Below are 72,089 nucleotides of genomic sequence, written 5' to 3' on the forward strand. Positions count from 1 at the left end.
AAACATCCTAAATATTGGACTATATTTACCGCAATAAGTTTTCTTATACGAATAACTATATGTTGCACTTTCAAGAGGGATATCAATATCAACAACAAGAGTTTTGGTTATGGCAAAGCAATCAAAGCATTAAAAGGAAACATACACACAAAAAAATATCGTCTACAAAGAATTGTTCGGTAAGATACCATCACATTAAATACTTTTAAACTGTAATACATAATTATCTTACTAACATGACTAAATTAATTATTTGTGTAAGTTCTGATGATGTTCTCTCATTTTGAATTCACGTATTATACTAATAGTTTTCGGTATTTAAATAATTGTTATATTATTATACATCAAATTTCTCTCATTAATTAAATTTTGTTATTCGTTTATATAAATAAACAATGGCGGACCCAAGTGGTGGCTAGCGGGTTCAACTGAATCCGCTTCACAAAAAAATAATACTGTGTATATGTAAAAATTAGGATTAAAGCTGTGTAAATTTTGCATAAATATTTTATTTGAACCCCCTTGACAACTTCTATTTTTCGACTAAATTTATATACTTCTAAGATTGAACTCGCTTGCACAAAATCCTGGGTCCGCCACTATAAATAAATATTTAAACCATCACGTGTCATTATTAACATACAATGCACGTTCATAAATACTAGTAAATAATTATGTGTGTGGGCTATATGTAAAATTTTTTAAGGTGTATCCAAAAGTGGCAAGAATTTAAATAAATCTATTAATTTTAGTAATATTTGGTCAATTTCCTCTCTCGCGAAAACAGCCATTATGCTAAATTATATTTTAAATTTGAATAAAAATAAATCACATTACTATATACCTTTATATCATAAAAAACTCGCTCGATCAGCTGTTTGCACCAATCACAATGTATAAGGAATAGTAGTTGACTAGTTGTCACCATTTTAATTCTATAAAAACTTAGCTAGTGTGTGATATATAATTATTATTATTAAGCAATGTTTCTTATATGATCAATACATCTTGTGATTATTTTATGCTGAATTCTACAAACAAAAGTTAAATAAAAGCCACCAAAGTGCGTGGCCAGCTTTTATTAATTAAAAAACAAGAGACAAATTAGAGTGGAGCAGTATATTCAATAACCTAACCAAAATCTTATATTTTATTTGCATGAATGATTCTTTCTTTTGCGCTTGTTTGTTCCTAATAATAAACCCTCCAATAACAATATAGTTGTTCTACGACGAAATATTTAATTAATTTAGCTCATTTATCTGGAGCAACAAAAACGCCCACCATTTTATTCTACATATATATGGATCGGAAAAAAAAGGTTCGAATAGCATTTATAGTTCATGAAGAGACAGCTTTTTGCTGAATTATTATTATTATTATTATTATTATTATTATTATTATTATTATTATTATTGTTATTGTTATTATTGACTACACTTTACTGTTTGATTTTTTAAGCAGTTAAATATTTTCCCAAGCGTTCCTGGAGTTTGGTGTGAAAGACCTGCTATTGACAGGACCGGGGGGGATAGAAAAGGAGACATGCATGGTCTTTTTAGAGACATTATCTTTATCCAGAGACAGCTTTATAGTGTGGATATTTGAAATTAATCTGATCCCACTGCTAATAAAAAGACATGAAAACACTCAAAAGAAACATTTGGAACATGTTAAAAAGATGTGTGATAGTGATGAAAAAATGAATAAGCACCCATTCTCTCTCATCACTCCTGCAACTGTTTTTCTTCCTGCTGTTCACTTGTGTTCTTATTACATCATCAACAACAACAAATCCAATTTGATCTCATAAATGGGCATGAGAAGGATAGTGTGTACGCAAATCTTATCACTACCTCATAGAGATAGAGATGCTCTTTTCAATAGACCATCGGCTCAAGAAACAATGAAAACAAAGCACCAAATAGCAAAGAATGTTAGCAACAATATAACATAGTAACGTGTGCGAATGCCGCAACATGCATAATAAAGAACCGTAAATAAAAAATTACCAAAATAGTCCTAGTACTACTGAATGGCCTAGGAGGAACACACTACTATCTGTCAACCTACAACCCTAATCCTCGACCTCCACACCTTCCTATCGTGGGTCATGTCCTCGGTAAGTTGAAGCAAAGAAATGTTCTTATTCTAATCTTTAATTTTATGTGGAATTGGATATAGTATTTGTATACGGGTAAAATCGAGTTCGATGTTTGATCGAGCATCTGGAACAATAGACCAGGCTCGAATCATCTATTAGAGATCGAAGTTACAGATGAAATCGAGCTCAATATCGAGGTTCGAAGTTCGACAAGACCATCATATTTGCCCTCGAGTTTACCGAAGGCACCACCGATCCTGCTTCTAACGGCCTTGGAGAGAAGCTTCGCCAACTCATCCGACAAAGATCCGTGATTCTCGCCATTAACCAATCATTATGGCAGAAATCACGGGATTAAGTCAAAAAGGGAAAACGGTCTACAAAATCAAGGACTTATTGTAACGATCCGGCCGGTCGTTTTGAGTATTATAACCTCATTCCCCCATTTACTGCTCAATTTATGCCTTACAGTTGATTTATGACTTATCGAGTTAGTCGGTTTGGGTCCGGAAGGATTTCGGAGTGAAATGAGACACTTAGTCTCATAATTGAAAACTTAAGTTAAAATAGTGATCAGAAGTCAACTTATATGTAAACGACCCCGGAATGGAATTTTGATGATTCCAATAGCTCTATATGGTGATTTTGGACTTAGGAGAGTGTCCGAAAAATTATTTGGAGGTCCGTAGTGGAATTATGCTTGAAATGCCGAAAGTTGAATTTTTGGGAAGTTTGACCGGGGGGTTGACTTTTTGATATCGAGGTCGGAATCCGATTATGAAAATTGGAATAGCTTCATTATGTCATTTATGACTTGTGTGCAAAATTTGAGATCAATCGGACTTGATTCGATAGATTTCGACATCGAATGTAGAAGTTGAAAATTTCATAAGACTAAAGTTTCAATTGAGTTCGCATAAGACCTAACTTCAAATGCATATAACTCTCATGACACGAAGTGTTATATGGTCTATTACCTATCAAATGAAAGATCTGTGAGTCTAGTTTCTAACGCTTCAAACCGTTCGTCATTTGGACATTTCTACAAGAAGTTATGACCAAATTACCAAAGGCTGAAAAAATATAATTCTGCGACCAATTATGCGATCGCAAAACAGTTATGCTATCGCTAAACTGCTTCTTCTACCGCAAATGGATCAGAAGTCATGATTTAGCTGAGCATTTATTCTTGAGTTACTTTTGGTATTACTTGTTCAATATTGTTATGAACTATTGTTGGTTATGGAAGTTAGGCTCTAACCTTGGTAGAAGCTCGTCACTACTTTCAACCTAAGGCTAGGTTTGTTACTTACTCAGTACATGGGGTCGGTTGTACTGATACTGCACTTCTGCACATTGCGTGCAGATATTGACTGCCGTTGTGGCTGTGTTCGATGGTTGCCGGATTTGAAGATGTACCCGCGTTCCTGTTGTAGCTGCCTCTTGTTCAGGGTAGCCTTAGATTTATAAAAGCTCTGTTTATGTATTATTCAAATAGACTATGTATTTATTTCATTTCCGCTTTGTATACTCTATTCTTAGAAGCTCATGATTTGTACTACCAGTTCTTGGGGAAATGTATTGGTTTTAGATATTCTCTTTTAAATAATTATTATTGTAATTGGATAATTGAAAGTTGAATTACCTAGCGGGTTGGGTTATGTGCCATCACGACTAGTTGGATTTTGGGTCGTGACAAGGTGGTATCATAGCTCTAGGTTTAAAGGTTCTACAAGTCATGAGCAAGTGTCTAGTAGAGTCTTGAGGATCGGTATGATGACGTCCATACTTATCTTCGAGAGGTTACAGGGCATTTAGGATATATATTTCCCATCTTTCTTTCCTTATCGTGCGAGATTGATTCAGCTTGAGACATAACTCTTTAAATTCCTTTCACGTATTCGTATGCGCATATGAGCGCTCAGTATCAGCTGTGCATCGCCGGCTTGTTATTCCATGAACGAGGTTCAAAATGTGTATTCTGTATTTTGCTGATGGGCCAGTCAGGAGGGCTTGAGGCCAGGATTAGACCGTAGCTTAGGCTTGGTAGTTTCAGTTGTGTGAACTTGTACAATTGGACTCATATGTCCGGTAGTGTCCCTATGAGTGAAATTTATGGCTCGATGAATGGTTTGATGACCATATGATGATTATATTGTGACTGCAGGATGTGTTCAGATGGTTTGAAAGTGAAAAAAAAAATGCTTGCTTGAGATATAAAAAGGACTATTGGGTATTTGACTTCTGTCTCGATTTGACATAGAGTCTCGAGTTATGAATATGTTGAAGGATCTTTTACGTGGTGTAATTGTGGAACAAATTAAATTTCCGTGTCTTGTTGATGAGTTCAAACTCGTGAAGGTTAAGTGATTACGTAGGAGTTGTGGCAGTAAATATGGTATAGAAAGATGCCAGTTTGAGGTTAAACATGCGGGTTATCACCTACGGAATAAACTACAAAGGTGTGATTTTTATAATGTTGTGTGGAGAATCTTCATTTCTACCAGTAGGGCAGATGTATTGGGATTTGAATTTGAATTGGTCAAGAAAGTTGACCTGACCCTCATAAGGATGAAGGCGAGCTTAGTAGACGATTTGAGGTACCATATAGGTTGTGATGCAGGAGCTTGGGAAGAATTTAGTTAAATCTCACTACAGTGTTATGGCAGTAATTGAATATGGGTATTGTGAATTATTGAATGTCTTGATCTATGGCTATAAGCCAAGTGGGGGAGCTTACTATTGACAATTCGATTTCATAGTTATAGGTTAAATTAAGTTTTGGTCCGAGACATACTTATGGAGCAGTTATGACTACAAAGGCTGAAATCAAGGATGACTCGAGTAAGAAAATTTCCTGAATACGGGATATAATGCACTTACAAAAATATGAAAAATCATGGAATGATTAAGTTATAAATTGCGAAGAATGTAGTGCGCATGGAATATGAGTTTGGCCAGTGGTGTTAAGGCATGGTTATTTCTTTGAGTGTTGTTGTGCTAATGGGTCGTGTGTCTTTTGGCCAGTTTGGGCGGTGCAATTCAATTTTGAGTCGAGTGGGTGACTCCTGAGAAGGTTCTAATGGGTCTGAGATTTATATATAGCAATTGAAAATTTTTCCGGACTTGTGTATGGAAAGAATTTGAGATTTGCATTTGATGGTGTCGGGACATGCGGTAATTCTCTATGACTATGGATTCTACATTCCAGTATAATAAAGGTAAAAGAACAATTTTAAGTTAACATGAGGTCTTTTAAGAGTGCGAGTTTCTGTTTTAGTATTTATAGGGGTAATTATGATATGGTGAGACTCTACAGATGTTTTGGTGGCAATATTCTTGGGTTTGGTGACCTACGTGGTTTGGTCGAGTTGAAGGAATTTAGTTTTAATACCTTGGTTATGTGTAGATGGATTTCAAAGTGTTCTTGATGGTTTCTACCATGGTTTGAACCAGATATTTTCTACTGGTATGGAAAACATGTTGTGTATTGTGATTTCCTCCTGGAAGGAAGCAAGAAAGGTTTCTAACTAACCAGGTATGTAATTTGCTAGTGACTCAGAGTTGATAATGGGATTCTTGTGCTTGTCACATGATGGCATAATAGATGTGGTGTGTTGTGCGGGATTAGAATTTACATGTACAAGGTGACAGTTCAGTCTTGAAGAGAAGGTAACGAATGTTGGACAACATGGTCAGTTTCAAATATTTTGATGAATGTTATAACTGCTCAGTAATTCCTGATAAGGGTGCGCATTTCAGTAGGCGCATTGTGTTTTGACTTACGGATGTTCATCGGTATTGCAGTACTCACCTGGTTGATAGACTGTTGATATTCAAATTATTGCTATGTGGAACGGAAGAATTATGAAAGTATTCCTCATAGGATTATCGTGAATGGAAGATGTGTTATTCATTTTAGTGTTAGAGTTGAGATCAGTTACGGTGATTCATGTGTTCGATGAATCTGGAGACTAGGAGTTCTCAGAAGTATATTGTTTCGGGGTTGCGACCTATTTTAGGTGACTATTTTATTTAAAGCACAGTGGAGGCACTAGTTACATTAATTATTTTTGATAGCTACACGCTATGAGTGCACATATATATGAGGTTGAGCCCGTGTGTGGGTATCAGGGCAAGTATTCCTACTCGAAAGAATGCTTAGGCTATGATATGCCTAGAGTTGACTATTAAGCGTAAAGTTATAAAGTTTCTTATGTCCGTGCCATGTGTGGAAATTCTATTTCTATAATAATTTATATGATCTATTAATTTCCTTCCTCTACAATTATGCACATGCACCTACGGTTATCCTCTTCACGAAATTAGAGGAGTTGGTTGTAACATTGCGGTTGTAGTGGCTTGTTGAACTTGTAATACGGTTCTCTTTCTTGAGACATCTCCCATATTTGGGTGCACATATTGCGCAGTTGTGGCTTGAGTTATATTGATGTACGTGTCTGTGGGATAGTTGTGTTTAATAATATAAGGTCATTGGACCTAGAATGAGTACTATCAGGTTTGAAACGGTATATTCGGGAAGATAATATTGAAATTCGTCTTAGAAAGTGATTATGGTTCTGGTTGGGGCGAGAGAGCTCCATTACTTGTTGATCTGATAAGGGGTCTTGAGATTTCTGCGTGTTTCTTTCATTATCAGCAGTGTGCAAAAGTTTTAAAATGAGGTTTTGTTTGATATGTGGTTTAATACTATTACCGGGTTACTTTGGAGTAGTTAATGTGAAAGAAAATGGTGTCGCGAGCATGCGAGTTGTGTAGTATGTTAAGTGATTATATCTGGGGTTATAGTTATGGCTCAATACAACTTATTTAGACTCATACAGCGTGTTGATGTGAGATTCAGGTCTTGAAAAGAAATTCTAAATGCTGAAAATTGAATTCCAAGGTTTGTGGGCTAAGGTTGAGGTAATGATTTTTTAATTATATTGTGTTTTCAGGCCTATACAATTTACATGGAATAGGGTGGCGTGGGATCACTTCATGTACGTGTGTGGTAAGATGGAACAGTGATGCAGTGGCTTGGAAACAAATCATGGCATGTTCGAGGACGAACGTATGTTTAAGTAGGGGAGAATGTAATGACTCGGCCGGTCGTTTTGAGTATTATAACCCCGTTTCCCCATTTACTACTCAATTTATGCCTTACAGTTGATTTATGACTTATCGGGTTAGTTGGTTCGGGTCCAAAAGGATTTCGGAGTGAAATGAGACACTTAGTCTCATAATTGAAAACTTAAGTTAAAATAGTAACCGGATATCGACTTATATGTAAACAACCTCGGAATGGAGTTTTGATGGTTCCAATAGCTCTGTATGGTAATTTTGGACTTAGGAGCGTGTCCAAAAAATTATTTGGAGGCCTATAGTGAAATTATGCTTGAAATGCCGAAAGTTGAGATTTGGGAAGTTTGACCGGGGGTTGACTTTTTGGTATCGAGGTCGGAATCTGATTATGGAAATTGGAATAGCTTCATTATGTCATTTATGACTTGTGTGCAAAATTTGAGGTCAATCGGACTTGATTCGATAGGTTTCGGCATCGAATGTAGAAGTTGGAAATTTCATAAGATTAAAATTTCAAGTGAGTCCGCACAAGACCTAACATCAAATAAGAATAACTCTCATGACACGAAGTGTTATATGGTGTATTACCTATCAAATGAAAGATTTATAGTCTAGTTTCTAACGCTTTAAACCGTTCGTCATTTGGACATTACTACAAGAAGTTATAACCAAATTACCAAAGGCTAGAAAAAAGCAATTATGCGACCAATTATGCGATCGCAAAATAGTTATGCAATCGCAAAACTGCTTCTCCGACCGCAAACTGGTCACAGAATGGAATAGAAGAGCCCAGTTCTGGGCACCAATTTTGCGATCAATTTTCCCATTCTGCGGTCTATTATGCGACCGCAGACTTGCTTTCGGAGGGTTAATTTTTCTATTTTCATAACCCGATCCCATTTTGATAAAGAAGCTTTGGGACTCATTTTGGAGCAAAAATCTGATATTTTTAGAGAGAAGGGATAGTGTTCTAGAGAGATGAAGAAGATCAAGTGCTTTGTTCATCAGGATCTTGTTCAAGCTTTGAAATCCAACAAGAAATCCCTCAAGTTCTTCATGTGAGCACCTAATTTTTGCCCTAATATAAAATTACTCCTAAAAAATTCAAAAAATAGCTTTAAATTATTTTTCTATATTTTTTTACTTAGTTTGCTTCGTACGTATTCATATTTGATGCATTTTTAAGTTGCATTTTAAATCCTAAAAAAAATACAAATATATTTTTAATTTTTATATTTTTTAGATTTTAAATGCATAATCAATTGCATTTGTAAAACACTAAAATACCAAAAAATACATTAGTAACTCTACATGCATTTTTAGTCTAGTTAATTAATTAGGTCATTAGTCAATTAATGAGTGAAATATATAAATAGTTTAGCCACACAAATTAATTTTAATTAAAATTTGAGTCCATAGTGGCTAATTTTGCAAAACGTCTAATAAAGAAAGATGAGAAGGAAAGAAAGGGTTGTTGGTGCACATCTTTTAGAATTGGGCCAAGCAAATTCGGTGGCCCAGTTTCTCCACAAGCTTGCCCTAAATTCCCCCTTAATTACACAATTCTTTTCTCATTTTTTTGGAGGAGAACGAGAAGAACAACACAATCGGACCCCCCTTTCCTAAAAACCCTACCCGCCCTATCTCTCATCTTCTCTCTCACGACCCCCCACCCTCGATTCCTATCGGAAAACAAACTCACCATCACACTCCCACGAAGATGAAGGCTCACCTACTCATGATTTGAACACAAACGGTTGAAACAAAGCTGGATAATTCAAATGAAAATCTTAAAATCACAAAGCTTGAAAAACAAAGGAAGAACAATAGAGTTTTGGTAGATTGCTTCGTATTTTGGATTCGAACAATTTAGAATCGAAGCTGTGTTTGTTTGCTGCTGATTTCGAATTGATTCGCCTGGGTTTCGAATTTTTCTCCCTTCGATTTAGGACTGCTATTTGCTGAACTTCATCTTCTGTTCAGACCTTACCTTGTTTTGATCGATGTTTAGCACACTTGGTTGATATTTTCTGGGATTTCAAAGGGATTTGAGCTATAGAACGGCTATCAGTTTGATTGGGATCTGTTGTTCTGCTAAAATTACTGCCACTTCTTCACTTCTCCACTGTTTTATTTTCTTCCTTACTCATTTGTTTCAAGGTATTCCTTAAACTTTGATCTTATAATTGTGCGTAAATCCATGGACCGTACTTATTGTAGATTGAGTGTTATTGAAATAAGTTATGTCTATGCATCCTTGTTGAAATTAATGGTTTATTATGATTAAATGTGCTATAAGTTAATTTCAATGTGAAATTCAGCTTAGTGAGGATCATTTTGTTCTGTTTGTTCCTTTGGGTCATGCATATAGAATGGTTGATTACACAGTTTTTTTAATTTATTGTGAGACCATTTTTGTGCTCACGGGTGACCTGTTAAAGGTTCATTTTAAGTATGTTAAGTAAATATGGTCCATCAGTTTCAAGGTCCATCATAGACCTGTTCTCACCTTAATGTTGGATAATGGCATGAAAAAGCTAATCTCCTTAGTATTAATTTGTTGAAATATGTAGTTAGTTTATTTAGTGGCATATTTTGTTTTGTCATCTACTGTGTAATCCCAAATGTGTGGGCTCCAATGGAATTTCCAGCCGTGAATCGAAGAACCAGAATCATCACAAGCCTTTGAATTAATTTTAACGTCCTAAGAATTCTTTAATCATATGAATAGATCAAACATTAACTCCAACACTTCTTTTGTCGTACTGTGCCGTCTTCAATAATCTCAAAGTAGGAAGAGCAAGTTTGAACATCGTAACTTGCTTTAGGCGCGATTAATAAATCATCGTGGCCATGGGTACGGTTCTCGTGGCATGGCCACGATACATAAATCCCAATTCGAGTGTGCGTTTCACGTGACTCGACCAGAACTTCAAATAATAATAAAAATTTACATGTTGTAAATCGCGGGTACGTTTCACGTGGCACGATTCGTAATGTGTACAAAAACAAACGAGCGCGCGACATCGTGACTTGTTCAAATAAAATTTCATAAATATTAAAAGCGGTTAAAAGATTAAAATGCACAATAGGTTTCAAATATGTATAAATCAGATAATTATGCCATTATTACTAGTTAAGCGGCCGTGCTAAAATTACGGAACTCGGGAGTGCCTCACACCTTCTCCCGAGTTAACAGAATTCCTTACCCGGTCTTCTGTGTTCGCAGACCATAAATAGAGTCAAATTTCCTCGATTTGGGATTTAAAATAAATCGGTGACTTGGGACACCATAACTTATTCCAAGTGGCGACTCTAATCAAATAAATAATTCCATTTCGGTTAATGTTACTTTAATTGGAAAAACTCCCCTAATCCCCTATCCCCCTCGGAAAAAAGGAGGTGTGACAGCTCTGGCGACTCTGCTGGGGAACGAACCCAGAATCTCTGGTTCAGGGTTCAGAATTCGAGCTTAGAATAACTGTTATACTTGGTTTTTGTCTATTATCTTATTTTTACGTGTTTGAGCCTAATGTGCTAAATGTCGCTTTTTACCGCTTTGATATTGTTTGAACTGTATATAAACTGCTACGAAACCCTCCTTCTCTCTGAGTCTTCTAAATCTTCTGGGGAGCGTGCGCTTCGCGTGGCTTCTTTTCTGTTAGAGTCATATCCTAATTTTAGAACGAGGTTCGGACAAGTTGCAAAGCCGGTGAAGCTTCTGTATTCCCGGTACGCTGCCCCCCTCGGCTCGAGTTGTCCGCTCGGGTAAGCCAGGTCTAAAACAATACACCCAGGATTTAAAACATAGAATAACATAGCCTCATGTCGGATCCCTAGTAGGTACGTTTGCTTGCATCACGTGCATTTGACTTAGGAGACTCAACACAGGGGTTGGGTCCGTCTAGGATAGGTGCACCCAAAAATCAAAAGACCATCCCGATGCATTCTTTACGTGCTACTTGTGCATTAATTTGCTTGGCTTGTATGTTGACCGACTTCTAGAGTAAGGAAAGAAAATTAAGAAAAAAAAAAACCAAGAGTGAGGTAGGATAGAAATATGCCCGGTTTTGATAATCCCGATATTCAAAAATCCCGTTACTCTGCCAAAGTTTCAAAAAAAAAAAGAAAAAAAAATCATTTCAAAACAAATCATATCTTTCTGTGCATCAAGATGGACCGAACTACGCGGGTTTGATTCTCACCGGATGTGAGATACGTAGGCAACCCTAATCGGGTCCGGCCCCATTTTTGCAAAAATAACCAGAAAATATGAAAATGCGCCATTTTGTCATAAATAAATTTAGGGGATGTCACTTTCTGTCCAAATAGCCAGAAACGTCCCGACGGGACGCAGGAAGTTTGTTTTACCAGAATAGCCACCTATGGCTCTTTTCCTAATTTTGGCCACTTAGCAAGCACAACTTTAAAATCTTCATTTTTGAAGGGCTGAAGGGTCGTATTTGCAAAGGTGGCCTTGAGTTGTTTGAGTTTTATTTTGCACAAATAATCTTTCTTTTGGGGTAAAAAAAACTAAAAATAAAATTAAAAATCACTTGTTTTTAACCAGTCGCCTTAAATAAAAATGTGCAGGATGAGCACTGTTGAAAATATACCTTTTCGAGTCGTAGACGAGATTCCACTAGGACTCCATATGTGGTGGAACGACCTGGGGGAGGTCAGCAAACGTTCTGTGACAAAGGCTTTAGGTGGGCTCACTGGTCTTCTGGAAATTAAACCAAGGGTTGATATAATCGAAGCTTTGATACTATTTTGGGACCCGACACACAATGTTTTCCACTTCTCTGATTTCGAGTTGACCCTTACACTAGAGGAGATAGCAGGTTATGCTGGTTTCGAAGGGAAGTTAAGGTATCAATATCCAGTAGCACCAAAAACTGTAACCCCTCATAAGTTTTTGGACCTCCTCAGTATTAGCCGGTAGGTTAAAGATGAAAATTTAGCCGGAGGATTCTGCACATTCTGTTTCTTATACAGCCGGTATGGGGACCCCCATGGATTTGAGGCTCCGAATACTGGTTTGAATCATCAGGGAAATAAAGACAAATGGGAAGCACGCAGGGGTTTGGCCTTTGTGGTGGCATTTTTAGGCACTCTGATATGCCCAAGGAGTGACAAACATATAGAATTGGGGCTCGCAGGAGTGGCCGACTTTATGGTCAAAAAGGCCAATGGCACTATCATACCGATGATTCTCGCAGAAATTTACCGAGCTTTAACCGCTTGTCGAGCCGGGACAAAGTTTTTTGAGGGTTGCAACTTGCTTTTACAAATGTGGTTGGTAGAACATCTTTGTCATCGCCCAGGTTACATGAACTACGGTCTGACCGGACTCAATTACATCGAAGAATATGAAAACCGAGTAAACGGTCATGAGTTACCAGAAGGTACTGAGGCATGGTTCGCGTATTTGGGTTCTTTAAACGCAAATCGAATTGAGTGGACTTTCGGTTGGCTTTCGGTCGATGAAGTTATTTACATGTCCGTCGGAGTGTGCTTTCTTTTATTAATGGGTCTTCGGAGTATTCAGCCATATGCCCCGCATCGGGTCCTATGCCAATTGGAAAGATACCAAACAGTCCCCTATGACGAAGATTTGAGTCCACAGGTTATTGAACTATGCCCAAAAGCCACATTTCCAGAAGAAAGGGTTCGTCAGATTTGGCACCAATGTAGGTTCTTGGAACCACAGACTCAAGTACGAGATTTGTCCATGGGTGAAGTAGGATCCAAATACGCCATATGGTATGGTAAAAGAAGTCGGGTCGATCAAGAGCCAGAACAGCCCGCCAAAAGGCCCCATGTCCAACAATTCACCGATGGAGCATGAGAGCAATGGGTTTGGTTAGCTAAAGAAAAGGAATACCGGACTATTATAAACAAACTAGAAGAACAAATTGAAAAAATTAAATTTGATAGTAGTTTGCAGGCAGCCGAAGATGAAGGGGAAAAGAAGAGGTTGGCTAGGGAAAATGAAGCCCTTCGAGCCCAAATCCAGAGAATGAAAATAGCCGCCGAGACACCGGTAAGAAGTGAGAGAGATGAGAAAATTATAACCAACCTAAGGCGGAAAGTGCATGATTATGGTTTTGACTTGACAAAGGCCGAAAAAGACTTGTTAAATGCTCAAGAAAAGTTGGCCAAAAGTGCAGAAGAACATGCTAGATTAGCCCACCAGTTGAAGCAGAAATATGACAAAGAAGTAGCAATTTTATAGAAAAAGCTGGTTGCCCTGGAAAATGAAATGGTCAAGCAAATAAAGGATTTCAAGACAGAAAGAGAGTATTACTATGCATTGATTTACCAACTACAAGAAAGCCTGCAACAGTTACAAGACCAAAACAACACAGATACACAAGTGTTAGAGGCTCGGGCCCAGCAGATTAGACGTTTGCTTCAAGAAAAGGGTGTCATCAGAATGAGGATTAAAGAGATAGCTGATTATGTTGTAATGAAATGCCATTAATGTAAAGACATGATCAAGTCTATGTTTTTTGCTTCTGTATTGACATTCGTTCGACAGGTGATGGTTGACCTAGACCACCTTCAAGAAGATATTGCCCGTAGGCCCGTGCGGAGACCGGCTGATGTCCCGCAAGCCCCCGGAGTACCAGTGGAGGCTCTTATGTATTTTTGATTTTTTTTAGTTAGTTTTTGAGTCTGTATTTTACTTTCCTCGAGTTTTGTTCATCCTTGTCAAGGCTGCTTATTGCTTTATTTCAAGTCTGTAGATTTTTCTTTTGTAGTCATCACTACTTTTAAGTCCTTGTAATAGAAAATCCAAAAAGATGTCTTTTATTAATGAAATATTGAAAAAAAATTCATTTTGCATTTATTTCCCTGAACTACGTAATGATCTGATTCATGCGGCGTCATGATACGTAGGCAATCCCCATAGGATTCGATCATAGTCTTAAAAGAAAATAGAGAAAAAAAAGGAAAATAAAAAAGGAGGGAAGAAAGAAAAGAGGGGCCAAACAAAAGAAAAAAAGAGAATGAGAATTAAAAGAGCGAAACACAGCAAAAGGAGAGAGGAAAAAATCAGGATTCGAAATTTGGGAAAAGACCGGGATGAAACACATAAGCCGTCGCAAAGCATTTAGAAACGTTTAACTGCTCAGGTGCATTGCATCCCCAATATGCGATTCCCTATCTGTTAAATGCTTCAAAACTGACCAAGTTATATTGTGTGCATAAAAAGACAGGTTCTGTTTAGGTGGTTAGTTTATTGGCATCCTGGCAAGTCACCCCTATAATACCAGATCCAAGCGCAAGGCACTCATGATTAGCAAAGAGTCGGACATGGGTGTTGTTGACCCGCCGAGGTAGATTGTAGAATCAGAGTCTGAATTGAAAAAGGAGGTCCACAGGTTGAAGCATCAAATGGCTGAAATGTATCAAGCCTGGATCAGGGGGCATCCTCCACCTTCATTTCCCGCTAACTACACAGAAAATCCCGTTTTCATCCCACCACTGGCACAAGCCCAGAATCCCACTACCGTTGATCTTTCCCCTCAGCATGCACTGGGTTTTACCCCTTTCCACCACTACCCCGGCACCTCATCCCAAACTTTTCATGCTCCACCAACCAAAACAACCGCATACCCGGCTCCGACATCTGCTCCTGTTTTCGTAGCCCCTCCGCGAGCTACCCTCCACCGATCTTCTAGTGAACCCACGTTCCAAGCTCCAGATACCCAATATTATGCTCCAGAACCAACTTTCAAAGTCACAGATCCTTATTCCTACATCCCTCACTTTGAACCTCCTGTTGAAACTGAGAAACCATCCCGGAACGTGGAGCAGGATGAGATATTCAGGAAAGTGAAGAGTCTAGAACAGTCTTTGAAGAACATGCAAGGGATAGGAAGCCAAGTAAGTGTGGCTTACAAGGATTTATGCTTATTCCCTGATGTCCAATTGCCCGCTGGGTTCAAGATGCCCAAGTTTGACTTGTACGATGGACATGGAGATTCGGTGGCCCATTTGAGAGGCTTTTGCAGCAAGATGAGAGGCGCTGGTGGGAAAGACGAATTATTAATGGCGTATTTCAGTCAGAGTCTGAGTGGGGCGGCTTTGGAATGGTACACCCGCCAAGACGCTAGCAGGTGGTACACATGGGACGACTTGGCTCAGGCCTTTGCTCGACACTTTCAGTACAATATAGACATTATCCCGGATCGCCTATCTTTGACCAAGGTAGAGAAGAAGCCCAGTGAGAGCTTTAGGGAATATGGTTTCAGATGGAGAGAACAAGTTGCACGGGTCAATCCTCCAATGAAAGAAGATGAGACGGTCGAGTACTTTCTTCAAGCCTTAGAACCTACTTATTTTGGCCATTTGATCTCAGCCATAGGTAAGTCCTTCAACGACGTGGTAAAGATGGGAGGAATGGTGGAAGAGGGACTCAAGTCAAGCAAGATTATGAGCTACTCCGCCATAAAAGCAACCACACGGGCAATTTAAAGTGGCACCGGAAGCCTGTTAGGCAAAAAGAAGAAAGATGATGTCGCTATGTTTGTCTCTGGATCAGTGCATGGCCCAAGGGGTTCGCCTCACCAGTATACCCAACCTCGACCCCAACCTCAAGCCTACACCCAAGCTCCATATAATCCATCCCAACATTATTTCCTACCACAAGACCCTCAATATTCAGTCAGACCACCCCAATACCATGTTCACCATGCACAGTCATATGCGCAACCCCCTCCTTACCCGCAATAGCGTGCTCCAACTCCACAAAATCCTTATCCACCCCCACAACCATACCGAAACCCTACTGGTCTAAGCTTTCGATCAAGGCCGGATTATAGAAAAGAGAGGCAGCAGCGGAAAGAAACCTTCACCCCTCTTGGAGAGTCGTATACCAGTTTGTTTCAAAGGTTGAGGTAGTTAGTCGTTTTGAGGCCGATTGAGCCAATGACACCAAATCCACTTCCAAGGAACCTTGATTATTCCGTCAGATGCGCATATTGTTCTGATGCCCCGGGGCACGACACAGAGAAGTGTTGGCATTTGAAGAGGGCGATCCAAGAGCTTATTGATACAAATCAAATTTTGGTCCAGAGACATGAGGCGCCAAACATCAACCAAAATCCTTTGCCGGCCCATGCAGAGACACATATGATTGAGATAGTTCATAAGGATGGGGAGCCCAAGAATTCTTCCAAGTCTGTCATGATGATCCGGGCTAGCAAAAGTAATCCAGTTAAAGCTCCAGATTTTGCAAAAGCAAGGCCTTTGACAGTTGAAGGGGTGTCGGAGAAGCTAAGCATGCTCAACATGAAGCCATCTGTATTGGTTGTGAAAAGGCCTCCGATTGATGTTGAAGCGAACCAGGAAAAGCAAAAAGTGATCGTACCAGGGGTCCCGGGCAAGCCTGTCATAATCGTGGAAGGGGCTCGTATTACCCCCGTTATTATTAAGTCAGTGACCCAATTACCAATGGTTGACACAAAAGCCGTCCCGTGGAATTACAAACAGGTGATAGTAACATATAAAGGGAAAGAGGTAGAGGAAGAAGTCAATGAAACCGGAGGACTGACTCGTTCTGGGAGATGTTTTACCCCAGAAGAACTGAGGAAAGCCAAGCCATTCAAGGATGGCCACATCCCAGTAAAGAAGCCGGTTACCGAAGAAGAGGCTGAAGAGTTTCTGAAAAAGATGAAAATGCAAGACTATTCCATTGTAGAGCAGTTAAGGAAAACACCAGCTCAGATCTCTCTTTTGTCTTTGCTGATACATTCAGATGAACACCGCAAAGCCCTGATGAAGATTTGAATGAGGCCCATATTCCTGATAAGATCACGGTAAACCACTTGGAAAAGATTGCTAACAAGATTTTTGAAGCAAACAGGATCACTTTCTTAGATGATGAACTTCCTATGGAGGGTACAGAGCACAACCGAGCTCTTTATCTCACAGTGAAATGCGAGGATTCTGCTGTCTCAAGGGTACTAGTTGATAACGGTTCTAGTGCAAATATTTGCCCTCTGTCCACTTTGCAAAAGTTGAAGATCGGCACTGAAAGGATCCACATGAACAATGTATGTGTTCGAGGCTTTGATGGAGGAGGGAAAGATTTTGTTGTGATATAATGCTCGAATTGTCAATAGGGCCAGTTGAGTTCACTATGGAGCTCCAAGTGCTAGATGTGGTTGTCTCCTATAACTTGTTGTTGGGCAGGCCCTGGATACATACTGCCAAGGCAATCCCGTCTTCTCTGCATCAAATGGTGAAGTTTGAATGGGACAGGCAGGAAATAGTTGTGCACGGTGATGAGAACTTATCTGCTTACAATGACACAATTGTTCCATTTATTGAAGTTGAAGATGATAAAGGGCCTTGGGTTTACCAAACGTTCGAAACAGTGTCTGTCGAGAAGATTCCTGAAGGAGAATGCATTCCAGGTCTGAAGCTACCATCTGCGTCCGTCATAGTAGCAAATGAAATGTTGAAGAATGGTTTTGTGCCGGGCAAAGGCCTGGGTTCGTCTCTGCATGGTATTTCACATCTGGTGTGTCCACGTGAAAGTTTCAGTACATTTGGTTTGGGATTCACACTCACAAGGAAGGACATGAAAAAGGCTAAAAATTTGAAAAGAAAGGCATGGTCACTTCCTAAGCCTGTTCCACATATCTCCAAGTCTTTTGTCAAGCCAGGGGTCGTAAAATGCCCAATATCAGTGGTCCCAAAACCTGTGGTCGACTTTGATGAAGAGTTGATCAAGAGGTTCCAGAGTCTGTTTGATGAGGTTAATATGGCAGAAATCGGGGAAGGTTCCTGTAATGCCGATGTGCAGCTCGTTAGGCCAAATGTGAAGCTTAGCAATTGGAAAGCTACTCCTCTCCCCACCCGGAAGGAGTTTTGGTAGTTTGCTTTGTTTTCCTTTCTGTTATCTGGGTTATTCCAGGGTTGTAATCCAGATTTTTTATTTTTTTCTTGTTTTGATGTACAAATCCTTCTATCCTTTTATTTTCAATGAAATACAATTTCCCGTTTTCCATTATTCCTGATAGCGTTTCATTTTTGTTTTGTTTCTTTTTCTGTACAGTTCTTTTTATGCTGGTTTCAATGACATGACATGCATGAGGAATTTTCAGCCAAATCTTAAAAGCCAATCTAATTCCGAAACAACAATCCAAGAAGTAGAGTGTGATGATGAAACAGAATATGATGAAGAAGCAGCATTTCAGGAAATCAGTAGAGAACTAAATCACTTTGAAGAAAAACCCAAGCCTAATTTGAATGAAACTGAAGCAATCAATTTAGGAGATCAAGATAATATCAGGGAAACCAAGATAAGTGTGCATCTGGAACCACAAATCAAGGAAGAAATAATCAAAGCACTGTTTGAATATAAAGATGTTTTTGCATGGTCGTATGATGACATGCCGGGTTTGAGCACTGATTTGGTAGTTCATAAATTGCCAACTGATCCGGCATTCCCTCCAGTCAGGCAAAAGTTAAGGAAGTTCAAGACCGACATGAGTGTGAAGATCAAAGAAGAAATCACAAAGCAGCTTGATGCAAAGGTTATTCGGGTCACTCGATATCCCACTTGGTTAGCTATTGTCGTGCCAGTACCAAAGAAGGATGGTAAGACCAGGGTCTGTGTTGATTATTGTGATCTCAATAAGGCAAGTCCAAAAGATAACTTTCCATTGCCGAACATCCATATTCTGATCGACAATTGTGCCAAGCACGAGATTGGGTCTTTTGTGGATTGCTACGCAGGATATCACCAGATCCTGATGGATGAGGAAGATGCAGAAAAGACAGCATTCATCACACCATGGGGGACATACTGCTACCGGGTAATGCCATTTGGTTTGAAGAATGCTGGGGCAACTTATAAGAGGCCAATGACTACTATATTTCATGACATGATATACAAGAAAATTGAGGTTTATGTAGATGATGTGATCATAAAGTCAAAGAAGCAGTCCGACCATGTTGGAGACTTGAGAAAGTTTTTCCAAAGGCTCCGCAGGTACAACCTCAAGCTCAATCCGACAAAATGTGCATTTGGTGTCCCGTCTGAGAAACTGTTGGGATTCATAGTCAGTTGACGTGGTATTGAGTTGGACCCATCAAAGATAAAAGCCATCCAAGAATTACCATCACCAAAGAACAAAACCGAGGTGATGAGCCTTCTCGGAAGGTTAAACTACATCAGTAGGTTTATTGCTCAACTCACGACAACTTGTGAGCCCATCTTTAAGTTGCTGAAGAAGAATGCTGCGGTTAAGTGGACTGATGAGTGTCGGGAAGCATTTGATAAAATCAAGAGTTACCTGTCAAACCCATCTGTGCTGGTCCCGCCAGAACCTGGGAGACCTTTAATCCTCTATTTGACGGTTGTGGATAATTCTTTTGGTTGTGTGTTGGGTCAACACGACATCACGGGCAAGAAAGAGCAAGCCATTTATTATCTCAGCAAGAATTTCACTCCTTATAAGGTTAAGTATACTCTTCTTGAAAGGACATGTTGCGCCCTGACTTGGGTGGCACAAAAGTTGAAGCATTATCTGTCATCCTACACTACTTACCTCATTTCTCACATGGATCCTCTAAAGTATATCTTTCAGAAGCCTATGCCCACAGGAAGATTGGCAAAGTGGCAGATTTTACTCACAGAGTTTGACATCATCTATGTGACTCGGACCGCGATAAAAGCCCAAGCCCTGGCCGATCACTTAGCCGAGAATCCGGTGGATGAAGAATATGAGCCGCTGAAGACTTATTTTCCTGATGAAGAAGTGATGTATGTTGACGAGACTGATCATGATGAAAAGCCAGGTTGGAAACTCTTCTTTGATGGAGCTGCTAATATGAAAGATGTCGGAATAAGGGCTGTACTCATTTCTGAAACAAGGCATCACTACCCCGTAACAGCTCAGCTTCAATTTTATTTCACTAACAACATGGCTGAATACGAGGCATGCATTCTGGGTTTGAGGCTAGCTATAGACATGGGAGTTCAAGAAATATTGGTTTTGGGAGATTCAGATTTGTTGGTTCACCAGATTCAGGGAGAATGGAAGACTCGTGATTTGAAGCTCATACCGTATCGACAATGTCTGCATGATCTTTGTCAACGATTTAGGTCGGTAGAATTCAGGCATATTCCCAGGATTCATAATGAGATTACGGACGCCTTGGCTACTCTGGTGTCAATGTTACACCATCCGGATAAGACTTATGTCGACCCTCTGCATATCCAAACCCGTGATCAGCATGCCTATTGCAATGTGGTTGAGGAGGAACTTGATGGTGAGCCTTGGTTCCATGATGTCAAGGAATACATCAAATCGGGGGTATATCCGGTACATGCCACATGCGATCAAAAGAGAACCATTCGACGTCTGGCTAGTGGATTTTTCTTAAGTGGGGGAATATTGTACAAGAGAACTCCAGATCTAGGATTACTAAGGTGTATAGATGCTAAACAAGCCTCGACTATCATGGCCGAAGTGCATTCCGGGGTTTGCGGGCCACATATGAGTGGGTATGTCTTGGCGAAGAAGATTCTTCGAGCAGGTTATTATTGGCTCACCATGGAACGAGATTGCATCATCTTCGTTCGCAAATGTCATCAATGCCAGGTGCACGGTGATTTGATTCATTCCCCGCCATCTGAGTTACACACAATGTCTGCACCTTGGCCCTTCGTTGTTTGGGGCATGGATGTCATTGGACCAATTGAGCCGGCAGCCTCAAATAGGAATAGGTTTATTCTGGTGGCCATTGATTACTTTACCAAGTGGGTCAAAGCTGTAACTTTCAAGTTCGTGACCAATAAGGCGGTGGTAGATTTTGTTCATTCAAACATCATTTGCCGGTTCGGAATTCCCAAGGTAATCATCACAGATAATGCTGCTAACCTCAATAGTCATTTGATGAAAGAGGTATGCCAACAGTTCAAGATTATGCATCGAAACTCCACTCCGTATCGTCCTAAGGCAAACGGAGCTGTTGAGGCTGCTAACAAGAACATAAAGAAGATACTTCGTAAGATGGTGCAAGGTTCCAGGCAATGGCATGAAAAGTTACCTTTTGCTTTACTGGGTTATCGCACTACTGTTCGCACTTCAATAGGTGCAACTCCCTATTTGCTGGTATATGGAACCGAGGCAGTTATACCTGCGGAAGTTGAGATTCCATCCCTGCGGATCGTTGTTGAAGCTGGAATTGATGATGATGAGTAGGTCAAAACCCGGCTAGAGCAATTGAGTTTAATTGATGAAAAAAGATTGGCAGCAGTATGTCATGGTCAATTGTATCAGAAAAGAATGGCAAGAGCATACAACAAGAAGGTGCGTCCCCAAAAATTTGAAGTGGGTCAGCTGGTATTGAAAAGCATCCTTCCATATCAGGCTGAAGCTAAAGGCAAGTTCGCCCCAAACTGGAAGAGGCCATTCATTGTGACAAAGGTGTTGCCCAATGGTGCTTTGTATTTAACAGACATAGATGGTAAATGTGTGGATATGGCTATCAATTCTGATGCAGTCAAGAGATATTATGTATGATTTCTTTGCTTATCTTCAATCGCATTTTGTACTAGGCATGTTCAAAGTTGGAATGACAAAGGCATTTTATTCTGCTATCCCAAACACTTTTATCATTTGTTACCCCTTTTTGAGCCTTATTTATTTTCTTTCATACCCCTCTTTTGGAATCAGAAGTAGAGTTAGAAATATAAAAGAAAAGAAAAAAAAAAGAAAAAAAAAGAGAAGGAAAAGAGAAAAGCAAAAGAAAGAAAAGAGAAAAGAAAGGAGAAAAGAAAAAGAAAAGAAAAGTAACAAAAACAAAACAACTTTTACTAGTTTGAACTACGTTCGACCTGATTGCTTTTAAGGATACGTAGGCAGCCTTACACGGTTCGGTCCCATCAAAATAAAAAATTAAAATTCCCCAGATTCGAAGAAACTAGGGCAGAAGTTTTAGTTTTGAAAAAAAAAAATTGATTCCAAAAGTTGTAATTTTGAACCCCATCATTTTAAATTATTTTGAGCCTGCATGACACCCTTTCTTTCTAACCCTGTCCAAAACCTACACTACAGTCCAAAGAAAGACCTTCTGATCAACTTTGAGGATGCCAAGTCAAGTGAGATGGAGGTATTATTTACATCATGGGTAGCACCTTTGTTCATGGGCACAAGGAAAAGTGAATAAATGAGAGAGTCTTATTAGTGAAAACCCTCACGGGCACCATAGGGCGATGGTGAGTCAAGAGAAAATTCAAATGAGAAAGTCTTATTGGTGAAAACCCTTACGGGCACTGTAAGGCGACAATGAGTTGAGAGAGGAGCAAATGAGAGAGGTTTGCTGGTGAAAACCCCTCGGGGCATTACAAGCCGAATGGGGTTCATGACTTTACAGAGAAAATGAATTATGGAAACCCCGGTTTTGAAGTATGAAGACATGGCATGAACTGAAATGTGATTAGTTGGATGGATTAGGCTGATCAATCCGAAATGCATGTCATGATCATTGGAGCCGGCTGCTTCATTCAGATAAGTCTCTTTTCTATTTTTCTTCAAATAGCCATCTCTATTTTTTCTTTTTTATTCCTAATTCTCGAAGTCACTTTGCTTCGTTTCTTTTGGGTCTATTTTTCTAAGTCTCTATCAAATTAGTCTTTTGAAGCAAGCAAGAAAGGACTTCAAAGCTCATTACCAGCTTTTTATTTGCACCAAGCGAAATTCGGCCAGGCACATCACAAGGGACATGATTTAGAATGAGCAATGCGGTGGTAACTGAAGTTCGGGTGGTCAAGTGATTCGTGAATTTGTAGGAAATGCAAAGGTTCAACAGTTGTTAGAATAAAAGTGCCATACGAAGAGTTCAGTGTAAGGGATTCAAGTCATTCAGAGGTTTTGTGGTCGAGGTCCGATTGAAAGGTCAAACAATTCTTTGTAGCCCGAAGCATCTAATCAGAATGAAGCGGGATAGTGGCAGAAGCAGACACTTTCAGCAAGGATGCCACAAACTAACCGCCACATTTTCAAATTGACAAAATTCTCTTTGTTTTAAGCAGGGGTAAGAAATCTTTTTCGCTTTGCCAGGAAATCCCCATGAGGAAAGCATGTTCCAGATAAGTTCAGTCTTAAGTTTTCAGGACCCTCCTGGATAATGGGATCTAGTTTTAAGTTTTCAGGACCCTCCTGGATAATGGGATGCAACTAACAATCAATGAATGTTCCTGGTACAAACTAGGGCAGAAAATTTTCTCTGTTTTGTATGTGTTGTTGTGATAGCAGGCGCGCACCTGGAGAACGAGGGAATTTATTTCAAGTCTTAAGTCATCAGGCGCCCACCTGGAGAACGAGGGAATTCGTTTTAGCTTTAAGTCAAAATCACGCGCCCACCTGGAGAACGAGGAAATTTATTTCAAGTTTTAAGTCAAAATCAGGCACCCATCTGGAGAACGAGGGAATTTGTTTCAAATTTCAAGTCAGTTACAGGTGCCCACCTGGAGAACGAGGGAATTCATTTCAGTTTTAAGTCATCAGGCGCCCACCTAGAGAACGAGGGAATTCATTTTAGCTTTAAGTCAAAATCAGGCGCCCACCTGGAGAACGAGGGAATTTATTTCAAGTTTTAAGTCATCGAGCGCCCACCTAGAGAACGAGGGAATTCATTTCAGTTTTAAGTCATCAGGCGCCCACCTAGAGAACGAGGGAATTCATTTTAGCTTTAAGCTATCAGGCGCCCACCTGGAGAACGAGGGAATTCATTTTAGCTTTAAGTCAAAATCAGGCGCCCACTTGGAGAACGAGGGAATTCATTTCAGTTTTAAGTCAAAATCAGGCGCCCACCTGGAGAACGAGGGAATTTATTTCAAGTTTTAAGTCATCAGGTGCCCACCTGGAGAACGAGGGAATTTATTTCAAGTTTTAAGTCATCAAGCACCCACCTGGAAAATGAGGGAATTTATTTCAGTTTTAAGTCAAAATCAGGTGCCCACCTGGAGAACGAGGGAATTTATTTCATATTTTTAAGTTATCAGGCGCCCACCTGGAGAACGAGAGAATTCATTTCAGTTGTAAGTCATCAGGCGCCCACCTGGAGAACGAGGTAATTCATTTCAAATTTCAAGTCAGTTGCAGGCGCCCACCTGAAGAACGAGAGAAGTCATTTCAGAATTCAATTCAAGTTAGAAGTACAGAAGCTCGCCTCAAGAATGCAAGTCGACAGTCCGAGATGACCAAAAGAAGAAGTCTCAATCCAGAATCAAAGAGAAAAAAAAAAGTGAATCCAAAATGCAGAAGCAGATGGAAGATATGGGCTGCTCAAGACATGACTGAAGTCGCAAGCTTTGCATGTACCGTCTTAATTTGAAAAGCCGAAGAAGAATGAACTAGCACCGGTAGCTAGCAAGCATCGAGGTTCAGATGAGAGTCTGCATGAAGAACCAGCCAAGACTCAAGATCACGCTTCAAAAGACTCATATAGGAATCTTTTAACTCGTAGCTCATAGGCTTAGTTAGTCTTTTTCATTTTGACTTTGGTGTAATAAGGAGCTCAGCAAGCAGTAAACAACAACAACAATAGTGAAATCACAGCTTCTCGGTAGTCCCAGCTACCTAAACTTCCAGAACTACACTGGCCTGATTCCTTTATAGCCAAGGATATGTAGGCAACCTCCGAAGCAAGGTTCGGTCAAACTTTTCAAAAACGCTTCCCATGGAGTATCCAAACGGGCAAAAATTGCTCGTAATTGCTCACTTTATCTTTGCCCGAAAACTCTTCATGTTTCCGAGCAAATAGGGGCAGCTGTGAGCACCTAATTTTTGTCCTAATATAAAATTACTCCTAAAAAATTCAAAAAGTAGCTTTAAATTATTTTTCTATATTTTTTTTTACTTATTTTGCTTCGTACGTATTCATATTTGATGCATTTTTAAGTTGTATTTTAAATCCTAAAGAAAATACAAAAATATTTTTAATTTTTATATTTTTTAGATTTTAAATGCATAATCAATTGCATTTGTAAAACACTAAAATATCAAAAAATACATTAGTAACTCTACATGCATTTTTAGTCTAGTTAATTAATTAGGTCATTAGTCAATTAATGAGTGAAATATATAAATAGTTTAGCCACACAAATTAATTTTAATTAAAATTTGAGTCCATAATGGCTAATTTTGAAAAACGTCTAATAAAGAAAGATGAGAAGGAAAGAAAGGGTTGTTGGTGCACATCTTTTAGAATTGGGCCAAGCAAATTCGGTGGCCCAGTTTCTCCACAAGCTTGCCCTAAATTCCCCCTTAATTACACAATTCTTTTCTCATTTTTTTGGAGGAGAACGAGAAGAACAACACAATCGGACCCCCCTTTCCTAAAAACCCTACCCGCCCCATCTCTCATCTTCTCTCTCACGACCCCCCACCCTCGATTCCTATCGGAAAACAAACTCACCATCACACTCCCACGAAGATGAAGGCTCACCTACTCATGATTTGAACACAAACGGCTGAAACAAAGCTGGATAATTCGAATGAAGATCTTAAAATCACAAAGCTTCAAAAACAAAGGAAGAACAATAGAGTTTTGGTAGATTGCTTCGTATTTTGGATTCGAACAATTTAGAATCGAAGTTGTGTTTGTTTGCTGTTGATTTCGAATTGATTCGCCTGGGTTTCGAATTTTTCTCCCTCCGATTTAGGACTGCTATTTGCTGAACTTCATCTTCTGTTCAGACCTTACCTTGTTTTGATCGATGTTTAGCACACTTGGTTGATATTTTCTGGGATTTCAAAGGGATTTGAGCTATAGAACGGCTATCTGTTTGATTGGGATCTACTGTTCTGCTAAAATTACTGCCACTTCTTCACTTCTCCACTGTTTTCTTTTCTTCCTTACTCATTTGTTTCAAGGTATTCTTTAAACTTTGATCTTATAATTGTGTGTAAATTCATGGACCGTGCTTATTGTAGATTGAGTGTTATTGAAATAAGTTATGTCTTTGCATCCTTGTTGAAATTAATGGTTTATTATGATTAAATGTGCTATAAGTTTGTTTCAATGTGAAATTCAACTTAGTGAGGATCATTTTGTTCTGTTTGTTCCTTTGGGTCATGCATATAGAGTGGTTGATTGCACAATTTTTTTTATTTATTGTGAGACCATTTTTGTGCTCACGGGTGACCTGTTAAAGGTTCATTTTGAGTATGTTAAGTAAATATGGTCCATCAGTTTCAAGGTCCATCATAGACCTGTTCTCACCTTAATGTTGGATAATGGCATGAAAAATGCGAAATCAGAGATTCTGGGTTCGATCCCCAGCAGAGTCGCCAGAGCTGTCACACCTCCTTTTTTCCGAGGGGGATAGGGGATTAGGGGAGTTTTTCCAATTAAAGTGACATTAATCGAAATGGAATTATTTATTTGATCAGAGTCACCACTTGGAATAAGTTATGGTGTCCCAAGTCACCGGTTTATTTTAAATCCCAAAACAAGGAAATTTGACTCTATTTATGGTCTGCAAACACAGAAGATCGGGTAAGAAATTCTATTAACCCGGGAGAAGGTGTGAGGCACTCCCGAGTTCCGTGGTTTTAGCACGGTCGCTTAACTAGTAATAATTGGCATAATTATCTGATTTATACATATTTGAAACCTATTGTGCATTTTAATCTTTTAACCGCTTTTAATATTTATGGAATTTTGTTTGAATAAGTCGCGATGTCGCGCGCTCGTTTGTTTTTGTACACATTACGAATCGCGCCACGTAAAACGTACCCGCAATTTACAACATATAAATTTTTATTATTATTTGAAGTTCTGGTCGAGTCACGTGAAACACACACTCGAAATGGGATTTATGTATCGTGGCCATGCCACGGAAACCGTACCCATGGCCACGATGATTTATTAATCGCGCCTAAAGCAAGTTACGATGTTCAAAATTGCTCTTCCTACTTTGAGATTATTGAAGACGGCACAGTATGACAAAAGAAGTGTTGGAGTTAATGTTTGATCTATTCATATGATTAAAGAATTCTTAGGACGTTAAAATTAATTCAAAGGCTTGTGATGATTCTGGTTCTTCGATTCACGGCTGGAAATTTCATTGGAGCCCACACATTTGGGATTACACAGTAGATGACAAAACAAAATATGCCACTAAATAAACTAACTACATATTTCAACAAATTAATACTAAGGAGATTAGCTTTTTCATGCCATTATCCAATATTAAGGTGAGAACAGGTCTATGATGGACCTTGAAACTGATGGACCATATTTACTTAACATACTCAAAATGAACCTTTAACAGGTCACCCGTGAGCACAAAAATGGTCTCACAATAAATAAAAAGAATTGTGCAATCAACCACTCTATATGCATGACCCAAAGAAACAAACAGAACAAAATGATCCTCACTAAGTTGAATTTCACATTGAAACAAACTTATAGCACATTTAATCATAATAAACCATTAATTTCAACAAGGATGCATAGACATAACTTATTTCAATAACACTCAATCTATAATAAGCACGGTCCATGGATTTACACACAATTATAAGATTAAAGTTTAAGGAATACCTTGAAACAAATGAGTAAGGAAGAAAAGAAAACAGTGGAGAAGTGAAGAAGTGGCAGTAATTTTAGCAGAACAGCAGATCCCAATCAAACAGATAGCCGTTCTATAGCTCAAATCCCTTTGAAATCCCAGAAAATATCAACCAAGTGTGCTAAACATCGATCAAAACAAGGTAAGGTCTGAACAGAAGATGAAGTTCAGCAAATAGCAGTCATAAATCGGAGGGAGAAAAATTCGAAACCCAGGCGAATCAATTCGAAATCAGCAGCAAACAAACACAGCTTCGATTCTAAATTATTCGAATCCAAAATATGAAGCAATCTACCAAAACTCTATTGTTCTTCCTTTGTTTTTTAAGCTTTGTGATTTTAAGATCTTCATTCGAATTATCCAGCTTTGTTTCAGCCGTTTGTGTTCAAATCATGAGTAGGTGAGCCTTCATCTTCGTGGGAGTGTGATGGTGAGTTTGTTTTCCGATAGGAATCGAGGGTGGGGGGTCGTGAGAGAGAAGATGAGAGATGGGGCGGGTAGGGTTTTTAGGAAAGGAGGGTTCGATTGTATTGTTCTTCTCGTTCTCCTCCAAAAAAATGAGAAAAGAATTGTGTAATTAAGGGGGAATTTAGGGCAAGCTTGTGGAGAAACTGGGCCACCGAATTTGCTTGGCTCAATTCTAAAAGATGTGCACCAACAACCCTTTCTTTCCTTCTCATCTTTCTTTATTAGACGTTTTGCAAAATTAGCCACTATGGACTCAAATTTTAATTAAAACTAATTTGTGAGGCTAAACTATTTATATATTTCACTTATTAATTGACTAATGACCTAATTAATTAACTAGACTAAAAATGCATGTAGAATTACTAATATATTTTTTTGGTATTTTAGTGTTTTACAAATGCAATTGATTATGCATTTAAAATCTCAAAAATATAAAAATTAAAAATATTTTTGTATTTTCTTTAGGATTTAAAATGCAACTTAAAAATGCATCAAATATGAATACATACGAAGCAAACTAAGTAAAAAAAATATAGAAAAATAATTTAAAGTTATTTTTTAAATTTTTTAGGAGTAATTTTATATTAGGGCAAAAATTAGGTCTTCATCAAAGAGGTAAGGTTCTAACCCCTAATCTTCAATTTCGAGTTTGAATAATGATGAATGATTAAGAGTATGATTCTTGGGTGTAATAGTATTATTTATACGTATCAATATGGTTTATGAAAAGAGTATTTAGTTCAAATGGGTAAAGATTGGGTTGAAAATGGTAGAAATCTTCAAAAACTTCAATTGAAGATTTGAGGGTCGAGTTGATTTCGAAATTTGGTGAAATTTATATGGTTGGACTCGTGGTTAGATGGACATTCATATTTTGTAACTTTTGTCAAGTTCCGAGAAGTGAGCCCCACAGGCAATTTTTGAGTGTAATTTCGTATTTTGTGGAAAAATTAGTATTTTGATATGGAATAAATTCCTATAATTTGAATTGACTGAATCAAATTAATTGTGACTAGATTTGAGCCGTTCGAAAGTTGTTACGCGCAGAATGGAATTTCTGGAGCATTATTTATCTTGCTCGACATTGGAAGCGGCTTGTTCGAGGTAAGTAACTCTTCTAATCTTGGAGTTGAGGGTATGAACCCTGAATATATGTATTTTATGAATTACTGGAAGGTGACGGGCGTGTGGGCGTGCACTATAGAAATTGTGAAATTTTGTAGTTAAATAATATTGGTATTTTCCATGCGGTTTTATGAGTTAAAGAAATTGAGCTGAAAAACATATTAAAAATCATGTTGAGGCTATGTGCCAGTATTATTGGGACCCATAGAGGTCATATTATTGTGAATTATTGGTTATGTTGAAAATTCATACTCAGTCATATTCATTTCATTGCATATCATATCTCAGTCTCTGTTGTTATTTATTGATACATCATATTATTATTTTTGGGCTATTCTCATGATATTGTGAGCACATGAGAGAGAGACTGGAGAGATTGATGACTGAGGGAGGCCGAGGGCCTGATTGTAAGGATATTTTGGGATCGGGCTGCACGCTGCAGCAGACCATGTTGGCTTTATATATGTAACACCCCGAAAAATTTCGAAGTACTTGAGCGCTAGTAAGAAAGTTGATGTGTGCTAATTATATTATTTTATGTGCAGACAAGGCCTATTATAAGAATGATATCAATTGATCTTGATAATATATGTATAAAGTGCACTAAGAATGGTTTATGGTCTATGAAGAGCCCCAAGACTAAGACAAATTGAAAATTTCATGATAGAATAAAGTTTCAAGTGAGTTCGCACAAGAACTAAATTCAAACGAGCATATCATTCTACACTCATGCGTGTGGGATGGACTCTTTGCCAAACATATAAAAGAAATTATTGAATAAATATTTAATAATAGTCAGACTTTCAACCAAGATTTCCGTTTCCTTATATGTCATTTTAAATTGTGACAAAGTTTAAACTATTGAAGACTAGACGCATTTATGTTTTATTGTTTTTTAGTTGTGCAGCAAAATAGCATTTGGTAGCTTTCCAAGAGGCCTACCGCTTGTGACATAATGTATATAGTCACGATTTTAAAGTTTACGAGGTCATACAACAATTTCAAGTTATATATATAATAATAAATAAATTTATAGTCAAATATTTATAAATATTTAATAAATTTTTTAATAAAAATAGAGAATTTGAACAAAAATTACTAAGTTTATGAAAACACATAAGCTTCAGGCTAGATCAGGGTGCCTTTTAATAAAAGTGAAGTTCTGGACAATAAATAAATAAAACAAACAAACAAAGATTTGTTAAAACATCTGGGGGAAGAGAAAATAAATAAAGAGCAATAAGTGAAACCGAGTAAGATTAAGAGTGACACGTCACTCTGAAATGAATAGAACAGATTTAAGCAGGTGAGTCTTGACTACTGAGTCATGTGCTTTGACAAAGTCTTAGGAGAATTTGGATAAAAAGAAAAGAAAAAAAATGTACACGTCAATTAGTTTTTTGGCTCTTTGCAATCTTGTTTTTAGTTTTCTAACGTTATCTCTCTTTTTTACACATAAAAAATTTATTTTTATATGTAAAAGATATATTTTTTCACACATAAAAGATCTAAAAATGTCATTTTCTTAAATTTAAAATTATAAAGGGACATGATGTACAAATAACACTTATTTATTTTGTTTATTTGTACCAAATTAAATAATTTTAATTTTAAATAAAAGTAAGATCAAGTTAATTAATCATGATTACGTGAAAGAGTTAAAATAAAGAACACATATGCGGTGTAGCTATTGATCCAACTCGATGATGGATTCATAATTTAGACCATATAAATTTTGAAATAGACATAATTATTTTTAGCACTACTTAATTATATACAGAATTTGATCCTGAACACTGCCGAAGACGTGATTATATATCGGGTAAACCCTTGACATATGAATAATTAATTTCAAAAGAAGTTAAAGAGGGGATTGGTTTACCCCTCGTCCACACCTTAGAACCCAACCCAATCCTCCGTACAAGTGAAAGAGTGAGTACCTACAAAAACCAAGCTCCCTTCTCATTTGCTTGTATATGTGTGCACTTGTATGTAAAGTTTCTCACAGAAATTTAAGGTGTATTCATTCTTCCATCTATTTATTTATTTATTCCAAGATATATTATCATTAATTTACTCATTATAAAGGGAGGAATTGAATTCCTTAGGAGAAAGAATGGGAAAAGTGATTGTGAAAGCAGAATTAGGCGAGGAGACAAACTTCAACTGGCGATCGTCAACGACATCATTCTCAATATCTGATCATGAAGAAATTACAAGGATGCCTTTGTTAGCACTGAACCATGTTTCCTATGTCTGCAAATCTGTTCCTACAAGTGTCCAATTCTTTGAGCAAGTTCTTGGTTTTGTTCTAATCCAGAGGCCTTCTTCCTTCGACTTCGAAGGAGCTTGGTATGACCAATATAATATTCTCCAACACACACACATATATATATTTTACATGCATTTGTGCCAGTATTTGGAAATGATATCACAAGTGCATGTGTAAAATTATATATATATATATATTACATGCATTTGTGCCAGTATTTGGAAATGATATCACAAGTGCATGTGTAAAATTATTTAGCATTATCCGTACATATAAGGTAAAATCTAATTTATAAACATCGATTCAGGTTGAGACAATGAAAATAAATCTCTGATATTTTGGGTTGATTTTTGCAGGTTGTTCAACCACGGAATTGGAATACATTTGCTAGGAAAAGAAGATGCAAAGTCAAAGAAGGAAAGGATAAATCCAAAAGACAATCACATTTCATTCCAATGCTCGGATATGGACCTCATAATTGAGAGATTGAAAGAGTTGAAGATTGAGTATGTAACAGCAACTGTGAAAGAAGGTGGAGTCACTGTGGATCAACTCTTCTTCCACGACCCAGATGGCAACATGATTGAGATTTGCAATTGCCAAACTATTCCAATTCTTCCACTTTCCTCTTGTCCTCTCAAGAAGTTCAACAAATATCCAACCTTCAACCAAACCATTCCAAATTCTTTTTACAGTATGCGTGTCTCTTCTTGTTTTAGTTTAAAATGATTTTTATATATACTTTTATGTTACCCAAAAGATAATTATTGGTAATTATGTATAAAAGTTGAATTAGTCACTTGAGAAGTGCAACAAGTAACATGTCACAATAGATTTATAAATTACAATGATAATAAAAATTTAGCTTAAAATGAGGACAAGCTTTTTTCCAAATGACCTATTAAGTTTGATTAAATCAATGGCACCGGAAAGAGGAGAATTAGACGTTACCTTGTAGTTTTAGTAGCATTATTCTAATTTTTGTGGTCAAAATTGCACGGGCTAGCTATTTTTTGGACTGGTAATTTAAAAATAGTCAGCGTTTGCAAAGTCATTAAAAAAATAGTCAATGTATTGCTGAAACACGAAAAGTTCCAGTATAATATGCGGGATTATGGAGCTCCTGCGTATAAACTTCCAGCATATTATATTGGAACTCGAGGACACGGAATGTTCCAGCATAATATGCGGGATTATAGAGCTGCTGCATATAAACTTCCAGCATATTATGATGGAACTCCAGCACATATATTGTAAAATTCCAACATATTATACTAAAAGCTCATATGCAAAAAATTTAAAACTCCAGCATATTATGCTGAAATGTTTCCGGATTTTTAACAGTATTTTTGTTCATATTTTATCTTTACATGAAAAGTGGCTAAAATTCGGGTACTTCTGAAACAATGACTATTTTTCAATCACCAATTATAAATCTAGCTATTTTTAATTTCACCCATTTTTGTGTGTTTGAAAATGCAGGGAATGGAACCAGTAAGATGAATTGCTTAGGAGAAGTGGAATATTTGATGATGGAGAACTTAGCCATGAATATGATAGACATTTCATTTTGAATATTTGTACATATCTTGTTTGGGGATCTTCATGTTTTTACCTAATTGAATTAAATAAATACGGAAATTTCACTTGTTAAGATCATACAGGCTCATTGGACTATTTGTAGTTACTTACCTCATAGCACAATAGAATAGAATACTTGATTGTAGGCTTAAAACACTTTTATCAAAACATTAAAATTGATCTATTACATATAGATATTTTTGCACCCATATAAATGATCGTTCGACTTCAAAGCATTGGGTTCATCCTAGGTAGGGGCGTAAGCAGGATATTTCACAAGTGATGTGGATATTTATAGAAAAATAGAGAATAAATAATATTAATTATCATATTACTCCACAAGAAATAGTCTTAGTTAGAAGAGATTGTGAGTTCAATTCTAGCTCACCACAAATTTTAACAATAGAACCTCTAACTTCTTAGGAAAAAAATTAGGTACTTAACCAGTGTGCCAAGAAATAATATATATCAAGTGGTGTTATTTTCTTTATGTTATTTTACCCGTACAGTATTACTATATATATTTCATAAAAAAATCGACGAAGCGGTATCGCGTGACACCGTTTAGTTCCACATGCATCCGTCCATGATCCTAGGGGTGTACATAGGTCGGGTTGGTTCAGATTTTTTGATTATCAAAACAAACCAATGGTGTCGGGGTTTGAAATCTGTAAACCAAATCAAACCAACAAAGTCGGGTTTTTCAATTCAATTTTTTCCAGGTTTTTCGGGTTTCCTCGGGTTTTTCTCGGTAAAGTCTTCATAGCACAAAATATGTAACTTGTGCTCCAAATATTTCTTTAGTCCTAATAGGATACAACTATATAATGTATTTTTCAAGAAAATAACACAATAATATGAAATAAGTCATAGCATTGTACTAAAATATTCAATAACAAAGATAATAAAATCGCATAAAATAAATATTGCTAATTAATAAGCCATAATAAAAATGAACACAATCTAAAAGTACTATATAAGTCGTGCTAAAATAAGTACATCTACTAAGTACTATTACTTACACAATTAAGCACTAAAGAAAAAGATAAACTAGTTATCCATTTTCAATATAAACCAATGCAAAACTAAAAATAGATATCCAACACTATTGTCAGTTTTGTTGAATTGAATTTATTTTATTAGTATTAGTATTGATTTGAACTTTATTTGAGTTGCTATATTTATGGGCTATAAAACTTATTGGACCATTTAAGAATGTTAAGTCCAAGACTCCAAGTTTGAAATAATACATTAAAAGATAAAACTGTGAAAAAATTTAAGAAATATTTATAAATTGATTATAATAAATATTTACATGTATAAAATATTAAAAATTACATAAATATAATGTCGAGTTGGTATGGTTTCGGTTTGACTTTTTTTTAATTAAAACCAAACCAAACCAAACCAATTATGGTCGGGTTTTTTTTCCAATACCAAACCACATCGTGTTTTTATTTTTGATTTGACTCAAATTATCGGTTTGATACAGTTTATCGGTTTTCTTTTTACACTCCTAATTCATCCAATGATTAAGTCCGGCTACTTCTATGAGTAAACATTTGCTATTATCAGCGGTCGGTCTAACTCCTTGATTGAAATGAATACAGAATATTAATTAAGTAGACCAGTAATAAACTAGAGGCCTTATGAAGCTCTCATTTATTTTTTCAATTTAGTACTGACACGATATATAAGTTACAATTAGGAAAATGATTTTGGAGGATATTTGAGCTGGTTTTCAACGAAATGCATACCTTTGAGTGAATTTTTGTTTATTGTTTTTTGAAAATAAATTGCATGTGATTTCTTACACTAAATCTGATTTTCAAACCAATAGCTCATCAAATATCCATCTCGTTCCACCAAATCGGAGAAGATTCGCTATTTATGGTTCGCTTAAGATTAAATAATTGTTATTTGTTACAACCATTTTTCTTTTCATTGAGTTCCAAATGAGCAAGATATATTCGCCGTACAAAGAAAATGTTAAAATTCTTCTTTTTTCAACTAGATAATTCGTGCACGTAACGTTATTTCGTTAGTATTCAATTCCTATAGAAACATGATTACTCAAAGAACATAACAATGTGAAAAAATTAATACTGGATTCTAAGTAACCTCGAATATACTGATGATACTTGTTCTAAATCATGGAATATACAAAAACTTAAGTTTCAATTGCTGCGATTTCTAAATAAAATAGACTTAACATGTAAGTTTTTACTAGAGAAAAGAAACAAGCTAAGGCGCACACACAAATAGAGGACTTGTGGCTTTGAGATGCTTATCTAACTTTTATTAAAGATTAAATTTCAACAAGAAAATAAAAATAAAGGAGACATATTCCAAACCGTCCCAAAGAAATTACAATTTGAGAGATCAAGTTCAATTCTCCATTCATGCACGACACATGAAAATACCTAACCTAAAACAATAAACAAATTAGGGATGGATAGCGTATGATCGATATGCTTAATTAGGTTATCATGTAAACTATACAAACAAATTTAGCTTTAAAAAGATATAAATTTCTTCATACAACGTCTTACAATGTAGACCAACATTGAGTGGAGTAATAAGCTATCTATTATTTACTAGGAGTAATTTTAAATGGTAGACCTGAGGACAAAAAGAACTATCGATCTCTTCTAAAGTAGCAAAGATAAAGTTGAATTTTTGCAGTGAAATAAGAACATGCCTCCACATTCCACAACTACATGCACAGGAAAAAGAACATAATAAAATGCAGGGGCGGACCCACGTAGGGTCAAGAGGGTTCAAATGAACCCGTTTCGTCGAAAAATAACACTGTATATATAAGTATATTTTATATTTTTAAGAACGTTTTATGTATAAAAATTATTTTGACCCCGCTTATAACATTGGTGACGAATAGCCTGTTGGCAAAGTGGGTTCAAATTTTTCCCAAGGTTTTGAGTTCGAAACCAGTCAGAATTATTTTGTTTTAATACGTATTTCCTATTTAAATACGACGTCGTTTATGTCTAAAATACAGTGACCCAACTCATTCCCAAACTAACAACCCCAATTCCGAAACCCTTCTCTATTTCTCTGCATATTTCATAAATAATGCTTGTTGTCTCTCTCTCTCCCTCCCCTTTTTCTCTCTCTCTCTCTCTACTGAATCTTTTAGTTCAATTTTAAGGTCATATTGCTTCCTTCCATAACTGTCTCCTGCCATTAGCCTCTTACTCTCTCACCATCAACTATCACTATCAGGTTTCTCTCTGATTTCTAAATTTTTTTCTTGTACATATAAATTAGGTCTATCTTATCAATTATCATTAAGTGATTTAGGGATGACTAATTGACTATAACACATTGGATTCAGATTAATTTTGTTTTCTAAGTGTATGAGTGTATTATGTATATGTGTTTGGCTAACTGCATTATATAGGTATTCCTTTCAATTAAATTAATTATTCCATGATATAAATAATCTGCTTTAAAATACTTGCGCATCACTAGAATTTACATTGCTGATTTTTTTATTTGTTCTCTTTGTTGCTTCAAGAAAAATTATGATGAAAATAATAACTCTTGTAAAGACATTTTGAACTTTCAAAGTTGTGGTCCAAAGCTATTTAATGATGATTAAAATCTCATCTGACTGTTTTATAATATAATGATATATAGAAAAAAAGAAAATTAAATTATTGGTGAAGAATGAATAAATGTTAGTTTAAATTTAAGTTTAATTAAATTATTCTTCTAATTCGAATTCTAATTTGGTAATCCAGTTTATGTTACAATGAAGAGATTTTATCCTCCGGTATCTTCCAAGTTGCCACAATCAAGTTCATCCTCTCTAATTGTTACTCCCGTGGAAGAAAATTTGAACCAATTAGTAGAACAACCTCAATCCTCTAAAAAACAAAGACAAAGAATAGATCTCGATTCTTTAAAGACTGATCCAAAGGAGAGATTACCCATTAGAGACTTTCATCCAAATGAGCGTGATGAGATTAGAAGAGAATACCTCCGAAGAGGTCCTTGCCAACCCCGATATCATAAGTTTCCTCAAAGAGATTTTTCGGGCTTAAAGCGTCGTTTCAATCCTAAATGGTTTAAAGGATATCATAATTGGTTGGAGTATAGTGTGATTGAAGATGCAACTTACTGTTTGTATTGTTACTTATTTCAAGATGAAGGCATTCATCAAGGTGGAGGTGATGTATTTTCAAGTTTAGGATTTAAGAGCTGGCACAAAAAGAACAGATTAGATATGCATGGGTCGAGCAGTATTCATAATCAGGCAAAAAGAAAATGTGAAGATCTATTAAAATAAAAACAGTCAATTCAAACTTCATTTGATAGGCAATCCACTCAAACCAAGCTCGAATACAAAATTCGCTTGAAGGCTTCAATTGAGGTGGTGAGACTCCTATTGAATCAAGGATTGGCATTCCGTGGATATCGTGAAGATGAATCATCATTAAACAAGGGTAACTTTCTTGAGATTCTTTCATGGTATGCAGAGAGCTGCGATAAAATTCGTGATCTTGTGTTGAAAAAGGCTCCAAAGAATGATCAGTTGACTTCTCTTAAAATTCAGAAAGACATTATCATTGCATGTAAAATTGAAACAGTTAAAGCAATTATGAACGATCTAAATGGAGACTTTTTTGCATTGCTAGTTGATGAATCATGTGATGTATCACGCAAAGAGCAATTAGCTATTGTCATGCAATATGTTAATAGATGCGGATCTGTGGTGGAGTATTTTATTGGGATTGTTCATATTTGTAATACTACTGCTTTGTGTTTAAAGAAAGCAATTATTGATTACCTTGCTCAATATTCTTTGAGTTTATCTTATGTGCGTGGACAATGCTATGATGGAGCAAGCAACATGCAAGGGGATTTACGTGGCCTCAAAACTTTGATTCAACAAGAAAGTAAATCTGCTTATTCCATTCATTGTTTTGCACACCAACTTCAATTGACTCTTGTTGCGGTATCCAAAAAATGTCTTGAAGTGGGAGAACTTGTACTGTTGGTTTCTAATGTATTGAATATAGTGGGAGGTTCTTTTAAACGTATGGATGATCTTCGAGAATCTCAAGCAGAAAAAGTTTAAGAAGCATTAGACATGGGTGAACTTGAAACTGGTAGGGGTTTGAATCAAGAACTTGGTCTTGCTAGAGCTGCAGATACTCGTTGGGGTTCGCACTATAAATATTTTAAGAACTTTATTTCTATGTTTGGCTCAATTATTGATGTTCTTGATACTATCGTTGTTGATGCCTGGACTTTAGAAGAAAGAGCTAAGGCAAAGGGATATCTTAGCAGTTTTGTCAAACATTTGAGGTTGCTTTCATGTCGCACCTAATGAGAGATGTTTTGGGGATCACAAATGAGCTTAATACATCCTTACAAAAAAAGGAGCAAGATATTGCAAATGCTATTCTACTTGTTGAAGTGGCAAAGAAACGATTGCAAAAGCTAAGAGAAGAAGAATGAGATTCACTTATTGATAAGGTATCTGCATTTTGTGTCAAGTATAATATTTTGATACCAAACTTTGATGACCTCTATGTTAACTCTGGAAGATCTCGACGTAAAGTTGTTGATTATACTATTTTACATCACTATCGTGTTGATATATTTTTTAAGATTATTGATTGGCAAGTTCAAGAACTCAATGCTCGTTTTAATAAGGTGATAACGAACTTACTTATTGGAGTAGCTTGCTTAAATCCAGTTGACTTATTTTCCAGTTTTGACATAAACAAGATATTGAGGATGGCTGAATTATATCCTGATGATTTTGATGAAAATATAACGGTTACACTCAAGAATCAGCTTGAAACTTATATTGTTGATATTCGTGATGTTGATTAAAGGTTCTCAAATCTACAAGGACTTGTTGATCTTTCTGAAACACTAGTTAAGACAAATAAGCATTTGAATTATCCATTTGTGTTTTGCCTTGTAAAATTTGGTTTGCTTCTACCTGTTGCCACTGCTACCGTTGAAAGAACTTTTTCGGCGATGAAGTTGATCAAGAGTGAATTGCGAAACCGAATGAATGACGAATTCATGAGCGGTTGTTTGGTACCTTATGTAGAAAGTAAAATATTTAACACCATTTCTGATGAGACTATTATGAATACGTTTCAGGAAATGAAAACTCGTAGAGGATAGTTGTAATAATATATTTTATTAATATATTTTTTTGTTGACCTCTTTATATATTTGCTTCTTCGTATTTTGAACCCGTTTGATAAAAATTCTGGGTCTACCACTGATAAAATGGAGAGATCACTATGTACCAGAACGGCCCTAGAATAAATTTTATTGACTTCCATCCCAACATTTTATATTTGTATAACAATCTAATATATTCTAAATACTATTGAAACATATTGTCACGCCCTGAACCTAGGAGCGAGACAAGCACCCCGTGCCTCACCTAACCTGGCGTACCAAATTGCGACTAAGGGACTCTGAACACATAATGTCATACTTTGGCCATGGGGCCACCTTGCAAGACAATTTGCGAAGCAAAATATAAAACTGAATGGAAACTAGCACTAACTAAATATCAATATAAAGCTAGGCCGACAAGGCCGTCATAGCTACTACAGCTGACAAACCACCAATTTATACAAACCCAACATACTGCACTAACCAACAGGATATGCCTACAAGCCTCTACTGATAGATGTACTGTGATCGGAACAGGGCCCCGACCTACCCATAACATATATACAGATATACATAAGATGTACACAAAACTCTAGTCCTGGCAACTCCGAAAGACGTGGAGCTTACCGATCAGGCGGAACTCGGAAAACACCTACTGAGGAGGTCTACCCGTCTGTCTGTCTGAACCTGCACGCATGAAATGCAGCGCCCCCAAAAAGGGACGTCAGTACGAAATAATGTACCGAGTATGTAAGGCAATAAAATAACTGAAATCTGAAACTGAACTGATAATATGATAACTGAAATTAACTGGGAGTCAAAGATGATCTGGAGATATACTTACCTGCTGATACTGACTCAACTCCTTCAATATAGTAAGTAAAATAATTGTACGGCCTTATAAGGCTCGGTATATATAACTGCTCTGCCATAGTAGGCTCGCTTATAGGCGCTCGGCCATACTAGGCTATGTATCTCGACCATGCTGGGCTCGCTCATAGGCGCTCGGCCACAGTAGGCTCGGTATATAACTTTCCATCTGATCAGAGGTTGCCCAATAGGGGCCTGCCCATCGATTATAGCTCGATGGTAATGAAAATACTGTAATACTGTATATATAGGCTTGCTGCTCTCTTGACTGAAAGAAGACAATACTAAAATTGAATATAGAGTCTCGATAAGGAATAATATTGTAACTTATGAGACTAGAATAGTGTGAATAAATTCATGAATATGAACTTCTCTTTTTGTCTCATTACTAACACATGTAGCTACGAGATCATGCCAAAATGAAGGAAGGCTTAGCCTTAACATACCTTATCACAATCTTTTCAATCACCAAGTTGAACTCACCTCTTCGCACCTTAATCTACAAGAATGATAATAATACTATCGTTAAGTTACGAAAGGTACAACTATCGCACAACGAACGACAAACCTATTTTGTATTAAAACGGGCAGCATCTCCCCTATAATATGCCCTTCCTCCAACTTCAAGATAACACCAACAATACAAGGACAGAACAATAACAACATATATACATCATTTTCCAGCCCTATATACACCATCAAATACTACAAAACAGCCCAACACACCCCAATCTCTTCGTACACAAAACGACCACCGTAGTAGTGTCAAACGACCCGAAAATGTTATGACGAACGACCAGCCAACCACCCTACATTTATATGGTGTTTATAAACCCCCTTCCTCCTCCAAAACTCCACAAAATAGTAATAAAACACGCAGCCCAACAGCAACACAAAACAGTCCACAAAACAGTCCGCTACAAGTGAATAACTCGAACTCACGGCTTCCGATCACCATCCCGTGAGTTCTTACAAGTATAGAACGACTTACCATGAATTTACAGAAGAAAAAATGGATGAAAGAGAGCAGTAAACTCACCTTATTTGTTGGATAACTCAGCTCCTATCTTGGTTCTTCAAACTCTAAGTTTTACCTCCAATTGGAACTTGAAAGGGAGAGAAAATCAATTAGGGTTTGTGGGAAATTTTTGGGAGGATTCTTTGCAGAGCTTATGTCTGGTTATTATGCTCTATTTTAAGTCTAATATATGAAGAAAATAGGCCCTTAAAAGGCCTCTTTGGACGACCCGAAATGGCCCATTTTTGGGCTTTCATTTAAGCAAGTAGGTGACACACCTACTTGTCACCTAGCAGCTTGCGCAGTATCGCAAAAATGCACATATCTCTCTACTCCGATGTCGTATTGACAAATGGTTTAATGCGTTGGAAAATAGACTCATAGATCTTTAATTTGATGTGTGGAACACACCATAACTCTAAGTATATTGGGAGAAAATTGCAGTTACATTTGACCCAAAGTTTCAGTAAAACTTATGAATGTAACTTGTGATGACTTTCATCGACTTTTGTTCCACAACTCGCTTGACTTAAAAACATAACACACGGATGTAATACGACTAATATAAATCATAACATAATCTCTTTATCATGTTAATCACCCTAGTCTCACCCCAAAGGTACATGTTATAACATTCCCAACTTGTCGACTTTCGATGAAACATTGTTTTATTTAATTGCTTTAGCTTCTGAACTGTCCAACCCTCTTTGTACTTGTTGTTCATGATCTTCAATATTTGTAACCTCAGAGGTAACATGATTAACTTACTTTATATACTTTTAAATATTATCTCATTTTTTTGTCCTACATTAGTTTGCTTACGACGCATTTTTACATACGAAAATATAGGGTGTAACATCACTCCCCCTTGGGAACATTCGTCCTCGAATGTTTACTCTTGGAGACTTTGGAAACTTTTTCCAGAGTATCCTTCGTACACTAGGTTAAAACCAACCTGCACGTAGCCAGAAACATACTATGCATGCCACACATGGCCAATCTTTATAAATAGCAGCAATTTGCCTCACCGACCGTAAATCATAAATATTGAAAGTGAAAAATAAAAGCTTACCTGATGACCTGCTAGCCTACATAGAGCTATGTTGTAGCGTCCCATCTCGAACCATATCTTCATTTTGAAATAGGTGGGGGTATTTAGACTTCATTTCTTCCTCCGATTCCCACGTCATCTCTTCTACATTCTTGCTCCTCCATAAAACCTTTACGGAAGCTACCTCCTTATTTCGTAGATTGCGGATTTGTCGGTCTAGGATGGCAACTGGAATTTCCTCGTATGACAAGTCCTCTGTAATCTGTACATCATCCGTGGGCACCACTCGGGTAGGATCGCCAATGCACTTCCGTAGCATAGATACGTGAAAAACCGGATGGACAGACTCCAATTCTGAGGGCAACTCTAACTCATAAGCTAGTTGGCCCACTCTCCGAATGATCCTATAAGGCCCAATATACCGTGGGCTAAGCTTTCCTTTCTTGCCAAACCTCATCACGCCCTTCATAGGTGATACCTTTAAGAATACCCAGTCATTAATCCTGAACTCTAAGTCTCGTCGCCGCACGTCAAAATATGACTTCTGACGACTCTGAGCTGTCAACAGTCGCTCCCGGATAACCTTTACTTTCTCTATGGCCTGCTGAACCAGGTCTGGCCCATGTAACCCAGATTCTCCAACATCAAACCACCCTATAGGAGATCTGCACTTACGCCCATACAAAGCCTCGTACGGAGCCATCTGGATACTGGAGTGGTAACTGTTATTATATGCAAACTCGATAAGAGGTAGATGTTCATCCCAACTTCTTTTAAAATCCAACACACATACTCGTAACATATCCTCGAGCGTCTGAATTGTGCGCTCGGCTTGTCCATCAGTCTGTGGATGAAAAGCTGTGCTGAGATTCACCTGAGTCCCTAGACCTCTCTGAAATGACCTCCAAAAATGTGCTGTAAACTGAGCCCCACGGTCAGATATAATAGAAACTGGTACTCCGTGTAGCCGCACTATCTCCTTAATATATAACTTTGCATAATCTTCTGCTGTATATGTAGATCTGACCGGTAGGAAGTGAGCTGATTTCGTGAGCCTATCGACTATCACCCATATGGAATCGAACTTACGATTAGAACGAGGTAAACCCATGATAAAGTCCATGTTTATCGCCTCCCATTTCCATGTCGGGATCTCTATAGTCTGCATTAGCCCTCCGGGCTTCTGGTGTTCTACCTTCACTTGCTGGCAACTAGTACATTGGGCGACAAACTCAGCAATGTTCTTCTTCATATCATTCCACCAGTACATATCCTTAATGTCATGATACATCTTCGTCGATCCAGGGTGGATGGAATACCATGAATAATGTGCCTCTGACATAATCCTGTCTCGTAGCCCTGCTACATCTGGAACACACAAACGACCCTTGTATCTGAGAACCCCATCTCCCTTGAGCTCTAACAATGGCTTCTTCTGCTGCGGAACTCGCTCTCTCAACTCGACCAACTCTGGGTCCTCGTACTGCCTTTCCTTGACTTCAGCTATGAGGGATGATTTTGCAGTGTTTTGGATTACAACTCCACCATCCTCAGAATCTACTAACCGAACCCCCAACGAAGCCAATTGATGAATATCTCTAGCTAATTGTCTTTTCTCGGGCTCTACATGTGCTAAGCTACCCATAGATCGGCGACTTAAGGCATCTGCTACAACATTAGCTTTCCCTGGATGGTAGAGAATGTTAACATCGTAATCTTTCAATAACTCAAGCCATCGCCTCTGTCGCAAATTCAACTCTTTCTGCTTGAAAATATATTGTAGGCTTTTATGATCAGTAAATATATCAACATGAACACCATATAAATAATGCCGCCATATCTTAAGTGCATGGACAACCGCAGCTAACTCGAGGTCGTGGGTCGGATAATTCCTCTCGTGCTTCCTCAACTGCCTTGAAGCATATGCAATTACCTTCCCATGTTGCATCAGGACACATCCTAACCCGACACCTGATGCATCACAATACACGGCATAACCCTCTAGACCCTCTGGAAGTGTTAGAACTGGAGCTGAGGTCAACTTGTTCTTAAGCTCTTGGAAACTCCGCTCACAAGCCTCTGTCCATTGAAACTTAGTTTCTTTCTGTGTCAACTTCGTCAATGGTGCCGAAAGGGAAGAAAAACCCTCTACGAACCTCCGATAGTATCCTGCTAAGCCTAGAAAGCTACGAACCTCTGTCGGAGTGGTAGGTCTAGGCCAAGATTTCACGGCCTCAATCTTCTGAGTGTCCACCTTTATCCCTTCATCTGATACAATATGCCCCAAGAATGCTACAGACTTCAACCAGAACTCACATTTAGAAAACTTAGCATACAACTTACGATCACGGAGGGTTTGGAGTACCGCTCGCAGGTGGTCCGCATGCTCATCCTCTGAACGGGAATAAACCAGAATATCATCAATAAATACTATCACGAACAGATCTAAAAATGGCCGGAATAGGCTATTCATCAAGTCCATAAATACAGCGGGTGCATTAGTCAACCCGAAGGACATGACAAGGAACTCGAAGTGGCCATATCGGGTCCTGAAGGCTGTCTTCGGAATATCTTTTTCCCGAACTCTGACCTGGTGGTACCCCGACCTCAAATCAATCTTGGAAAAGCATCTAGCTCCCTGCAACTGATCAAACAAGTCATCGATCCTTGGAAGTGGATACTTATTCTTAATAGTTACCTTGTTCAACTGCCTATAATCGATACACATCCTCAGCGAGCCGTCTTTCTTCCGCACAAATAGTACCGGTGCACCCCAAGGTGAGGTACTGGGCCTAATGTAACCTTTCTCCAGCAAATCTTTTAACTGCTCCTTCAACTCCTTCAATTCGGCAGGTGCCATTCTATACGGAGGGACGGATATTGGTTGAGTTCCTGGAAGCAAATCGATGCTAAAATCAATCTCTCGCTCTGGAGGAATACCTGGAAGCTCATCTGGAAACACATCTGCATACTCTTTGACTATGGGAATAGACTGAAGTGTAGGTATCTCAGCATCTGCATCTCTAACTCGCACAATATGATAAATGCACCCTTTTGCGATCATTTTCCTCGCCTTCAGATAGGAAATAAACCTACCTCTGGGTGTTGGTGTATTACCTACCCATTCAAGGACTGGCTCACCCGGAAAATGAAATTTGGCTACCTTTGCTCGGCAATCAACTGTGGCATAGCAAGCTGCCAACCAGTCCATGCCCATGATAGCATCAAAGTCCATCATCTCTAGCTCAACTAGGTCAGCTGAGGTCTGACGACTACAAATTGTCACCGTACAACCTCGGTAAACCCGTCTAGCAATAATCGATTCTCCGACCGGTGTAGATACCGCAAAAGGATCACTTAGTATTTCAGGCACTATACCAAACTTCCTCGCGACAAATGGGGTAATATACGATAAAGTAGATCCTGGGTCTATCAAAGCATAAGCATCGTGAGAGCAAATGGTTAATATACCTGTCACAACGTCTGGTGAAGACTCCTGGTCCTGTCGACCCGCTAAAGCATAGATACGGTTCTGATTACCACTTGAACTGGAACCTCTACCTCTGCCTCGACCTCTACCAGCCGAAGACTGAGACTCACGCCTTGAAGGATGCACGGACATAGACGATCCTGTTGCTGAACTCGCTGGTTGTGCCATTCCCCCAGAATCTCTATTTGGGCAATCTCGCATCATATGCCCCGGACGCCCACATGTATAACAAGCATCAGAACCTGCTCGGCATTGACCCAAGTGTCCTCTACCACAGATGTCACACCGCGGAGGAAATGACCATGTCTGCGCAGAACCTCGTTGTCGCTGCAAACCCGACGCCCGTGAGCTCTCACCTGGTCCTGACTGAGTATAGCGGTCATACCCGTAACCCTGTAACTGAGGTGGCGGAGGCCTAGGTGGCCGTCCGAAGTACTGGGTCCTATAACTACCCTGAGATTGCTCCTGAGACCTGGGAAATCTCATCCTCTTACGTTGCCCTTGCTCAGCCCTCTCTGTACCCTGCTGCCGACGCCTACCCCTTTCTATATTCTGGGCGAATGCCTGAATCCGGGAGATATCCATACTATCCTGCAATGCAGCGGTGGCACATGCCTCGGTTAACTCTGGGGCTAACCCTGCTATAAACCTGTGAATCCTGTCCCGCATAGTAGAAACTATGGATGGTGCATATCTGGCCAATGAGTCAAAACGGAGACTATACTCTCGAACACTCATATTACCCTGCTTGAGGGCTAGAAACTGATCGACTCGAGCCTGTCGGATCTCCCGCGGTAAGTACTGGTCAAGGAAAGCATCTGAAAAATTCTCCCAAATAGCTGGAGGTGTATCACGTCCCCTGGACCTCTCCCATCCCTCATACCAAAGGATGGCTATATCTCGGAGTCGAAAAGCTGCTAGCTCAACTGCCTCTTTCTCCGTGGCATGCATAACACGAAAGATCCTGTGAAGCTGATCTATGAAATCCTGCGGGTCCTCCCTCTGATCTGTCCCCGTGAACTCTGGGGGACTCAAAGCAATAAACTCTCGGACCCTTGAACTCCCAGACCCCTCAGAAGTTCCTGCACTAGCTGATGCCCTAGCATGTTGCTGGGTAGCTACCAACTGTGTCAACAAATGCACCGCACTCCTTAAGTCCTGATCTGATGGAAGTGGAGGGGGAACTGGATGTGCGGTTTCCCTAGGAATCTCCGTAGTTGGTGGAGGAGCCGGTAATGGCTGAGTAGGGGTCTCCCCTTGAGCCTCAGACTGGGCCCCATCTACTGGGGGTACCCTGTTGGTCCCCTCACCTACTACTGTATCTCTCCTCTGGCTAGCCGTAGTCTTCCTAGTCACCGTCATCTGTGCATGCAAACACCAACACATAAGTTTAATTCAAATTTCCTATAACTCAGTTCTATAGCACGATTTAGATTTCAAAGAAGTGTAACCAACTCCTAAATGCCCTGTAGTTCCTTGCTTATATAATGTGGTGCACAACACATCTATAAACAAGACCCTACTAGACACGGCTTGTAGACTCCCTAGGACAGAACTGCTCTGATACCAAGTTTGTCACGCCCCGAACCTAGGAGCGAGACAAGCACCCCGTGCCTCACCTAACCTGGCGTACCAAATTGCGACTAAGGGACTCTGAACACATAATGTCATACTTTGGCCATGGGGCCACCTTGCAAGACAATTTGCGAAGCAAAATATAAAACTGAATGGAAACTAGCACTAACTAAATATCAATATAAAGCTAGGCCGACAAGGCCGTCATAGCTACTACAGCTGACAAACCACCAATTTATACAAACCCAACATACTGCACTAACCAACAGGATATGCCTACAAGCCTCTACTGATAGATGTACTGTGATCGGAACAGGGCCCCGACCTACCCATAACATATATACAGATATACATAAGATGTACACAAAACTCTAGTCCTGGCAACTCCGAAAGACGTGGAGCTTACCGATCAGGCGGAACTCGGAAAACACCTACTGAGGAGGTCTACCCGTCTGTCTGTCTGAACCTGCACGCATGAAATGCAGCGCCCCCAAAAAAGGGACGTCAGTACGAAATAATGTACCGAGTATGTAAGGCAATAAAATAACTGAAATCTGAAACTGAACTGATAATATGATAACTGAAATTAACTGGGAGTCAAAGATGATCTGGAGATATACTTACCTGCTGATACTGACTCAACTCCTTCAATATAGTAAGTAAAATAATTGTACGGCCTTATAAGGCTCGGTATATATAACTGCTCTGCCATAGTAGGCTCGCTTATAGGCGCTCGGCCATACTAGGCTATGTATCTCGACCATGCTGGGCTCGCTCATAGGCGCTCGGCCACAGTAGGCTCGGTATATAACTTTCCATCTGATCAGAGGTTGCCCAATAGGGGCCTGCCCATCGATTATAGCTCGATGGTAATGAAAATACTGTAATACTGTATATATAGGCTTGCTGCTCTCTTGACTGAAAGAAGACAATACTAAAATTGAATATAGAGTCTCGATAAGGAATAATATTGTAACTTATGAGACTAGAATAGTGTGAATAAATTCATGAATATGAACTTCTCTTTTGTCTCATTACTAACACATGTAGCTACGAGATCATGCCAAAATGAAGGAAGGCTTAGCCTTAACATACCTTATCACAATCTTTTCAATCACCAAGTTGAACTCACCTCTTCGCACCTTAATCTACAAGAATGATAATAATACTATCGTTAAGTTACGAAAGGTACAACTATCGCACAACGAACGACAAACCTATTTTGTATTAAAACGGGCAGCATCTCCCCTATAATATGCCCTTCCTCCAACTTCAAGATAACACCAACAATACAAGGACAGAACAATAACAACATATATACATCATTTTCCAGCCCTATATACACCATCAAATACTACAAAACAGCCCAACACACCCCAATCTCTTCGTACACAAAACGACCACCGTAGTAGTGTCAAACGACCCGAAAATGTTATGACGAACGACCAGCCAACCACCCTACATTTATATGGTGTTTATAAACCCCCTTCCTCCTCCAAAACTCCACAAAATAGTAATAAAACACGCAGCCCAACAGCAACACAAAACAGTCCACAAAACAGTCCGCTACAAGTGAATAACTCGAACTCACGGCTTCCGATCACCATCCCGTGAGTTCTTACAAGTATAGAACGACTTACCATGAATTTACAGAAGAAAAAATGGATGAAAGAGAGCAGTAAACTCACCTTATTTGTTGGATAACTCAGCTCCTATCTTGGTTCTTCAAACTCTAAGTTTTACCTCCAATTGGAACTTGAAAGGGAGAGAAAATCAATTAGGGTTTGTGGGAAATTTTTGGGAGGATTCTTTGCAGAGCTTATGTCTGGTTATTATGCTCTATTTTAAGTCTAATATATGAAGAAAATAGGCCCTTAAAAGGCCTCTTTGGACGACCCGAAATGGCCCATTTTTGGGCTTTCATTTAAGCAAGTAGGTGACACACCTACTTGTCACCTAGCAGCTTGCGCAGTATCGCAAAAATGCACATATCTCTCTACTCCGATGTCGTATTGACAAATGGTTTAATGCGTTGGAAAATAGACTCATAGATCTTTAATTTGATGTGTGGAACACACCATAACTCTAAGTATATTGGGAGAAAATTGCAGTTACATTTGACCCAAAGTTTCAGTAAAACTTATGAATGTAACTTGTGATGACTTTCATCGACTTTTGTTCCACAACTCGCTTGACTTAAAAACATAACACACGGATGTAATACGACTAATATAAATCATAACATAATCTCTTTATCATGTTAATCACCCTAGTCTCACCCCAAAGGTACATGTTATAACATTCCCAACTTGTCGACTTTCGATGAAACATTGTTTTATTTAATTGCTTTAGCTTCTGAACTGTCCAACCCTCTTTGTACTTGTTGTTCATGATCTTCAATATTTGTAACCTCAGAGGTAACATGATTAACTTACTTTATATACTTTTAAATATTATCTCATTTTTTTGTCCTACATTAGTTTGCTTACGACGCATTTTTACATACGAAAATATAGGGTGTAACACATATTTACTAATTTTTCTAATTATGACATTACAAAGTATATCGCACCTTAAAAATACAAAAAATCCTTATTAAAAACTAACCTAAATTTTTAGTTCATCATCTACTTTACAAAGCATGTCTAAACTTTAAAAATATTTTTTTCTTTCACCAATGTGATGCACTCAGAGGCGGACTCAAAATTTAATCACAATGAGGGCACCAATAGATTTTTAAAGTTTAACTTAACCAAAACAAATGAATGCCGCCTCAGCAGGCACAAAGGCATCAGAAACAGTGACGCTAGGATCAACCACAACAACACTAGTAGTGGTGATGCCAATGGATAGAGGCAACTTCTACCGGTGCCTCAGCAGGTTAAAATAATGCATGTTTTGTATTTGTTACCGTAGTGGCACTCCCCTTTTGCTAACCAATACCTGCACATTGCTCTAAACGACATTTGTCTGTAACAATCTAACACAAAAACTTACACCACTACATCAGAATCTCCACTACATTCTCAATGCAAAGAATTAAATCAATCAATATAATAGTTAACATTATATATATATATATACACACACACAATAAACTAAAATACAATAAAAAAACAAACCCTAAAAGCGAGTGAGTATTACTCAGAATATTATTAAGTAATGATGGATAATATGAGTACTAGAGAAGTGTGTGAGAGACTCAGTAGAGCAAATCATGAAACGAGCAGAAAGATGATCGAACTCACTAGAGCAAATCGGAAGCGAACAAATCGTGAAGCGAGCAAAGAAATGATCGAACTCACTAGAGCAAATCGGGAAGCAAGCGAGAATAGTGCGGGAAATTTCAAAATTTTCAGTGGGAAGGGATATTTATAGAGCTTCCGCCAGAAGCTTTTTAGTGTTCTTCTTTCAGTTTTTGCCTCTCTTGTTTTTACCCCTTCATTTTACTTCTACATAGGTCAAACAAAGCAAAAAAGTAAAAAATTAAAATTGAAGAAGAAGTAGCGTATAGGATAATGGGTCCTTCCAAATTCAAAATACTTCCAAGGCGTAAAATTGATTTACCAATTAAGGCATATCACCCTTTAATTATTTGGAACAACAGAGCATAAAATCAAATGAAGGAAATAAAACGTTATACTACACGAAATAATGCAGGTCCTAAATTTAAAAGAAGTTTAAACTAGTTATTATATTTGACAAATCTCTTCAAAAAATATCTTTTAGTGTCAAATTATGAAGACAATATCAACGTTGATTTTAGAATTAGCATTGCCGAAACAGATTTATTTTGGATGATTTTAATGAAGTTTTTTTTTTATATTTAATATAATCTCTTACATAGGGGTGTCAAAATAATTCTAAAAACCAAGTGAACCAACCTAACCGAACCTAATTGTATCAATTATTGGGGTTTTCTAAGTAAACCCATAAATTTAATTATAAATTTTTAATCGCACCGCAAATAGGGTAGACTTTTTAATTGTATAAAAATATTGAGAAGTATCCAATTAAACCAAACCAGATATATTTATATGTTAAGTTGATTAATATTGTAGACTTGAACCTTGGCCCCGGGATGTATTCAAAAGGAAGAAATTCAAAAATAGTCAGATTTACAAGTGATAATTGAAAAATAGCCACAGTTTTAAAAGTAATCGAAATTTAGCTACTTTTCATGTAAAGATAAATCTGAATGAAAACACTATTCAAAATACGAAAAATATTTCAGCATAATATACTGGAGTTCCAGTATAATATACTGGAACTCCAGCATAATATAATATACCGCTCCAGCATAATATGCTGGAAGTTCATACACATGTGCTTCAATCTCCAGTATATTATGCTGGACCGGTCCGTGTTACAGCAAAATAGTGGCTATTTTTCAATGACTTTGCAAACGCTGACTATTTTTGAATTACCAGTCCGAAAACTGACTAATCCGTGCTATTTTTACGTATTCAAATGGAACAACTTCGAAATACCCAAGCACCATTAATTAAGTAAATAGAAAATTAAACAAATAAAATTTCATAGCTAACCGTAGGGGTACTAATTGTAACTAATAAGAGAGAAGAAATTTTATTATAACTTATTCACTCATTCGAACAACCTTAACCAAATCCAAAAAAAACATATAATTTAGAACATTTTACTAAGGATACATATATAATAAATACTTGAGTAGTATTGTTTACACCAAAAACATCGTCTTTAAAGAGATATTAGGTCATATACAAAAACATAACATATCATAATTATCTTCATAAAAATATATATAAATACAAAATTATATAATTAACCTACAGAAATTTTTAAACATTGCATGTTCAGAAGATAACCAATAACTCTGCATTCAACTATTTCATCAATGTAACATTTATTTCTTAATTTCAATGAATGTTACATTTATCTCGACGTCAGTTGCTATTACACTTAATTTGTTCTTATTCCAAAATTTATATAATTTTTTTAATAAATGCAAAAATTTTATATATGAGAGATAGATGGATTGTGAGTGATAATTAAATATAAAATTTTGGTACTGATAAATTTGTCTTTAAAATTTTAATTTTATGCGTCGGTGTTGGCTTATTGGAATAAGCAAAAATTTGAAACTTCTTATCTACAGTGGAAAAATTGTGCTCAAAAACACTTTTCTTTCTTTTGGCCGAACACCTCAAATCTTAAGGGAAAAAAATTGCTATTAAAAACATGTAAAAAGTAATGCTTTAGCTTCTCAAAAGCTTGATCATATAGAAAAAAGTGGACAAACAGAAGAATTGGAGACAGTGAAAGCTATACCGTTCTCATTTACTTCTTTTATTGGAATGAATTTGGATCTTGGTGAATGGAAGATAGGCGAAACTGAGAATAAAATTGACTTTAGATCGAACATAAATCATCAAGTTGAAGTTGGGTGTAAAAATATATTTTAAATCTTGAACCTTCAGTTACAAATCCTTAGTCATGTTAGGAATTCACTTGTAAATTCGCGCTGATTGCGAAAATGAGAATAAAATTCAAGTAAAAGTTGTTGTCTGAAGGTAAATTTCAATTTTCAAGAAGTTTCGTACTTTCAACTTCCACTTACAAATGGTTAATTTTCATAATACTTTTTTTTCTTTTCAAAATGGCAACTATACCTTCCCGCTCTTTTCAGGTTCAACTATAGCGCCTTTTAAAATGGCGTTATACCTTAACGGGCAAACGACCGTTAAGGTATAGTGCCCTTTAAAAGGGAGTTATATATATTTTGGTAACTATATTTTTTTTCCACACATTTTGGTTCTTTGAGTCTAAAAGAAGCACATTTTGGTTCCGGACTCCAAAATGAGTGAGTTTTTCTTCTTCTCTTTCTATTTCTTAGTGACTTTTCCATGTTCTTAAACCAACATGAGAACACAATATTTTCATATTCATGTTAGTAAACGAAATTCCACCTAGAATAGTCAGTCCAAATTACATGCAACTTAAATTTACAATCATATGATTGAAATGGAGGAGTTTTAACTTTTACAGGAGCGGTATGTGTCATGAACATACTTACCAAATTGAAAAATAAGATCTATAGCATAGTTGTGAGATGAGCAATATTCTATATGAGAATTAATGTTGAGGAAGAGTGTTCTAAATGTGGAATATTGGAAATGTTGCAATGGATGTGTCGCCATACAAAATTAGACAAGATTAAAGATGATCATAACTCACCTTGGGCAAGTATCACATGATGTATGTTCACTCAAGATGGTTAAACATTTGTTTGATACAGACCTCCAATTTGCGCTCTCCTTTTGGCAAAGAGGGATTGCCATCATAGTAAGAATATGACCATTTCGAAGGGCACGAGTCTCCCTTCACTTCAGAAGGGACGGAAAGAGAAGGCAATCTTGATAATAGTTATCCAGCCAGAGGCCAAATCATCCAATGTAAAGACAGTTTCAGCAGCGGCTGTCAGCTTGTCGTGCATACTAAGGTTTCCTTACCTTGTTTTGCCCTGTATATCCATATAAAGACAAGTTGTACCATTCATCTAGTCTGGGAAGGGCAGTGTGTATGCATATCTTATCCCTATCTTATGAAGGTAGAGAGGCTGTTTCCGAAAGACTCTCGGCGAAAGAACCTTGTTTTCCCCTGTATATCCATATAAAGACAAGCTGTACCATTCATCTATTCTTGAGCATTGCCAAGTTTCCAGCAACATCTGGTCACCAACATATAGTGAATTACTGACACACAAATCCATCTATATACAAGCCTTTACAGCATCGAGCATGATCATAAAGTTATCATTCACATCTTCTGTTCCTATTATCACATATCGTTGTCTAATCTTCTCAAGTCTCTAGACTTTTAACTTGTCTCATCCTCTTCTCCTTTTCCTTGCTTTTGCCTCCTTTTAAAGAAGTCAGCTGCTTCCTGTACCTAACAGCTCCAGCATTGATTGGTATTCCCCTTCTCAACACTCTGTTCATGAGACTTATGTACTTGTTCCTCATTTTCATCAATGGATGCTTCTCAACCAGTATGTTCTTGTTAAATGCCTCCCTGAAGACTATAGTATGCGTCCTAATCTTATTCGACAAGTAAAATATACCCGGATGATGCACTAAAGCTTTTCTAAACCTTATTCCAAATCCTAAATAATCCCCTAAGCAACAAATATTCTCCCTCTGTCTTCTTTGATACAAGTAAACTTAACAGTTCATGAATCACCCCAACTGTCCATTTCTCTGCTTGATCACTATTAGGAGCCAAGTGAATGCATCTTCATAAGGTGAAATATAAGGCAAATTCTGCCACTCCTCAACCCAATTCCTCAGCTTATTCACCAAATCAAATCGTCTTGGTAAATTCATCGAAAACCTTATATGCACTCTTTTCCTATCCCCAAAATCCTCACTTTCACCCTTTTCTCCATCACAGAAACAGCTAAATCCTCCCTCCATTTAACTAACTCCAATCCAAAAACCTCACGACCATCAGAATCCTTAAAACCCATTTGACAAATCTGAAAATACTCATGAAATTCAGGTAAAAAGCTCAACAAATAATCATGAGGCAAACCCAAGTCAAATTTAAACCTTTCAATAACATAAAAAGGAAGTCTTTTAGCTCTTGTGAGCATCAATAACTTTGCTAATCTGTACGCTAAATCTTTACGGTAATGTAAAAGACTAAGAAAAAAGGTCTCATCATTGTGTAAAGATAGTGCATTTGGAGTGAGCTTTACATGTAGAGTGGATAAGGGTACAGGAGGCCTGAAAGTTTTGAAAACAAAAGGGTAATTCTGGACGAAATTGAGGGCATTGGTGGGAAGATTGAGTTGGGGTTTGAGAGGGGAAATGGTGCGAAGGGATAAAGATTTTGAGGGGTGGGAGAAGATTAAGTTTTTGAGGGAGAGTAATGGTTTGAGGTTCTTTTCCTTTTCTACTGCTTTTTCCAGGTATGGGTCACGTACCCATTTGACTCTTGCGTTCACGAAGGTGCGGATGTGTTGCCGGAGATGGTGGTGGATGACGGTGGTTGTGGTGGCGATGAAGCGAACCATAGTGAATCACTGAAGTAGTAGATTAATCGCTATTCTACGTCCACCTTACTGCTATAAATGTCAAGCTATTACTAATTTTTAAATATTTTTAAAGTAATGAAAAACAATTTAACTGGAAATTAACTTTGGCGTTATTGAAATTGCTTATATAACATTATAACAATAGTTGGAAATAGCTATTGGCAATGGTTCATTGAGTTGGTTGAGTAAGTAATTCTTACATGATCATTCTTAGAGGGTTTCTCTGAAATTTTTCCAAAAAAATAGTTAGAAAACGGCCACTTTAATATTTATCTAATGTCCCCAGAGCAATAGAATATTAGGAAATTCACTATATGTTAGTTTCTACGGAAAATGGCTAATTATATTCCTCGTACTATGAGAAAATATTTAAATATATCTTTCGTTATACTTTTGGTCCAAATATACCCATGTCGTAATACAGTTGGTTCAAATATACTCCTCTTCCGTTAAGTTTGTCCAAAGTGGACATCCAATCATACGTGACATTAATATTTGATGAGGTGGATGTCACATGGCTTGCCACCTCAGCGCCCTTAATACATATATAAAAGATTAAAATTTGAAATACAATATTTTTTATGGTAACGGAAATAGTGGCAATAGTGGTGGAGGGGAAGTAAATTTTAGTGGTGAAAAAAAATAGAAGGGAGAGGTAAAATTGGTTAGGGGCACTAAGGTGGCAAGCCATGTGGCATCCACCTCATCAAATGTCAGTGTAACGTAAGATTGGATGTCTACTTTCAACAAACTTAACGAAAGAGAAGTATATTTGAACCAATTGTATAATGACAAACGTATATTTGGACTCAATGTATAACAAGGGGTATATTTAAACCTTTTCTTACGGTACAAAGATATATTTGGCCCTTTTATGTAGTTTCTATTACTATATTCGATCCAGTCTACTGCTTTTTTTTTTTTTGGTCAAACAGTCTACTACTGTATGTTAATTTCTTACTTGCACAATATAATTTGTCACGTCTTGAATTCCAAAGGGCTCAGACATTTGTTCATCTTTTCGAGTTCCTTATTGGCTACTGAGCCTAACTAACCATTGGTTGCTCAACAATCTTCTTCTTCATCAGCGTTTCTAGATTTTTCATTCTTTTTAGATCTCAACGGATTGCTTTGAGTTAAGCTCTGAATCCCCATATGAGCTTCTGCTTAAAGCTGCTTTCTTGATACCCATTTCTCATTATTTCTTGGGCTTCCTATTTTTACTCTTTGTATTTCTCTATCATTTCTTAGAGATTCACTTCTTTGACATTTAACTCTAGCTGTGAGCTGTATCAAGGAGTTGTTCCCAAGTACAAAATTCTTAATGGCAGGTAAAAAATGAAAGAGGGGGTAAAGAAAAAAAATGAAATCTTCTTAACATATACTCTGCTTTCTCAATCGTTGATCATATATATTGGAATTTTGGAATAATGTTACCGTGATATTTAATCAGTGAAAATAGACCATTTTGTATTTATTGTAAGTGTTACCGATATTCAGCCTTAAACAATCTAGTGTATTCATTTATTTCTAACGTACGATAAACCTTTGTGGTCCGATATTTTTATGTACCTGCGCATAACGGGAGTTTAGTGCACCGGGCGTTACTTTTTTATATTAAATATATCCTATTGCTCAATGCAGGTTTTCATCCACTCCATGGCTTTGTAGTCCTCATCTTCAGACTGTCTTTTTACAATTCTTTGGAAGGGCACCTGTTTGCAATTATCAAAGGTGACAATTTACAGACTTTAAATTATGGAATATAAGTTTCTCCCCCAGTTCAAGTGTCAACAGTTCTTTGTTAATTTGGTCGTTTGGAGCTCCATTTTTTTATAGCAACTAATGCAAATCTTGCCTCCAGAGAGATATTTCACACGTCTGATGGTGGGACAATAGCTTTGGATTGGCTAAGGAATGTGGATGATAAACTACATTTTTTATACTCCTATCTATAATTCATGACGAACATTTCTCATCTATGTTGGATAATCTGTTTTACAAGCTTGATCTTATTGTACATTAAAACGATACATTACTTACCACCTTTCATTTATATGATTGTTTTTGATTGGTATGAAATTTTAAAAAGAAAAAAGACTTTAACACATTCCAAAATTATAAATATGGATTATCCAATCTTACTGTTATACATTGTAATAGTAAAGCCACTACACTATATTTTGCCACATTAAAATAATTGAACTTAAACCACTATAACAGTAAGGTTATAAATATACGGTATACGGTACGGTTCAGTCGATTTAGTCGGTTTTTAAATATACATTGACACCCCTACTTATACGGGTCAAATCGGGTTGGGAATGGCGGGAATAAGAGAATGCATTAAACCATACTCCATACTCCATAGAACATAAACTCTTGTAACAATTCCAGGCGAACCAAGTGATACAAGAGATGCACAGATATTACACATTGGCTGAGAATTGCAGGGGAAAATGAAAAAAAAATTAAAAAATTAATGGCTTCTGCTACAGCCATAACGAAATAAAACTAGGAATTGATGTGGGTTAATTATGTGATATTATTGCTTACGAAATCTCCAATACAGCTTGGAGTGTAGTGCTAGACTCCTAGTGGTTGCATCAAGTCAAGACGTTTTAATTAAGAAAAAAAAGAGAACCATACTTAAGAGAGAGTGTATAAAATAATCGAGTTAAGGAGACTGATCAATAAATTTTTGGCTGTTTAAGGAGAAAATCAGGGGAAGAAGTATTATATTTAGCTTTTGGCCGTTAAACTTTTGGTTCTACTCATTAGATTATTGAAGTAGCTGTTTTTAAGGGTGGATTTGGCTTCTGTTGTTGGTTGCCATTTGATAGCATTTGGAATCTGTTATGATGAACATATCTTGAATACGTGAGCTACCATATGGAAAAACATTTACTTTGATAGGTACTTGTGGTAAGTTACAAGCTTACGCCAGACCAATTGAGTGTTTTTGAACTACTTAGTAGAAGAGTTTGTGATTCTTTGACTTATGCTGCTTTACATGATGGAGTAAATTGCATCAATTTCTCCTTTCCTTCTCCTAAGGTGAATTTAAATGGGGAATATGGCATTATAGTCGACTCCAATTTGTTTAGAATTGAGACGTTGTTGTTATTATTGTTAGTTAAAAGTTTATTCGGAGAAGGTTTTGATGGAGTTGAGAGTGATGATAAAAGTCCCATCATGTTAGTGATTCCTGGTTAAACAAGTGACTCTGATTCTGCTGTTAGCTTTCTTCCACTCTTTTCCTATTGTCTTCAAAATTATGAGTTTTTTGCATATTTATGTCTCTTTCTCTTTTGGAAAAACAATTTTTATGTTAAAATTATTTCTTCCTCCATTGAGTTTTTATTCCCCTTCATTTATTATCTGTTTATAAGTATTATTCTTGCCTTCTTCATAAAAAAAAGTATTTTCTTCCCAATATATATAACCAGGCCTATTTGGCTTTATGAAATTTTATTGTTTCAACTTTATACTGGTGGTGATTGAGCTCTATTAGATGTGGCAGTATTTTCAAAAATTAGACAAATGTCCTTTCAAGTGACATTGAAGAGATGAGTGTGGCAATCTTGCAACGGAAATTCAAGACAAGTGTTATCATTCAAGACATGCTCTAACCTCTCTTAAAGCCTATAAATTGGTATTCAAATTAGTCATAAAAAATATGCAGCATTTTTTACTTTGCCTTTTGTTCCTCTTCGGCTTCCTTTTCTTTCCTTCTCAAAATTTTATAGTCTACTTTCTTTGTTCCCTTCTTTTAATAGTCGAATTTATTATTTAATTTTGATGATTCCTGTATCCTCTAAATAAATAGAGATGAGCTTGTTTAATCCTGGGAAAATATTTTACATTACTGAAATAGTTTCTTAGGACAGTGCTCGGCACGACTCAAGCCAGTTCGTGTATCTGCTTACAAATAATATTATTGCAGTATTATTATCGTTATTTTTCGCTGTCATTTCCCTACAATCTAAGAAACTATGGCAAGTAATACTACTACAGAAATTTTTGATAGTGCTACTAATTTTGGTATTGTCTCTGCTGCTACTGTTCCAGTTGTCCTACCAGATATCCATGGTGTTGCAAATATGTTATTGCATCCACAACTTTGGCAGACAATAATGTCAAAATACAGGTATGTAAATAGACATGGTTACATATCCAATGCTAATATTAAAATTTTCAAGAAAAATGCACATTAATGCAAGAGAAGAGTTGAGATAAATGACAATCTCGCTAAGTCAAAATTAAATTTGACTAAAGCAGATAATATAATTGTTGCGGTCATTTTCCAAATAAATAATGTGGCCAATGTGAGAAATTGAGTGATAGACTCTGGTGCTACTAGGCATATTTGTACAAACAAAAATAAATTTTTGTCTTACACCCAAGTTGAGGAAGGAGAAGAAACTATTTATCTTGGTGACTCAAGAACAACTCGCGTTCTTGGGAAAGGAAAAATTCTTCTTAAACTCACATCTGGTAAAACTCTAGTATTGAGTGATGTATTGTATGCTCTAATATACAAACCAATTTGGTTTCTGTGGGATTATTAGAAAAAGTTGGAGTGAAGGTTTCTTTCAAGAATGATTAGGTCGTAATGACCAAAAATAATATTTTTGTGGGCAATGGATATTATAACCATGGTTTATTTGTGCTTAATATTTTTGATACTAGATATAAAAATGCATCTTCTTCTGCTTATATGGTTGGGTCACTTTTTTTGTGGCGTGCTAGACTAGGACATGTTAATGTCGCGTATATAAAAAAAATGCAGTCACTAGGATTAACATCTGGTCTAGACTCAAATAATATTGACAAGTGTAAAACATGTGCTGAAGCTAAAAGTACTAGAAAGACTTGTTTTTCTATAAATAGAGAAACTGAATTGTTATCTTTAATTCACACTGATTTAGGTGATTTGAAGCAGACTATGACTAGAGGTGGTAAAAGATATTATGTGACTTTTATTGATGATTTTTCTAGATATACTATGTTGTATTTATTTAGAAATAAAGATGATGCTTTTATTTCTTATAAAACTGAGGTTGAAAATCAACTTAGTAGAAAAATCAAGAGAATTAGATCAGATAGAGGTGGAGAATATTTATCTTTGAATGAATCTTGTAAAAAGAATGGAATAATTCATGAAGTAATTACGCCTTATTCACCTAAGTCAAATGAAGTAGCTGAAAGGAAAAATCGAACATTGAAAGAGATGATGAACTCTATGTTAGTTAGTTCTAATACTCTTGATACTTTGTGGGGTGAAGCTATTTTATCTGCATGTCACTTATAAAATAGAATACCACATAGAAGAACCGGCAAAATTCCGTATGAATTGTGAAGGAGTTATAAAACTAACTTGAAATATTTAAAAGTGTGGGGGTGCCTTGCTAAAGTTCTTTTTCCTAAACCTAAAAAGAGAAAAATAGGTTCTAAAACTGCTGATTGCATGCCTATTGGATATGCTGAACATAGTGTTGCATATAGATTTCTTATTTTAAAAAGTGATGTGCTTTATTGCAATACTATAATTGAGACAAAGAATATTGAGTTCTTTGAATATATTTATCCATTGTCTGATAAAATTTCTCATACACCTGTTGAAACAAATAGTGAAATTACCTCTAATGAGGAACTGAGAAGGAGCAAAAGGCCTAGAAAAGAATATTTTTCTTATGAAAATAATTTTCAAACTGTTCTTGTCGATAATGAACCATCAAATTATTTTGAAGGTATATCTTCTTCAGATGCTAAATATTGGAAAGAGACAATAAAAGTTGATATCGATTCTATTTTAAAAAATAGTACATGGATTTTAACTGATTTACCTCATGGTGCAAAGCCTATTGGTTGCAAATGAATTTTCAAAAAGAAATTTAATCATGATGGATCTTTAGATAAATATAAAGCTCAGTTAGTAGCAAAAGGATTTTCTCAAAAATAAAATATAGATTATTTTGATACATTTGCACCGGTGACTAGAATTTCTTATATTCGAGTTTTAATTACCTTAGATTCAATCTGTAAGCTTTTTATCCACCAAATGGATGTCAAAAACAACTTTTCTAAATGGTGATTTAGAAGAAGAAATTTATATGGTTCAACCTGAAGGCTATGTCATTCCTGGACAAGAAAATAAAGTTTGTAAATTAAATAAATTTCTTTATGACCTTAAGGTATTTCGAAGTTAGCTTGGAAGAATAAATTTCATGTTGGAAACTTAAGTTGAAATAGTTGACCGGATAGTGACTTATGTGTAAACGACCCCGGAATAAAGTTTGGATGATTTCAATAGCTCCGTATGGTGATTTTGGACTTAGGAGCGTGTCCAAAAAATTATTTGGAGATCCGTAGTGAAATTAGGCTTGAAATGTCAAAAGTTAAATTTTTGGGAAGTTTGGCCGGGGGGTTGACTTTTTGATATCGAAGTCGGAATCCGATTCTAGAAATTGAAATACCTTCGTAATGTCATTTATGACTTGTGTGCAAAATTTGAAGTCATTCCTGATTGATTTGATGTATTTCGGCACAAGATATAGAATTTGAAAGTTCAAAATTCATTAGGCTTGAATTGAGGTGCGATTCATGATTTTAGCGTTGTTTGATGTGATTCGAGGCTTCGACTAAGTTCGTATGATATTTTGGGACTTGATGGTGTATTTGGTTGAGGTCCCGGGGGCCTCGGGTGAGTTTCGGACTATTTCTAGGCCATTTAAAGCTGCTGGTTTTGGCTACAGCAGTATGCTATGCGATCGCGTGGAATTGGCTGCAATAGCGAAGCACAAAATGGGAAAAAATGGCCAGTGATTTGCGATTAAGGAAGGCCTTTCGCGATCGCGTAGAGGAAATTTTCTGCTGCACTGACCCGACTTTGGAAGCTTATATCTCGTAGTCTATAAGGAATTTGTAGATGATTCAAAAATAAAAGTTGTAGTCCTTTGTATCTAGTTTTCAGAAATATAAACCATTTGTCATTTGGAGTTGTGTACAAAAGGTTATAATAGCTATACTAAAGGTTTCCCGGAAGATATTGGACAAGGCTGTTGGGGAATTTGTTCTTCGCGATCGCGGGAGAATGGCCGCGATCGCATAGAGTAAAAAAGGGCTAGAAAAATTTTGTGCTTCGCGATCGCGAGTGTTTTGCCGCGATCGCATAGGGTAAATGACTGGGCAGCAAATTTAAGTTCTGAAAATGGGACTTCGTCCCATTTTTCATTTTTGACGGATTTGAGCTCGGGAAGAGGCGATGTTTGGGAGATTTTCAAGAAAAATAATGGGGTAAGTATTTTTAACTCAATATTGATTAAATTACCCATATCCATGGTTGTTTTTAATATTTAATTGGTGAATTAAGTTGGAAAATTGTGAACCCTCTTGGTTTAATTTGGAGATTTGAGGGTCAAGTTGATGTCGGATTTGAGTACAATTTGTATGGTTGAACTCGTGGTTGAATGAAAGTTCATATTTTGTAAATTTTATCATGTTCTGAGACGTGGGCTCCACGGGCGATGTTTTGAGTGTAATTTCGGATTTTGTGAAAAATTTAGTATTTTGATATGGAATTATTTCCTATAATTTTTGTTGACTGAACCAAATTAATTGTGGCTGGATTCGAGGCGTTTGGAGGCAAATTCACGAGGCAAAGGCATACCGGAGTAAATAATTATACGGTTTGATGTAAGTAACACTTCTAAACTTGGTTCTGAGGGTATGAATCTCCGAATTTGGTATGATATAAGTTGTTTGGAGGTGACACTCACGATAGGTAGCGACATGTGGATGTGCACCATATAAATTGTATCATGAATAAATCCTATGTAGTTGTAAGATTAATGAATCATGTTATTATCCGAATATTCTCCTCGTGTTAGGAAATTGAACTGAGGCTCCTATTAAAGATCATGTTTAGGCTACGTGCCAATATTTTTGGGACATGGGTCGTGTTGTTGTTGAATTAATTGTTCAAAAAAAAAATATATACATTTCACACTCAGTAATAATTGTCCTTTGTGAGGATATTTATGGGATTGAGCTGCGCAACGCAACAAATATTGGCTTTATACATCATTATTATATGGATCGGGGCTGCCCGCCCGCAACAGGCCTTATAGGCTTTACTAATTTATGGATCGGGGCTGCCCACCTGCAGCAGGCCTTATAGGCTTTGTTATTATACGGATTGGGACTGCCCGCCTGCAGTAGACCATTTTTGGCCTTGTATTACGCTTGGGCTGAAGGAGCCCCTCCGGAGTCTGTACACCCCTTGTGAGCGCAGATGATTATATATATTCGGGATGGACTTCTAGGGCATGGACTTGTCTTACTTACGATGATTATATATATATTCGGGATAGATTTCCCAGAACATGGATTTGCCTTACTTATTTGTATTGTAATGAGTTTAGCTGAACATGGACCTTGTCTGTATCAGTTGATAAATACGGGTTGGAACACCCTGGGCTAGATTGACCATAAACAGTATCGAGTGACCAGATAATTTGTGACTAGTATTTACATGAGGCCCTTTTACCGAGATGCCATATTCCTCATATCATGCAATATTGATCTATTTCACTTGTACTGAGTTTAACTGTTAAATTTGAAAGCATGCCTTAACTGTTAAATTTGAAAGCATGCCTACATTTTGTACCATTATTTATACTTGTACCTGCGGAGCTCGTCATTTCTTTCAGCCCAGAGGTTAGTCTTGTGACTTATTGAGTTAGTTGTACTCATACTACACTCTGCACCTCGTGTGCAGATCCAGGTGCTCCCGGATATGAAGGCTGTTAGAATTAGGAGTTCTTTCCGTTGGAGACTACCAAGGTAGCTACTTGAAGACCGCAAACTTGATTCCCTTCCTGCTTAGTTATTGTACTGTTCTGTATTTCAGACAATGATTTTTACCAGTCAGACTTTGTATTTATTTAGACGCTCATGTACTCAGTGACACTGTATTTTGGGAGTGTTATATTTGAAATTATGAGATTTCTTCTGCTGAATTTTGATTATTTGTTTTCAAATTAAAAATATATGGTGGTTTATTGAGATTTTCGGCTTACCTAGTATTGAGATAGGCGCCATCACGACTGGTGAGATTTTGGGTCGTGACAAAAGTTATAAGGAGTGAAGATGGAATAATGTTGTCACAAGAACATTATGTTGAGAGACTTCTTAAGAAGTTTGAATATTTTAATGTCACATCTGTGAGCACTCCTTTTGATGCTAACTCTCAGTTGAAAAAGAATAATGGTGACCTAGTTGCTCAGTCTAAATATGCGCAGATTATTGTGAGTCTGATGCATTTAATGAATTTTACAAGGCCTGATATATCCTATGTTGTGTGTAGACTGAATAGATGTACTCATAATCCCAACAAAGAGCATTGGTCTACATTGGAAGGACTAGTGAAATATTTGAGAGGAACCATGAATTATGGTATCCTATATAGTGGATTTCCTTATAGTTTAGAAGGGTACAGTGATGCAAACTGGATCTTTGATTCAGATGAGATAAAATCCACTAAGTGGTTATGTATTCTCCCTTGGTGGTGGTGCAATATCGTGGAAATCAACTAAACAGATGATCATTGCTAGATCGACTATGGAATCAGAGTTTGTAGCTCTGGAGATAGCTAGTTCTGAGGTTGATTGGCTAAGAAACTTCTTAGCTAATATCCCTTTAATAAAGGACGTATTGCCTCCTGTGTTTATGCATTGTGATTGTGTGATGACCCAAAATGTCATCTTTAAATTTAATAAGAAATTCTATATCCTAAGACCTCGAAAAGTACCATTTATCATTCCTCGACTTGCGTGCGCAGTCCATAAAATTTTCCAAAAAGTTTTTATGTGAAAAATGGAATAAATGTGAAATAGAGCTTTAAAACTCAACTAAGTTGACTTTGGTCAACATTTTGAGCAAACGGACCCGAATCAGTATTTTGAAAATTTCAATAGGTCCGTATCATGATTTGGTACTTGGGCGTATGCCCGAAATCGAATTCTGAGGTCCCTAGCCCGAGATATGGAATTTGGATGATAAATTAAAAGCTTGAAAGCTTAATGATTTCTAAGAAATTTTATTGATGTTGGATTTATTGACCTCGGGTCTATATTTTAGTTTCGGATCTCGGTATAGGTCCACTATAATATTTATGACTTGTCTGCCGAATTTGGTGAGAATCGGAGTTGATTTGACGTGATTCGGACGTCCGGTTGTAAAAATATAAGTTTTAAAGTTTTCTTGAAAACTTTCTTTGAGTTGGTGTCTGATTCGTACTTCTAGGTATTATTTTGGCGATTTGATCACGTGAGCAAGTTCGTATGATGTTTTAGGACTTAGGTGTATGTTTGTTTTGGAGCCCCGAGGGCTCGGATTGATTTCGGATGGTTAACGGATCATTGTTGGACTTAAGAAAAACTGCAGAAATCTGCTTCTGGTTTCCTTCTTCGCGTTTACGAGGGGAGTCTCGCGTTCGCGAAGAGGAAATTTGGACTGACACTTTTTGTGCTTCGCGTTCGCGACTGAGGGAACACATTCGCGAAGAGTCGAGGTGCAAAGCTTCGCGTTCGCGATTGAATCCCCGCGTTCGCGAAGGGAAACTGGTTGGCCAGGAAAATGGCCTTTGCGTTCACAAAGGGCATCTCGCGTTCGCGAAGGCCAAGCCAGGCAAGCTTCACATTCGCGAAGTAGCCCTCGCGTTCGCGAAGAGTAAAATTGGTCAGCAGGAATTTGTGCTTCACGAACGCGAGGCACTGACCACGTTAGCGAAGGGTAAAAGTTCCAGAAACAGAACTTAAGTTCTGGAAAATGGGAATCCCATTTTCAACCCTTTTCCATTTTTGAGCTCGGGTAAGGCGATTTTTGGGCGATTTTTACGGGAAAATATTGGGGTAAATATTTCTTATCCTATATTGATTATATTTCATGATTCCATACTCGTTTATATCATGAATCCGTGAATTTATGGAAGAAAAATCAGATTTTCTAAAATCTTCCAAAAACAAAAAAATTTAAGATTTGAAGGTCCATTTGATATCGGAATTGGACAAATTTTGTATGGTTGAACTCGTATCGGAACAGTTGTTTGAATTTTGCAAGTTTTTCCAGGATTTGAGATGTGGGTCCCACTGCCGAATATTTTAATGAATTTCGTATTTTTATCCTGAAAATTTGTAAATTCATATGGAATTAATTCCTTGATTAGTATTGAATATATTGAATTGTTTGTGAATAGATTTGAAGCTTTCGGAGGCAAATTTAAAAGGAAAAGCTGTGGTTGAATAATTGATTGGAATTTGCAAAGCTAGGTAAGTGTCGGGGTTAACCTTGACTTGAGGGAATAGAACCCTTAAATTATTTGTTATGTGAAATGTATGTGAACGACGTATAGGCAAGGTGATGAGTGTCTATACGTCGTCAAATTGACTGTTTGCCTACTTACTTGAAAAATCATAAATTATTTTAAATCATGAATTAATTATTATAATAATTATTTCTCTCCTATTCTTTGTCAAACATTAATCCTTGAATTCTTGCATTAATTGTTACATGCTATTTGAATTATTTGTCTTAATTGTGATTTGACATTTAGCATATTAAATATTAAACTGCCTATTTTCTCCCTAATTTCCATAATAATTTGCTATTTGTCATTGTTTGTTTCATAATTAAATCATAATTATTGTATGCTTGTTGTCTTATAGTTTTATATTAATTGTTGCATTTATCGGGAAAATTTCTTCTATAAGAATTGGTAAATGAATATGTTGGAGGAGCGGGTTGCACGCCACAACAGAATTGATTGAAAAGGATATATATTGGAGGATCGGGTTGCACGCCGCAACAGACTTATTAAAAAATCAATATTGGAGGATCGGGTTGCACGCCGCAACAGACTTATTAAAAAGTCAATATTGGAGGATCGGGTTGCACGCCGCAACAGACTTATTAAAAAGTCAATATTGGGGGATCGGATTGCACGCCGCAACAGACTTATTTAAAAGTCTATATATATACTTGATTGAAATAAATACATGACAGACTTGATTAAAAAGAATATATTGGGAGAGCGGGTTGCACGCTGCAACAGACTTATTTAAAAGTCTATATATATACTTGATTGAAATAAATACATGACAGACTTGGTTAAAAGGAAGATATTGGGAGAGCGGGTTGCACGCTGCAACATAATTGATTGTGAATATATTGTGAGAGCGGGTTGCACGTTGCAACAGAACTGGTTGAAATAATATGGATTATGACTGCTCAGTTGGCTTCAATTATTATAAATGAGTTACCTGATTTATTTCTATTATTTGTTGTTGTTATCAATATTGCGTACAGGTTAATGTAAGTGAACCGCCTTAGCCTCGTCACTACTTCGTCGAGGTTAGGCTCAGCACTTACCAGTACATGGGGGTCGGTTGTACTAATACTACACTCTGCACTTCTTGTGCAGATTTTGGAGTTGGTCCCAGCAGCGTACCATAGACTTGATCGGATTTCAGCTACCAGAGAAGGCTTGAGGTATAACTGCATGGCGTCCGCAGTTCTGAAGTCCCCGTCTATTTTACTTTAGCTGTGTGTTTATTTCCAGACAGCTTTATTTATTCAGACCTTTATTTGTATTTATTCTAGAAGCTCGTGCACTTGTGACACCAATTCTGGGATGGTATTTAGACACCGTTATTTTTATGGATTATTTTACTATATTTCAAACTTTGCTTCCGCTTTTGTTTCCTTGATTATTAATAATTTAAATATTGTTTAAAAAATTGGTTAATATTATTCTAACGTTGGCTTGCCTAGCAAGTGAAATGTTAGGCGCCCTCACGGTCCGAAGGTGGAAATTTCGGGTCGTGACAGTTGGTATCAGAGCATTAGGTAACATAGGTCTCACGAGTCACGAGAAAGCTTAGTAGAGTCTGAAGGATCGGTACAGAGACGTCTGTATTTATCTCTCAGAGGCTATGAAGTTTAGGAACAATATCACTTCTTTCTTATTCTGTCGTGCGATTTTATTCTATCATCGATGATTGAACCATTCTACTCTTATTCTCTCACAGATGTTGAGAACACGTAATACCTCTACCGATGGATAGGGACGAGAACCCCTGGTAGCAACTATGGCCAGGGGTAGAGCTCGAGGTCGTGCCAGAGGCCGAGGCCGAGGTAGAGCTCAGTCCAGAGCTCGAGTAGCTGCACCTGTTATAGAACCTCAGGTGGATCTTCAGGAGGAAGTTCTAGTTTAGAATGTACCAGTTGGACCAGTTCAGGTCTCGGAAGGATTTATAGCCACTCCATACTTCAGGACGCTCTAGTCCGTTTGGTAAGTCTTATGGAGAGAATGGCTCAGAATGGTACATTTCCAGTGGCACCAGCCATTTCAAAGGCTGGGGGAGGAGCACAAACTCCCACTACTCCCACTCCGGAGCAGATGGCTCCCTAGAATCAGGCTCCAGCAGCCCCGCCAGTTGGGATATATCAGCCAGTTATTGTGGCACAAACCGGTGATAGGCCCGCCATGTCTTTTGAGGCCTTATTAAGACTGGATAAGTTCACTAAGCTCTTTCCAGTTCACTTCAGTGGTACACCTTCTGAGGACCCATAGGATTATCTTGAACGCTGCCATGAGGTGCTGCGGAACATGGGTATAGTTGAGACCAATGGGGTTGATTTTGCTATATTCCAGATGACGGTTTCTGCCAAGAGGTGGTGGAGAAATTATACATTGACCCGACCAGTCGGATCGCCTGCACTTACCTGGGAGCAATTCTCTCAGCTATTTTTGGAGAAGTTCCTTCCTATCACACTGAGGGAGGAATTACGCAAGTAATTTGAGCGTCTACCACAGGGCAGTATGACTGTTACTCAGTATGAGTCCCATTTCGTGGATTTGGCCCCGTCATGCTCTCCTTTTACTACCTACGGAGGGAGAGAGAGAGAGAGAGTGAGGAGGTTTATTGAGGGACTCACTCACCCTATCAGACTTCAGATGGACAAAAAGACCGGAAGTGAGATTTCTTTTCAGGCGGCTGCTAATATCGCAAGGAGGATCGAGATGGTTATTGCACAGGAAAGAGGGCAGAGGTTCGATAAGAGGCCTCTTCAGTTCGGTTGTTTCAATGGTGCCTCATCTGGAGGCAGGGGTAATTTTGGTAGGGGTCATCCTCCCAGACCATTTCATTCAGCACTTCATGTATCTCCCGGTGTTTCAGGGAGTCATGGTCCTATTATGCCTTACTCTGGGCAGCCAGTATTCAGTGCACATTCAGCTCCTATCAGTGCACCACCACTCCAGAGTTACTACAGTGGTTATCCGACCTATCTGGGTCAGCTTCAGCTTCAGCAGCCACGGCATCAAGATGGGTGTTATGAGTGTGGGAACATTGGTCACATCAGGAGGTATTGCCCTAGATTGGCGAGTAACAGATCTCGGCAAGATTCTCGTGCCATCATACCGGCACCGGTTGCTTCACCGCCTGCTCAGCCAGCTAGAGGTAGGGGTCAGACAGCTAGAGGTGGAGGTCAGGCTAGTAGAGGTGGAGGTAAGGCCGTTAGAGGTGGAGGTCAGGCCATTAGAGGTGGAGGTCAGACCGTTAGAGGTGGAGTCCAGCCAGTTAAAGTTCGTCCCAGAGATGCAGTTCAGATTGGTGGGGCCCAGCCTCGATTTTATGCTTTTCCAGCGAGGCCTGAGGCCAAGTCATTTGATGTTGTGATCACAGGTATTATTCCAGTTTGCCATAGAGATGCTTCAGTTCTATTTGATCCAGGATCTACTTATTCCTATGTGTCCTCCTATTTTGCTTCATATTTGGTTGTGCCTTGTGATTCTCTGAGTGCTTATGCGTGTGTATCTACACCGGTGGGAGACTCTGTTGTAGTAGATCATGTCTATCGTTCGTGTGTGGTTACTATTGGTAATCTTGAGACTAGTGTAGATCTTCTACTTCTTGATATGGTAGATTTTGATGTCATCTTGGGTATGGATTGACTGTCTCCTTATCATGCTATATTGGACTGTCATGCCAAGAAGTGACCCAAGCTATGCCCGGGTTACTTCGGTTAGAGTGGAAAGGAACTCTTGGCTATTCTGCCAGCAAGGTTATTGTAATGACCCGGCCGGTCGTTTTGAGAATTTAAGTCTCGTTCGGCGGCATAAGGCCCTGAGTAGCTTCATATTATGTGTATTGACTTACGTGCATGGTTGAATTCGGTTACCGGTTGTTTCAGAGTAATTTGAGACACTTAGTCCCTAAAACGGAAGCTTAAGTCTTAGGATTTTGACCGTAGTTGGAACTATGTGAAGACGACTCCGGAATAGAGTTCCGCCGATTCCATTATCTCCATTGGGTGATTTAGGACTTAGGAGCGTGTCCGGACTGTAAATCCGAGGTCTGTAGCTGATTTAGGCTTGAAATGGTGAAAATCAAATTTTTTGGAGATTTGGACCGGAAGTGGACTTTTTGATATCGGGGTCGGAATGCGATTCTGAGAGTTGGAACAGCTTTGTTATGTAATTTGGGACTTGCCTGCAAAATTTGACATTATTCCGGGTTTATTTGATAGGTTTCAGCACGGGTTTTAGAAGTTGAAAGATTTAAGAATTTATAAGTTCGATTCATGGTGCGATGCGTAGTTTCAATGTTAGTTGATGTGATTTGAGGGCTCGACTAAGTTCGTATGGTATTTTAGGAATGGTTGGTATGTTTGGTTGAGGTCCTGGGGGCCTCGGGTGAGTTTCGGGTGCTTAACGGATTAAAAGTTTGATTTGTGTTACTCCTAAGTCTTCATGCTTCTGGTATTTTCGCACCTGCGGTGAAGAGACCGCACGTGCGGAGAGGCAAGCGCAGAAGAGGAAAAGTGGAGGACTACCAGGGATCGCAGGTGCGAGGAAAATTCCGCATCTGCGATGCCCGCAAATGCGAAGATTGAGGCGCATGTACGAGAAGTGCTGGACTTGACAGTCTCCGCAGGTGCAGAGAAATTTTGCACCTCAGCGGCTCCGCAGAAGCGGATTTTGGTGCGCAGAAGCGAGAGGAAAGCGCAGGTGCGGTTTGGACGTGCGCACCTGCGGTCGAGCAGATGTGGCTAATTATGCCCCACGCCTGGGCAGAAAAGAGAAATTCGAGGGTTTGGTTTCATTCTTCGTTTTTGGACTTGAGAGCTCGGAATTTGGCGATTTTTCAAGGGATTTTCAGAGGGAGCTTTAGGGTAATGATTCCTAACTCGTTTTTGGTTGTATTGCATTAATCCATAGTTGTTTTCTCCATTTACTTTCAGATTTTTGGGGTTAAAATTGGGAAAAATTGGAAGAACTTCTTTAATAAAGATTTCGAGTTTTGAAAGGGAATTTGTGGTCGGATTTGAGTATATCTTATATGATTGGACACGTGAGTGAATGGGTGTTCATATTTTGTGATTTTTACCCGATTCCGAGACGTGAGCCCGGGTCGACTTTTTAGGGCAAATTTCGGAATTGTTTTGTTAAAATAATGATTTCATTAATTAGATGAGTCTATTATCATTATATTCATGATATGCAATTGTGTTTGGTTAGATT

General features: G+C 37.7%; 3 protein-coding genes and 1 pseudogene across 3 annotated transcripts; 3 read left to right on the forward strand and 1 right to left on the reverse strand.

Annotated features, from left to right (window-relative positions):
* Nucleotides 1-31,369: 31,369 nt before the first annotated feature.
* Nucleotides 31,370-33,319, forward strand: LOC107806506 (glyoxylase I 4-like). The gene is made up of 3 exons (XM_075239743.1): nucleotides 31,370-31,745; nucleotides 32,022-32,359; nucleotides 33,148-33,319. The coding sequence occupies exons 1-3, from the start codon at nucleotides 31,510-31,512 to the stop codon at nucleotides 33,237-33,239; spliced, it is 666 nt and encodes a 221-aa protein (XP_075095844.1). The 5' UTR covers nucleotides 31,370-31,509; the 3' UTR covers nucleotides 33,240-33,319.
* Nucleotides 33,320-37,021: 3,702 nt separating this feature from the next.
* LOC107806505 (uncharacterized) lies at nucleotides 37,022-38,350 on the forward strand. The gene is made up of 2 exons (XM_075239369.1): nucleotides 37,022-37,503; nucleotides 37,588-38,350. The coding sequence occupies exons 1-2, from the start codon at nucleotides 37,022-37,024 to the stop codon at nucleotides 38,348-38,350; spliced, it is 1,245 nt and encodes a 414-aa protein (XP_075095470.1).
* A 12-nt stretch (nucleotides 38,351-38,362) lies between these two features.
* LOC142173730 (uncharacterized) lies at nucleotides 38,363-39,417 on the forward strand. The gene is made up of 2 exons (XM_075239370.1): nucleotides 38,363-38,580; nucleotides 39,117-39,417. Exons 1-2 carry the CDS (start codon nucleotides 38,363-38,365, stop codon nucleotides 39,415-39,417), a joined length of 519 nt encoding a protein of 172 aa, XP_075095471.1.
* Nucleotides 39,418-54,257: 14,840 nt separating this feature from the next.
* Nucleotides 54,258-55,615, reverse strand: LOC142173860 (protein WHAT'S THIS FACTOR 9, mitochondrial-like; annotated as a pseudogene).
* Nucleotides 55,616-72,089: the final 16,474 nt, after the last annotated feature.

The sequence above is a fragment of the Nicotiana tabacum genome, chromosome 19, assembly GCF_000715075.1.
Source record: "Nicotiana tabacum cultivar K326 chromosome 19, ASM71507v2, whole genome shotgun sequence".
NCBI lineage: Eukaryota > Viridiplantae > Streptophyta > Magnoliopsida > Solanales > Solanaceae > Nicotiana > Nicotiana tabacum.

Excerpts from the sequence above, each read along its gene's own strand:
- LOC142173730 (XM_075239370.1), top strand. The coding sequence starts at position 38,363 with ATGGGTGAACTTGAAACTGGTAGGGGTTTGAATCAAGAACTTGGTCTT. Across the intron at positions 38,581-39,116 it reads AGTTTTGTCAAACATTTGAG|GTTCTCAAATCTACAAGGAC; the intron begins GTTGCTTTCATG and ends TGTTGATTAAAG.
- LOC107806505 (XM_075239369.1), top strand. The coding sequence starts at position 37,022 with ATGAAGAGATTTTATCCTCCGGTATCTTCCAAGTTGCCACAATCAAGT. Across the intron at positions 37,504-37,587 it reads AACAGATTAGATATGCATGG|GCAATCCACTCAAACCAAGC; the intron begins GTCGAGCAGTAT and ends TTCATTTGATAG.
- LOC107806506 (XM_075239743.1), top strand. The coding sequence starts at position 31,510 with ATGGGAAAAGTGATTGTGAAAGCAGAATTAGGCGAGGAGACAAACTTC. Across the intron at positions 31,746-32,021 it reads TTCGACTTCGAAGGAGCTTG|GTTGTTCAACCACGGAATTG; the intron begins GTATGACCAATA and ends TGATTTTTGCAG. Across the intron at positions 32,360-33,147 it reads CATTCCAAATTCTTTTTACA|GGAATGGAACCAGTAAGATG; the intron begins GTATGCGTGTCT and ends TTGAAAATGCAG.